Source organism: Neophocaena asiaeorientalis, unplaced genomic scaffold, assembly GCF_003031525.2.
Source record: "Neophocaena asiaeorientalis asiaeorientalis breed wild unplaced genomic scaffold, Neophocaena_asiaeorientalis_V1.1 scaffold504, whole genome shotgun sequence".
NCBI lineage: Eukaryota > Metazoa > Chordata > Mammalia > Artiodactyla > Phocoenidae > Neophocaena > Neophocaena asiaeorientalis.
This window is the reverse complement of record NW_020174438.1, coordinates 3679459-3751547: the sequence shown is the minus strand read 5'-3', so window position 1 is coordinate 3751547 and position 72089 is coordinate 3679459.

Genomic DNA, 72089 nt, shown 5'->3' with positions numbered 1-72089 from the left:
TGCCAGGACCAGAGCAATAGAGAACAGTGGGGATTGACCAGTAGGTAGCACTGGGTGGGCTTGGGGACTGGCACATGGACTGGCTGTGAGTCTGGCACCAGTGTGAGTAGTGGGTATTCTGATGTGCAAAGGCCAAGAGGTTTGCCATACTTGGACATATACAATAGATATCCATGCCAGGGGCCAGTTAGTGGGTGAGGTGAGGGTCACACCCAAGTGGTAGATAATGAGTGAGGTTGTGCGGACAGAGGGCCAGTGGTATTCTCAGCAAATACTCCGGTTGCATGAGGCTCCCAGGAAGAAGCAGGGCATCTGGTTGTAGAACAGAGCCCCTGGGGAGGGAGTGGCAAGAGAGAGGCAAGGGTCAGGGTCCCACCAAATGGGGTGGGCTTGAGGACAGTGTTCAAGTCCAGCATAGAAATCAAATGCTGGGCAGAGAAACTGGACTGGAGCCCAGATGTAAGGCCTGAGGTCACCCGTGGTGAGGAAGAGGGTCAGAAGCAAGAGCAAGTTATGCTCAGTGTGCACCTGATCTCAAGGCCCGCTGTCGGTGAGGCTGAGGTCATGAATGTCTTCCTGACCCGGTCAGCTTGGCTGCAGAACTGGGCTGGGCAGAATCTTCAGGGAGCGACCTCAGCATCTGGAGCTTTGAGGAGAGAGGAAGATCAGGGCTTCTGCTGTAGAAAGCAGTCCCTGCAGTGAATTCCCTGCAACACCAGTGGGCAAAGGAATTGTGTCAGCTATGCACACTCTCTCCTGCTCTCAGAGACCCACAGCATACATGAATGCATTTAAGGCCCTGAGAAGCCCCATGGGAAACTGGTAACTTTGCTTAATCCAGCATTCCCCAAATGATCAGAGCATAGGACCCTGTATCAACCCCAAGCCTGTTAACCTTCCTCGACACGAAGGTCAACAGAACCCTGTGGGAAATGCTGCTCCAGAAAATGGACATAGAGACCAACCAAACCCCTTGTACTTTGAGGTTTGTGTGCATGTGTGCGTGTATGCATACGTGCACACATGCACACCAGAGAGAGGGCAACGAATCTTCAAATGAACCACGGAAATTGTGCGTTAATACCACCACCTACTGCCTGAACTGGTCACTATAATGGGCTCTGACCCGAACACTGAGTCTTTGCTTTGGGTCCCTTCATTTCATTCCCAGGGAGGCTCTGGTTGGCTCACTTCCACAGAGGAAATTTGAAAAATTCAACAGGACAGATTTCACGTGACAATGCCACAACTCCTCCCATTTCATCCCAGTGTCAGGGCAGTTATATTTCAATTTGTTTTTTTCATGGTATTTATTACCAGCATGTGTTCTAGGATGTGTCAAAGGCAGCCTGGGAAGCACTCAGCTCGGCATGGTGACAGCCCCCATCTGTGTGCAGAGGGTGAGACGCGCCTGGGAGGGCTCTACTTGTTAGAACAAAACCCCGAAGTTGGTCTCTGCTCTCAAGGAAGGGTGTTTAAGTTGTGAGGGATACCTGAGCAACCAGAGGTGACCTGGCTTCCTTTGTTACCAAACCAAACTTGGGTCCACTCACCTGTGTGCAGTAAAGCAATCTACTGACCCTGGGTTGTGGTGAAGGCAAGTATAGTGTTTATTGCAAGGCATCCAACATAAGGCCAAGCAAGGAGAAAGGGCAGCTCATGCTCAAAAGACCCGAGCTCCCTGATGGCTTTCAGGGAAGGGTTTTTAAAGACAGTGTGAGGAAGTGGGTCTCGGGGTGTATAATCAGCTTGTGCTCAATTCTCTGATTGGTTGATGGTGAGGTAACAAGTTGATGTTTTGGGAATCTCAATCATCAACCTTTTGGTTCCAGCTGTCTGGGGTCAGTGTGTGAACTTCTTCCACTTGGTGGGGGTTTCAATAGCTGCAAAACAACTCAGGAATATGGCTCAAGATATTATCTATAGCCCTTGAAGAGGAACTAAAGGTCCTTGATTTTGTTGTATGGCTAAACTATTATTAGTTTGTCTTGCTTGACTGTTTACTTTGGTTCTGTGTTTTCTCACTTCTCTGATTAAATTTGCTCTTTGGAATTTGGGGAAGGACTAGGAGATAAAGTTTTTCTATAAGCAAGAGGCAGGGGACATGGGTGGGGGGTGGGTGGGGAAGGACATCTGTCCCTGGGAAGGCCCCACAGGGTCCTGCTCAGTTTCACCTTGAGCCTTACCTTCTTGGAGGAGGCAGCATTGCCTAGTGGCCTAGAGTCTGTGTGGGCTGGAGCTTGACTGCCTGGACTTGAATTTTGGTTCCATCACTAACCAGCTGTTTGACCTTAGTGAGTTATTTAACCACTCTCAGCTCTAGTTCTCTAATCTTAATAGCATCTACCTTGTGGGTTGTAGTGAAGATTAAATATATGTAAACCTCTTAAATCACAGAAAAGGGAATGATAAATTCTAGCTATTATCACAGTTATTGGGAGGGCTCCTTGCTCTAATTCTTACTAACACCTTCATTTTAGTTTTGGATTCAGAAGTGGGGTTAGGGGAAGCTTTTTCCCTTTTAATTCTTGGCTCAGAAGTAGATATAAACTCCGTTTTTGGTTTTAAAGAGTCTACTGAGGAAGGACAACAGGGAAATAAATGCTAAGACCACAAGCATCATCATCCCAATCCAAAGCACACAACACAACATTTATCCTCCTCCTTGGATTTAGAGTGAGGATTAAATCAGATAGTGTATGCACAGTACTTAGCACAGTGCATTTACATAGTAAATTTTCATTAAATTTGCTCTATTAATATGCTCCCAGTGCCACAGTGGTGTTTGAGTCAGGGGAGGAATTTGCAGGATATTCCATGTGTTTTCTAGTTTAATTCCCCTCTAATTAGGCATTTTGATGGAGGATCAGGGGCTCAGGTCAACATCCATCTGTGACTTTGATTTCACTGTTCCACCTTACCCCTGCTTCTTCTTCCTCCAATCAAAAATGCTCTTTGCATCCTTTCAACCTATATATAGTCTATGCATCCTTCACCATTCTCTGTGATGTTTTCCTGGGATCATCCCAGGTACTTCCAATAGCTCCGAAGAGCTAAGCCGTGCAGTCTCCACTATTGGCAGGATTGATGCCATACAGTCGCTGAAACAGTGGAGGGGTGTAGCTCATTACTATGGGCTAAATTGTGTCCTCCCCCAATTCATATGTCAAAACCTTAAAATCCCATGTTGATTGTATTGGAGATAGGTCCTTTAAGGAGGTAATTAAGGTTAAAGGAGGTCATAAAGGTGGAGCCCTGATCTAATTAGTGCCCTTATAAAAAAGATACCAGAGATCTCTCTCTCTCTATCATGTAAGGACACAGTGAAAAGGTAGCCATCTGCAAGCCAAGGGGAGAACTCTCACCAAAAACTGAACCTTGCCAGAACCTTGATCTTGGAGTTTGCATCCTGTGAAAATAAATTTCTGTTATTTAAGCAACCCAGTCTATAGCAATTGGGTATGGCAGCCCAAGCTGACGAATACCCTCATGTTCATTGCACAGGTCTAATACCCTGTGGTCTGCACTGGGGGAGTACACAAATAAGAAAGGCCTAGTCCCTGACTTCATATATCTTATTGCCTTTACTAAGAGGGGCAGATAGAGACAAACATATGACCAGAGGCTAAGAGACCCTGTGATAAAGGTTTTGGTAAAAGTAGTCACAGTGTGCCCTGGGGCATGGTGGTATATAATGTGATGGTTAGGATTTAGAGTCACATAGACCTTGGTTTGAAACGTGCATTTCCAATGTGACCTCAGTCAAGTTACTTATCCTTTCGGAACCTCAGTTTCCTCATTGTAAAATAAGGATATTAATAATAATAATAATAATTCAAACGGTTATTATGAGGAATAAATGAGGTTAAGCTGGCAAGGTACTTAGAATAGACACATGGAAAAGTACTCACAGTTAATTACAATATTATTGTTAATAACACATGGAAAGGGCGTCATATGGCTGGAAGGATGGTCAAAAATCTTCCAGAGGAGACAAAACTAGAGGTGAGTTTTATAGGATGAGTAGCAGTTAACCAGAAGAAGAAAGGTATGAAAGACATTTGAGGCAGAAGGAACAAAATTTGTAATTATTGGGGACAGGAAATTATGTGTTACATTTGAGGGATTTCCAATAGATCAGTACGACGTGATAAACTCTCAGTGAGTGCAGGGGCTGTGGTTGGAGGGCACAGGGAGTAGCAGGGGATGAGGAACAAGAAATGTAGTTAGGAGCTATGAAGGCAGAGTTTGAACTTTATTCTGAAGACTTTGGGGATCCATTGAAGAATGTTGAAGAGTAGGGCTTGGAGTCATCATCAGATTTACATTTTTGAAAGGCCCTCTGGCAATAATGTGGAAGATGGATCGATTGAGAAGGGGTTGATAGGAGACAGAGAGACTCATTATAGATACTTAATGATTAAAGGAGAAAAGACAAGGGTCTGAATTAAGATGATAGCAGTGGGGACAGAAGTTGACAGATCTAAGAGATTGGGAGACTAGATGGGGAGAAGGATGAGGAGGGGGCCATAGGTAAGGAGAGAGAGAAAGATAGATAAAATGGATAGAATTGACTCCTGAATTTCTGTCTTGGCTTCAGGATAGATGGTGGTCTCTTTCTCTGAGATTGGAATGGCTTCGAAGTGGAATGGGAGAGATGCATGTGGGACATGAGTTTTTGATGTCTGTGGGTCATCTGTATAGAGATGTCCTTCAGTAAGATCTGAATATAGAATTCTAAAGCTCTGCAGAGAGCTCTGGGCTGGAGACAGATTTGGGTTTATCTTCATACTGGCAGTTGAAACTGAGGTTTGAACAAGGTAACTTAGGAGAGAAATGTGTAAAACTGAAGGCTAAGGAAAGAATGTGGTGAACATAGATATTTCAGGGAAAGAGGAGAAATCAGAGCCAGTAAAATGATGATTGAGTGGTCAAAGGGTCAGGAGGAGGGAGTGGTGCCACTCAATCAAATTGGAAGAGAAAGCTTTAATAAGGAGGACATGGAAGCAATGCTAGTGTCACAGAGAGGCCAGATAAGGTAAGGCAAGGTGGATCTGATAGTCAGTCACTAGTGATCTCAGGGGAATTGTTTAAAGCTGAGGAGTGAATGGGAATTGAGAAAGCTTGACTGTTAAGTGAGGGCTAAAGAAAGGAGGTTACCTGAGGAAGGCTATGGACTATAAGTGGCCCCCCTTTCAAAGAAAGGAGAGACTTGAGCATATTTATAATCTGTGGGGAAGGAAGCAGTGGAGAGGAAAGGGTTGAAGTTATAGGAAATAGTGGTTGATGGCACCAAGCTCCTGAAGGGACCTTTTGTACCTGGGAAGGGTCTGCAGAGTGCAGGTTGAAAGTCTAGCTTTAGGAGGAGAGACACCTCTCTCACTGAGGAGGTAGGGGAAGGAGAAAGCGACCCATGCAGATAAAGTAAGTTTGAAGGTGACAAGATAGGGAGTTGTCTGGATAACTTGGATTTCTCTTTGGGATAAGAGGAGAGGTCACCTGCTGAGATGAGGAGCTTGAAAAGGGGATAACAGTTTGGAATAGTGACTGGAATGGGGGAGAAAGCTGCTAGGGACATATAGAACATCTCAGTAGCACAGAAGCCTTAGCATTTGTAATAGGATCTATATGGGACAGGAGAATTGAGCATCAGGAAGAGAGAACAATTAAAGTGGTGCTCATTGTGAAGAAAGAAAGGGAGCTACAAGGGGGCAGACAGATAGGGAGGTTGTAACATGGCCAATGGATTGGAGGTCTCCCATAGACATATGCTGGGAGTAAGAGAATCAGAGATTTGCATGTTGGACTTCAAAAATGGTCAGAGAGCAGGACAGGTTGGTAAGATTTCAGAGGTGGAAGAAAGGCAAGCTTCTAGATGTGTTAATAGATGTTTATGGTGGCTAAAGTAAATGAGCAGGAAGCTTTTGTATTAAAAAGGGCGAGGAAGGAGGACCTTCAAGATGCCAGAGAGTAAGACGTGGAGATCACCTTCCTCCCCACAAATACATAAAAAATACATCTACACGTGTAACAACTCCTACAGAACACCTACCAAATGCTGGCAGAAGACCTCACACTTCCCAAAAGCCGTGTGGCTGACAGGGTCTTGGTGCTCCAGCCTGGTGTCAGGCCTGAGCCTCTGAGGTGAGAGAGCCGAGTTCAGGACATTGGACCACCAAAGAACTGCCGGCCCTACGTGACATCAATCGGTGGCAGCTTTCCCAGAGATCTCCATCTCAACACTAACACCCAGCTTCACTCAATGACCAGCAAGCTACAGTGCTGCACACCCCATGCCAAACAACTAGCAAGACAGGAACACAACCCCACGCATTAGCAGAGAGGCTGCCAAAGATCATAATAAGTTCACAGACACCCCAAAACACACCATCGGATGCAGCCCTGCCAACCAGAAAGACAAGATCCAGCCTCATCCACCAGAGAACAGGCATCAGTCCCCTTTACCAGGAAACCTGCACAACCCACTGAAACAACCTTACCCACGGGGGGCAGACACCAAAAACAATGGGAACTACGAACCTGCAGCCTGCGAAAAGGAGACCCCAAACACAGTAAGTTAAGCAAAATGACAAGGCAGAGAAATACACAGCAGATGAAGGAGCAAGGTAAAAACCCACCAGGCCAAAAGAATGAAGAGGAAATAGTCAGTCTACCTGAAAAAGAATTCAGAGTACTGATGGTAAAGATTATCCAAAATCTTGGAAACAGAATGGAGAAAATACAAGAAATGTTTAACAAGAAACTAGAAGAACTAAAGAGCAAACAAACAGTGATAACACAATAAATTAAATTAAAAATTCTCTAAAAGGAATCAATAGCAGGATAGCTGAGACAGAAGAAAGGATAAGTGACCTGGAAGATAAAATAGTGGAAATAACTACCGCAGAGCAGAATAAAGAAAAAAGAATGAAAAGAATTAAGGACAGTCTCAGAGACCTCTGGGACAACATTAAATGCACCAACATTCGAATTATAGGGGTCCCAGAGGAAGAAGAGAAAAAAAAGGGACTGAGAAAATATTTGAAGAGATTATACTTGAAAACTTCCCTAGTATGGGAAAGGAAATAGTCAAGTCCAGGAAGTGCAGAGAGTCCCATACAGGATAAATCCAAGGAGAAACACGCCAAGACACATATTAGTCAAACTATCGAAAATTAAAAACAAAGAAAAAATATTAAAAGCAGCAAGGGAAAAACAACATATAACATACAAGGGAATCCCCATAAGGTTAACAGCTGATCTTTCAGCAGAAGCTCTGCAAGCCAGAAGAGAGTGGCAGGACATATTTAAAGTGATGAAAGGGAACAACCTAAAACCAAGGTTACTCTACCCAGCAAGGATCTCATTCAGATTCGACAGAGAAATTAAAACCTTTAAAGACAAGAAAAAGCTAAGAGAATTCAGCACCACCAAACCAGCTTTACAACAAATGCTAAAGGAAGTTCTCTAGGCAGGAAACACAGGAGAAGGAAAAGACCTACAATAACAAACCCAAAACAATTAAGAAAATGGTAATAGGAACATGCATATCAATACCTACCTTAAGTATAAGTGGATTAAGTGCTCCAACCAAAAGACATAGACTGGCTGAATGGATATGAAATAAGACCCGTATGTATCCTGTCTACAAGAGACCCACTTCAGTCCTAGGGACACATACAGACCAAAAGTGAGGGGGTGAAAAAAGATATTCCATGCAAATGGAAACCAAAAGAAAGCTAGAGTAGTAATTTTCATATCAGACAAAATAGACTTTAATATAAAGACTATTACAAGAGACAAAGAAGGACACTACATAATGATCAAGGGATCAATCCAAGAAGAAGATATAACAATTGTAAATCTTTATGCACCCAACATAAGAGCATCTCAATACATAAGGCAAATGCTAACAGCCATAAAAGGGGAAATCAACAGTAATACAACAATAGTAGGGGACTTTAACACCCCACTTTCACCATTAGACGCATCAAGTCAATAAGTGGTGCTGGGAAAACTGGACAGCTACATGTTAAAGAATGAAATTAAATCACTCCCTAACACCATACACAAAAAGAAACTCAAAATGGTTAAAGACCTAAATGTAAGGCCACACACTATAAAGCTCTTAGAGGAAAACAGGCAGAACACTCTATGACATGAATCACAGCAAGATCCGTTTTGACCTACCTCCTAGAGAAATGGAAATAAAAACAAAAATAAACAAATGGGACCTAATGAAACTTAAAAGATTTTGTACAGCAAAGGAAACCATAAGCAAGACAAAAAGACAACCCTCAGAGTGGGAGAAAATATTTGCAAATGAAGCAGTTGACAAAGGATTAATCTCCAAAATATATAAGCAGCTCATGCAGCTCAGTATCAAAGAAACAAACAACCCAATCCAAAAATGAGCAGAATACCTAAATAGACATTTCTCCAAAGAAGATATACAGATTGCCAACAAACACATGAAAGTATGCTCAACATCACTAATCATTAGAGAAATGCAAATCAAAACCACAGTTTTCACCTCACACTGGTCAGAATGGCCATCATCAAAAAATCTACAAACAATAAATGCTGGAGAGGGTGTGGAGAAAACGGAACCCACTTGCACTGTTGGTGGGAATGGAAATGGATACAGCCACTATGGAGAATAGTATGGAAGTTCCTTAAAAAACTAAAAATTGAACTACCATATGACCCAGCAATCCCCCTACTGGGCATATACCCCGAGAAAACCATAATTCAAAAAGAGTCATGCGGGGTTCCCTGGTGGCACAGTGGTTGAGAGTCCCCCTGCCGATGCAGGGGACACGGGTTCGTGCCCCGGTCTGGGAAGATCCCACATGCTGTGGAGCGGCTAGGCCTGTGAGCCATGGCCGCTGAGCCTGCGCGTCCAGAGCCTGTGCTCCGCAACGGGAGAGGCTGCAACAGTGAGAGGCCCACGTACTGAAAAAAGAAAAAAAAAAAAAAGTCATGTGCCACAATATTCATTGTAGCACTATTTACAATAGCCAGGACATGGAAGCAACCTAAGTGTCCATCAACAGATGAATGGATAAAGAAGATGTGGCATGTATATACAATGGAATACTACTCAGCCATAAAAAGAAACAGAATTGAGTTATTTGTAGTGAGGTGGATAGACCTAGAGGCTGTCATACAGAGTGAAGCAAGTCTGAAAGAGAAAAATACTGTATGCTAACACATATATATGGGATCTGAAAAAAAAAATGTTCTGAAGAACCTAGTGGCAGGACAGGAATAAAGACGCAGATGTAGAGGATGGACTTGAGGACGCGAGGAGGGGGAAGGGTAGGCTGGGACGAAGTGAGACAGTAACATTGACATATATATACTACCAAATGTAAAATAGATAGCTAGTAAGAAACAGCGGAGTAACATTGACATATATATACTACCAAATGTAAAATAGATAGCTAGTAAGAAACAGCGGCATAGCACAAGGAGACCAGCTCGGTGCTTTGTGACCACCTAGAGGGGTGGGATAGGGAGGGTGGGAGGGAGAAGTAAGAGGGAGGGGATATGGGGATGTATGTATACATATAGCCGATTCACTTTGTTATACAGCAGAAACTAACACAACAGTGTAAAGCAGTTATACTCCAATAAAGATGTTTAAAAAAATAAAAAATAAAAAGCGTGAGTGTCTTGGATGCATTTTCTACATCAGTGATTCTCAAATTATAATATGCATGTGGGTCACTAAAGGATTTTGTTAAAATACAGATTCTGATTCATGAAGTCTAGGGTGGGATTCTACCTTTCAGTAAGCATCTTCAGTGATGCTGGTTCTGGTGGTCCACAGACCACACTTTAAGATGCAAGATCTAAATGGACGTTGAAATGGTCCTGGATCAAGGTAGGCCCAGGGCTGGAGAGAAAGTCCATGCCTGCAGCCTCCATGATCAAGGGTGCTCGTGACTGCTGTCATGGAAGGGAGATGGAGTAGGACAGAGCATAAGTGTGAGGGGAGCCAGCTCTGCCTGGCATGTCCCACAGCAACCTCCCCACAATAAGAGAGAAGGCTGCTAATTGGTTAGGAACACTCGATAGTAATTAACTCAATAGAATCGGTCCCCTGAAGCCTTTTTTGCATAATTAATGAATGCTCAGCTATAAGCTGCTGAAAACACTGAAGCCAAAGTGTTGCAATTTTCCGATCAGCTAAGCAGAACACCACAATCAATACTGTTTGTGGACACAGAGCAAAGCTTAACTCTTGCTAATTACCAAGATTGGGTATAGAGCCCTTGGCTTTGCCATGTCCTAATTGGGGGAGGCAGGGCTGGACTGAGACACGTGGACACCCTAGGCAGGCTGAAAATTCGATGCCTCTCCAACAAAATATTCTTTAAATATTTGTTCAATATTTAATTAGAGAAGAAGCTGAGTGTAGCCTTGAGGAAGAGCAAAGCCGGAAAGTGCTGAGCCAGGTGCACTTTCTCCTCTGTTGTCTCAAGCAATTCAGCTCTGGCCCAAATTTTTTTTTTAACATACTTAGCAAAACAAGACCCTGAAGTTACAGGCCCACCCTCCTTAGAAAGCAGGTTTGCTACCACCTCTACGTATTACTGGAGATGCCCCTGGGAGGCCCTGCCTTCCATCCTAAGTTGCTCTCTGAAGGGCTTTTTCTAAGAGCTCTTTCAACAAATAGATTTTTTACATCTTGTTACACTTCTAGAGAATTTTAACCTCACTTTTTGAGTAACTCTATGGGTAACTGCTCAGATGCCAGCATCTTTGTCTCTGGGGGATGGTGCTGGGATAGGTCAGTCTCCTTAGCACTCAACCAGGGCTGCAGTTAGTGGGGAGAGCTGGTTCTTTGGTGCTTACTTAAGCCATTGGTTGGATGATTTGAAGAGAAGTCCTTGTTTCTTAGAAACGTAAATTCTGAGCCAAACTTTCTAGGTTCAAATTTCATTTCTGCTTTGTATGAATAGTTACCTGGCAATGGGTAGGGTACTTGACTTTTCTGAGCCTCCTGTCGCCCATCCATAAAATGGGGATAATAATAGTGGTCTCTTCTAATGTTCTTCTGAGAATAAGTGAGTTCCTAATGGGGAGCACTTCCAAAGTTCTTGACATGTAATAGCATTCAATAAATGTTAACTGTCATAATACTTATTATTCTATAGCTGTGTTAGTTTTCTACGCTGCCTAACAAATTATCACAAAATTAGTGACTTAACACACATTTTAACATTTAAAAATCAATTAATATACCATATCAACAGAATAAAGGACAAAGCCACATGATCAACTCAATAGATTCAGAAAAAGCATTTGATGAAATCCAACAATCCTTCATGATAACACACTCAACAAATTAGGAATAGAAAGGAAGTTCCTCGGAGTTGTCCTAATCTTGGAAAGAACCAAGATGGGAGAAAAGACCCACAAGTATGAAACCCACATACACAGAACATAGGCATCATTTTATTCATAAACCCAAGGAGACTGAGAATCATCTGAGCACAAATAATCAGTGGAGCACCTTTGATGTACAAAATGCTATGCTTGACACCTTTATTCAGACAATGTCATAATAGCAGTATCCACTATTAAAAATAATATTAAATTGAAAAAAAGAAAGGAACTTCCTCAACTTCATAAAGTGCAGCTATGAAACTCCACAGCTAACATCTTACTTAATGGTGAAACCCTGAATGCTTTCCCCTGTAAGATCAGAAATGAGACAAAGATCCCCATTAAGAACTTCTATTCAACATTGTACTGGAGTGTCTAGCCAGGGCAATTAGGTAAGAAAAAGAAGTAAAAGTCATTCAGATTGGAAAGGAAGAAGTAAGACTATATGTATTCACAGGTGACATGATCCTGTATATAGAAAATCCTAAGGGACCAACTAAAAGTGGTTAGAACTAATAAACAAGTTCAGCAAGATTTCAGGATACAAGATTAATAAAGAATAATCCATTGTATTTCTATACACTTACATTGATCAGTCCAAAAAAGGAAATTAAGAAAAATAATTCCAGTTACAATAACATAAAATAGTTTAGGAATAAATTTTTTTTAAAGTGAAAAATTGATACTGTGAAAACTACAAAACATTGTTAAAACTAAAGAAGATCCAAATAAATGGAAAGACATCCCATGTTTATGGATCAGAAAACTTAATATTGTTAAGATGGCAATCTTCCAAAACTGGTTTATAGATTCAACACAATCTTATAACCCCAGCTGTATTCCTTGAGGAAGCTGACAAGCTGATCCTAAAATCATCTGGAAATTCCAGGGGTCATGATAGGCAAAACAGTCTAGAAAAAGAACAAAGTTAGAGGACTCACACTTCTTGATTTCAAAATTTACCATAAAGCTACAGACAGTGTGGTATTGGGATAAGGATAAACATAGGGCTCAATGGAATAGAATCGAGAGTCCAGAAATAAACTCTGACATTTATGGTCAATAGATTTTTGACAAGGGTGCCAAAAATTGAGTGGGGGAAAGACTGGTCTTTTCATCAAATTGTGTGTGTGTGTTTGTATATGTTTTAAGCACTAGTAATATGTTTTTTGGAATTTCAACAGGGATGGGTACAAGTAGAAATATTAGGCATTCTGGTTTGTAATACTGGATTTTTAAGTCATTTACTGTACACCTGTCATGTGCCAGGCATTTTATTAGGTGCTGGTAGTACAAGGCTAGTTAAACAGATATAGTCCATTAACCCCCTCTGTGATCATAGATAAGCTGGACCTACTTTACTTAATACATTTGGTGGCTATGTTGTTTAATGCATATACATATAGAATTCTAATAGCTTCCTACAGGATAGACTCTTTTATTATTATGAAATCTCTGTTTATCTCTAGTAAATAGATATTTGATTTTTTTTGAACCAAGAGCTATTAAAAGTGTTTAATGAGATAGATATCCATCAGGAGTGGCAGAAATTGATGGCAGAAAACTGGTTTTTGAAATAAACAATCAAAATTCCTATGGAATGTGAGAAAAAAAAAAACAACCTGAGATCTAATTAGTAAGAGACGGAAGCCAATAAAATGACTAGTGGGGCTTTTTAGTTGATTTAAAGGCTTTTTGCAAAATACGATTTTTGTAATGCTTTTTGTCTTAATGTCTATTTAAGTATAGCTGTCCCAGTTTTCGATTAGTGTTTTCATGGTATATCTTCTTTCGTGCTTTTACTTTCATCCATTCTGTAATCTTATGTTTAGGGTGCCAACCAACACCCTCTGGGGTTTACCAGGATCCTTCCCTCTTTGGAAGAAAGTGTCAACCAAAAATAGATGAGGCCCCACAAGGTCTGAAGCTCAACTTTGAATCATCTAATATCTGATTGTAATTAAGGTGACCTTCCAAAAGCGGAAGTAAATTCTCTCTGGAGTGAAATACCAGAGCCACAAACGATTTCTACAATTTACTATACACATTGTGCAGCACGCAGTAATAAAACAGGCGTGCAAGAAGATAAGGTTTATGAAAAATACAAGAGAAAAAAACAGACAAAAAGACATATTCACTAAAGATCCTGTTGTTAGATTTATCCCACACAGATTTTAAAATAATTATATTAAAAATCTTAAAGAGTAAATGTCAAGATGGGAAAAAATTGGCAGAGGACTAGAAACTGTCAAAAAGAATTAAATGGAAATTGTGCAACTAAAAACTCCTTCCCTCTTTGAAGATCATGAACAATTTTTTGTCACTCCATCTTTATGGTTTCTGAAAACTTTGCTCAGTTTCTCAGCCTCTCAATCACTGCTTTTGCTTTTGGATTTGTCCTTTGCTTCTAGGGAAAGCCCAAATGCTAGGCTAAACTCTCTTGTTTCTCTACTTTATTGTTACCATGTCCTAAATTTTTTAAGTAATAGTTTCCTACCTGTTCAAACAGATTTTCGAGATATTTTGTTTTGATTGTGTAATTGTTTTTAGAGAAAGATGTGGGCCAAAACAACCTAGTCTGCCATTGCCAGAAGCAGAACCACCACACAGTTTTTCCAAGATTTTCATGTGGGCTTAATTGATTGTGCAAAGTTAGACCATAGTCCTGGAATTTTTTTTTTTTTTTTTTAATTTTTAACATCTTTATTGGGGTATAATTGCTTTACAATGGTGTGTTAGTTTCTGCTTTATAACAAAGTGAATCAGTTATACATATACCTATGTTCCCATATCTCTTCCCTCTTGCGTCTCCCTCCCTCCCACCCTCCCTATCCCACCCCTCCAGGTGGTCACAAAGCACCAAGCTTATCTCCCTGTGCTATGCAACTGCTTCCCACTAGCTATCTACCTTATGTTTGGTAGTAGTCCTGGAATTTAAAATGAGACTTTTCTGTTTCATACAGAAGAAAGGAGGGAAGTGCTTACCAACCAGAAGCTGAGTGAACACCACATCCCAATTCTTTAGCCCCTGAAATTCACAGGTTTTCTTTTACACCCAGGTATAATCTAAGATCACCTGTGAGAATTACCCTATGGTCAGCAAGGGAGGAGCTGGTGTTTTGATACTTAGATAGGGAAGATCTCATGATACTCAGGGGAAGTGCAGGGAACTTAGTGGTCCTACTCTTACCTTAGGGGATTTCAAAAAGTATTTGTAAGAGTTGCTGATAGCATGCATTTTAGAGATGTCTATTATTGTGCTGAGGGTTTAACTTTCTTTGAGTAACACTTTACATGTTAAGCATCTCTCTCTGTTATAAGGCACAGGGCTGCTTTCTTTATAATTTAGTACTGTTTCAGTTGAGGAAAGAGACTGGGATAAGAGTCTGCTTTCCAATATTTGACAGAAAGGAGGCACTTACCACTTTGCTCTGGTCGCCTTTCGAAAAGGACTGGAGAGCTTCGGAAAAGAACTGAATCTCATTTCTGGAAAGCTCCCCTATCCAAACAGTTGCTTTGGCTGAAATTTATGCTTTCCTTGGGGCCCTCTGATAATTCCCTAAATTGTGTGCTAATATGTGGAGAACTGCTAAAGTGGCTGTCACCTTGAGTGGCGTAATTATAGGTTGTGTACAACCCTTGATAAGAAAATGGAGAAGAAAAAGTCTTGGAGACTGAAAAAAACAATACACACCTGAAGATAATGAAGGTAGTAATGAATCCTGAAGGGCACAGAATTGTTTTGTTTTCCAGGGGTAAGAAAAAGTGAAATAGAGAGAAAAGTTCCATGTTGAACCCAGGGGCAATTTCTAGTCTTCTTTGTGCCCCTGATAGTTAGGAGAGTAATGGTTAGCATGAGAAGAGGCTGTATGGAAAAGTCTGGGCTTTGGAGGAGAAGGAGGAAGCTCAGACTCTGGCTCTACCACTTACTCAGTGCATGATCCGAGAATATTATTCACTTTTTTGAGCCTCATCTGTATGATGGCAATGATCACTCTAGCTTCACTGGGTTGGTGTGAGGATGAAATGTGGAAACCATTGTGAAAGTAGAATATTTAGCATGATCAGATAGAAAAAAGAAGAGCCAGGTGTGATTAGTTTAGTGTTGTGGCCATATAGGTAGGTTTTGGAGTCAAACAGGCCTGGGTTTGAATCCCACTTTTTATTTCCTCTACTGTTCAGATTAAAGGAAATGATGCATATAGAGTGCTTAGCATAGATTCTGCCATATGGCAAATGCTCAGTAAAGGTTATCTGCTATTATCATTATTGTTGTCTTTGTGATGATGATGATAATTATGACAATGTAGGGGAGCTGCTTATTTGTTTTTGCCCATTCTGAGATCAGGACATTGTTTGTTATAGTCAGATTAGATCTCCCAAGTCCAAACATATGTCTTTAACTGGATGTCATTTCGATGTAAGATCTAAAGAGATTAACAAAAAGAACTCTGGAGAATTTCTGAATTCATGCTCTAGAATGTATTCTACCTTGACCTCAGCATAAATATATGCAGACAATTATAAGTGACCTAGAAAGTGTTCTAATGAAAATATCTGCTGGTTCCTCAGAGGAGCTAATAGGCAGCCTTATTAGAGACACGAGGGGGGTATGTTTTTTCTGGACTGGTATGCATTCTTACTGGATTCTAAAGATTTTGTACATTTTAATGCTCTTTTCCTACAATATTTGAGTTGGAATCTTTCTTTCTCATACATCAGGAACCTTAAAAGTATAGTCAGCTTCTGATTATCTGGGGATGAACAGAATGGTTTGATGAGCAAGGTGTAGCAGGGGCCTGGTAGATGCTCATCTTCCCAGAAAGGCTGGGACAAGAGCTTGGCTTACCATTTACCCTCAGTGGCAGCTGAGGTCAAGGGATAACAGGGAAGCTGAGAAGGAGGAAATGCTCTAGTTTAAAGGAAGTTGTAGGCCTAGATGCAGCATTTGGTTAGCAATAGAGAAAACACTCAATTTCTTTTTTAATTAATTATTTTCTCCCACCTTCCTTGACATTATTTTGCCTTTCATTTTTCTAACTTCTTGATTTGAATGCTTAATCTGTTTGAGGCAGTGTGTGTAGATTGGAAATGAAAAAGATAAAAAGAAATGATTTTTCATCTGAATGATGTTTTGGCTGCATCCTATAGATTTTAGTATGTAATGTTTTCATTTTCATTATTTCCCAGGGATTTTTATATAGTAGTTAAGGTTTTTTTCAGCAGCAAATAACAGAAGACCCTGATTCAAATGCCTTGAGGAGTTATGATTTCCTATAACAAGGAGTTTGAAGCAGGAATATTTCAGGGTTCGTTTATTCAGAAGTTTAATGATACCTTCAAGGACCCATGTACATTCTTGACTGTTCTGTCCTGCCATCATCAGTATATAGGGCTTGTCTTTAGGCTAGTTTCTTTCATGGTGGTAAGATGCAGATTTTGGTATCACATGCCCATGAAAGTTTCCAGATGCAGAAAAAAGACTGTTTCTTTTTAGCAATGAAGTAAGACTTTCTCAGAAGTCACTCATCAGATTGTTCTTCAAAGTTCATTTGCTAGGATTATTTTATGTGTTCCTTCCTAAACTAATCACTGGCAGTGGGAGCGAGACCACTGATTTGATTTAAACCAATCAAGATTCACGTCCTGGAAATGCGACTGGAATCCACCTCACCTGAAACAGATGATGTCCTAGAAAAGAGGGGATATATGAATAAGCGCAGGTTAAAGTTCAAAATAAGGAGGGGAGGAAAATGATTACAGGAAATGCAACCAGCAGTAACTAGTACTTTCTGCAATTGTGTTTTTGATTTCTTCTTCCTCTTCTTCTCTCTTTTTTTTTTTTTGGCCATGTTGCGCAGCTTGCCGGATCTCAGTTCCCTGACCAGGGATTGAACCCAGGCCCCCGGCAGTGAAAGTGCCAAGTCCTAAACACTGGACTGCCAGGAAATTCCCTTGATTTCTTCTTAAACTTAGGAGTTGTTTAGGGTATTGGAGAAAGTTTTAAAATTTAAAAATGGTCAGAGATTTTGTTTTGTTTCTACTTTAATTTTGAATTATGGATAATAATATGGTTCAATGTTTTTACTTTTTGAAATTTTTGAGGGTTTTTTTTTTTTTGTCTAATATATAGAGAATTTTCGCATGTCACGGCCATGTGAGAATAAAGAGTAGTTTCTGTTCTTAAGCTGAAACTGTTAATCTGTATCTTAACCTTTTATTAACTTGATATTCTTCTAAACTTTCTAGTTTGAAATAATTTTAGATTTACAGAAAAGTTTGCAAATATAGTACAGGTAGTTTGCATGAACTCTTCACTTAGCTTTCCCTAATGTTAGTCAACATAACTGTCATACACTTGTAAAAGCTATGTAAAAGAAATTAACTTTAGTACAAATTTATTATTACCTAAACTACAGATTTTCTTCATATTTCACCAGTTTTCCCAATATTGTTTAACTTGAGCTTTAAAGACTAAGATGTGTTAAAATGTCCAGTTGGCCTCTTTCTCTTTGCATTTCCAGCAATTTTTGGCTTCATATATTTTAATTCTAAATAATTTACCACATATACCTTTAAGACAATTTTATGTTAATGTGGCTCTTACCCCTTATCATTTTAATGTGACCTTTTAAATCCCACGTAATGCTCTTTCTTTGAATTCAATATTTTCTGAGGGCAACAAACCCTGACTTCTTTTATTTTAAATTTGCCTAGTGTTCTTCCCTCCATTTGTTTACTTTCAGCTTTATGAGTAACTTTGTTTGAGTGTGTATCAGTTGGGGGTCCTGGTAGAAAACAGGTGCCATGCTCAAACTGGATAATTTGATGAGAATTTAACAAAGGAACCATTTGTAGAGGTGTGCACCTGTGGAGAAACCACTAGGAACAGTGCAGTACCCTTGTACTTAGCAATGGGGCACCATTATCACCCCTGTGTCAGTTATTAGAACCTGAAGAGAGGGCCTGTCTGATGGGAGCTGTGGCCTTTGGTGGCAGGAGGCAGCCAGCATAGTGACTCTGCATGAAGGAAGCAACGAAATAAGTGCCCAGACTTCACTCTCTTCCCTCCCTCAGGGCTCCTGTTGGTGCCTCCTATGACCAAACCTAGCTGGAAGCCAGAGGGCCAGTCATCGCAGTGATACATTGGTGTCGGTTGTTCTCTTGACTCACAAAGCAGTGGAGAATGGCAGAGAGTGGATCTGGAGAGCAAATTAAAGATGTCTGGTACAAGATGTGTTCTTTTATATGGAAGCTAGATTTAGATTATTTGACTCAGTCTGAGAATTCTTTTTATGTATTAGGTTAATGTCTTGCTTTAACACTTATTGTCTTATCAGATGTTTTTATTTTTTATGTCTGTCATCTATTTTCTGCTTTTTAAATTCTATCTTGCTATTTCTGAGTTTTCTATCATTTGCTATTATTATCTTTTTTATTTTCTGCTTTGCTAATTTGGAAGAAACAGAGCAGGTTTTCAGCTCTACTACTTAGTAAGTCTGGCTGTGTACTTAAAGAACACCGTTGAACATAATTTCAGCCTCAGATTCTCAATTTCATAGATAAAGCAATATCTACAGACACCCTCACCTACCATGAGAGCTGAGAAAATTAATGCATACTCTTTCCTCACATCTCCCCACTGCCAAGATTTTGTTGGTATAGTCTGTGAGTTTTGTTCTAATTTATAATACATATTTTTTCCTAATGTGGTTTTAATTACAAGAATTACAGTGCTCACTTTATGTTTTATAACTGTGATTGCATTAGTTACTGAGACTTAAAGTCTTATATGGATTCATTGCTCTGGAGAACTATGCTGATTTGGAGCCAGATTCCCCCGTGGTTGTTGCTTTTTGTTCACATATGTAGGTTCTGGAAACTAAAGTTTTGTAAATCTGCTCATATACTGTCCCCTTTTCCTGAATATGTTATTTTTTTATAAAAAATATTCAAATTCAAATCTTTAATTTATCTGATACTTATTTTTCTATATAATATTTTTCTATATGGTAATTTATTGGATAGTTATTTTCTATAAGGTATTTTCTTTATGGAGACCTGACTCTATTTTGACCCAATTGATAGGGACAGAGTAAAGGGACAAAGTAGGTAATTAAATAGTTAATCCCACTAAGGGATTGTAAGTAAAGAAAAAAGTATGGGAGACCCCTGTAAGTTAATGATCACTCAAGAAAGCAGGTTTGCTTAACTAACCTGCACACCACAACGAAGAGTAGCCCCTGCTCACTGCAACTAGAGAAAGCCCGTGTGCGGCAACAAAGACCCAATGCAGCCAAAAATAAAATTAATTAATTAAAAAAAAACCCCAAGCAAGCAGGCTTGCTTAGCAACAAAACCGTGCAACAGAAGCATAAGACATGCCCTCAAACAGTAAAACAATGGTGGAATGAGACCCACATCCTGCCCAGTGAGGTCAGTAAGTTAATGATTCCTACAACGTGCTCCTCTGTCCACACTAAAAACAAAAATATAAGAAAAAGGTGACATTATACTGACACCTGAGATGATTTTCCATTTTTAGTATACGTTACCACATTTTTGCTCATTTCCATTGTGCCACGACAGTCCCAGCTTGACCATGTAGGGACAAGAAAACTCCCCCGCCTGACATGGAGGAGGAGCTGATGATGGAAGCTTGACATCTACTCGAGAATGAGGAAGAAGGTGGTCATCTCCCCCTCCCCACTTTTCCTTTGATAATTAAACTGTAGCCCATTAAGTTCTCAGGGCACAGCACCCTCTTGCCCACCCACTTGTAAGCCTCACAAGTGTCCTATTCTAGTAAATCACTTCTTGTCTATCACTTTGGCTCTTGCTGAATTCTTTCTGCACTGAGACATAAGGAACTGGAGCTCCTCGGAGCCCCCTGAGACACCACCTAGCGGTTTCACAATGGTTAATGTTTTGGATCAAATAGTTTACTGAATAATCATGGTTTCCCCAGTCATCTGAGAAACTACCTCTACTGTGAACTAAATTCTCATAGATATTTGGATCTATCTTTGGCTTTCCATTCTGTTTCACTGATCTTACTGATTTTTGTCCTTGCTCTATCTCCCCATCCCCATCACCCCAAACCCATTCACTATATTTAGAGTGTGAAAACCTGAGCCAATAAGCACTCCTGAATTCAATTATATTTCCTTCATTTTTCCTGCCCCCTGTAAGCATGGTCTATGCTCTCCTTCCCTGTCTGGCCTCATCACTGCCCCTTCCTCACCTAATGAAGTGTCCTGCCATCCTCTCACCCAGTTTGTATTTCCAAGGGGACAGGGATGGCTTCCAGTATTTGAGAAGTCTGTTACCATCAGAGTCCTGAGAAGGAGTGGGTGAGCTTTGCAGGGTGCAGATTTTCAGCCATCTCCAGCCCACAGGCCTACTCGCTCTTTCCTCAGACCTTCAATATGGCTACTGGGAGACCCCACCCCCTTCAGGACTGTCTGAACTTCTCACCAGCAAGGTTCTTTGTCTAGTAACCACTTTGTAGGGCTCTGAGACTATGTTCTACTAAGCATCTAAACTATTTAAAATTTGGGAGTGCATCTGTCTTCCCCAATCTCGTGAATATATGGACAACCCTATAGCCCATAGTAATCAAATTGACAAATTAAAATAGGTAACCAACAAGGACCTACTGTATAGCACAGGGAACTCTGTTCAACATTATGTAACAATCTAAATGGGAAAAGAACTTGAAAAAGAATAGATACAGGTATAGGTACAACTGAATCACTTTGCTGTACACCTGAAATTAACATAACATTGTTAATCAACTATACTCCAATATAAAATAAAATTTTTTTTTAAATGCAAAAATAAATATACCATTCTTCACTAAGAGGAAGCCAAGTATCTTTGGAGAAATAGCTAATTCCAGGGCAGCACCAGGGAGGGTACAAGATAAACCTGGGACATCTTTTTGTGCCAGAAAATAAGAAAGTATTTTTTAAAAAAAGAATGAGAGCATGTCAAAAAAGATATAGAAACTACTTTAAAAGGGAGGGCATCCATGGTAGGACTATTTGAGCATCAAAACAAATTAGGACTTTAATGGATTATAACCCATATATTAAATAGGATTATAAGTTCATGTGATTGATAGATAGATAGATAGGTGAGAAGAGAGGGCTCAGTCAGCATGTTGCAGATATTTCTTACAATGGAACACTAGTAAATGCATGGGAGTTGTGGAGGTGGAAAATCACCATTTTATAACCATCACAGTAAAGATTGGATCAGACACAAATCATCCATGGGAAAAGGGAAAAGTTAGATGAGGAGCAGGATGTTTTTTGTTTTTTTTTTTTTGCGGTACGCGGGCCTCTCACTGCTGCGGCCTCTCCCGTTGCGCAGCACAGGCTCCGGACGCGCAGGCTCAGCGGCCATGGCTCACAGGTACAGCCGCTCCGCGGCATGTGGAATCTTCCCCCCGGACCGGGGCACGAACCCATGTCCCCTGCATTGGCAGGTGGACTCTCAACCACTGCGCCACCAGGGAAGCCCAAGCAGGATGTTTTGATGGTCTCAAATGTCCCCCCATAGATCTAGATAGAAAGTCTAGACTGGACGTTTTGAATTAAAAATTTCAGCATCTGAAATTTAGATCTCAATGCATCGATTTAACAGTAGATTAGACACAGCAAAAGCCAGGTCATTAAACAATATTCAAACCTTGGCACGGAGAAAAATATTAAAACACAGAAAGTTTAGAAGTAAAAGAGTGGAAAAGGATTTTTTTCTCTAAACACTAACAGCAACAACAACAAAAAACAAAACAGAACCAGAAAACCCCCAAATCCCACAAGTCCTTGCATAGCTATATTAATATTAGACAAAATAGACTTCAAGACACAAAGCTTTACTAAAGATGGAAATTTCAGAATGATAAAATATTTGATTCAACTTTAAGATACTACAATTTAAAATGTTAATTGCACTTAATAACATACTCATAAAATGTATAAAGATTGACAGAACTATGAAGAGAAATAGGCAAATCCACACTTGCCTTGGGAGATTTTAACACATTGATCTCAATATTTGGTAGGGGAAAAAAAAGGGTAAGGCTATGGATATTTGGATAGCATGATCAGCAAACAACCTCACAAACATTTAAAACTACTCCACCCAACAAATTAAGGCTACACATATTTCTTTTCAAGTATACATGGAACAGTTTATTATAATTGACCTTATGCTGGGTCATAAAACCAAGTCTCAACAAATTTCAAAGAATTGAGATCACACAGTATATGTTCTTTTTCTATAATACAATTAAACTTGAAATCAATACTGATATTGATTTAAAGGCATAATGATAAATTCTGCATATTGTTAGAAATTTAGAAATACATTTGAAAATAGCCCATGGATCAAAGAAGAAGTCACAAAGGACATTAGAAATTAGACATTAGAAATATTTTTGAACTAAATGATAATAAAAATATCAAAATTTTTGTATGTAGGTAGGTAAAGAAGAAAATATCTTTATACTATGATAGTACAAGGTACTGAATCAAGTATCTTTGTCAAGAAGTTAGAAAAAGAGAAACACATTAATAGCAAAGAAAGTCAAAGTAAATTAATGATAAATATAAACAGAAATTAATGAAACAAATGAAACAGTGAACAGGATCAACAAAACCCAAAGTTGGTCCTTTTGAAAAGACTAATGTTCTTGATATACCTCTATTGAGTATGTCAAGAGGAAAAGAGAGAAGGTACCTATCCAATGTTAGGGATGAAAAAGGCAGCACTGGGACTTCCCTGGTGGTGCAGTGGTTAGGAACCCCCCTGCCAATGCGGGGGGCACGGGTTCAAGCCCTGGTCTAGGAAGATCCAACATGCTGGGGAGCAACTAAGCCCGTGCGCCACAGCTACTGAGCCTGTGCTCTAGAACCCACGAGCCACAACTACTAAGCCCACGCACTGCAACTACTGAAGCCCACACGCCTAGAGCCTGTGCTCTGCAACAAGAGAAGCCACTGCAATGAGAAGTCCGTGCAACGCAACAGAGTGGCCCCTGCATACTGCAACTAGAGAAAGACCAGTGCGCAGCAACGAAGACCCAGCGCAGCCAAAAATAAATTTATTAAAAATAAATGAATAAATAAAAGAAAAAGGCAGCACTGCTAGAGATTCTGCTGATGCTAAAAATAATAAGATTATATTAATGGCGGATTATGAATAAGATAGCCTAGGCTTAGATAGGGTGGGCAATATTCTGATAAATGCAGCTTAGCAAAAGGAAGCTTTTCATAACTTTGGTGTAGGGAAAGATTTCTCAGACAGGATATTAAAAAAAGTGCTAACTATAAAGGAAAACATTACTGAGGTTAACTATGTTGAAATTAAGAACTTGTCTGTTCATCACATAACACTATTAAAGAGGTGAAAATTCAGCCAAGAAGGAGAGAAAATATTTGCTATACATATAATTGACAAAGAACTGATACTAGGTATGTCAAAAGAACTTCTACAAACCAATAAGGAAAAGAAAATTAGCAAAGTAGAAAAATAGGCAGAAGACTTGAATAGGCACTTCACAAATGAAGATACCAAATGACCAACAAACACAGAGACCCCATTGCTAACCAAGGAGTGTAAGTTAAAACCATGAGATACCCCTACACTCAACCATAATGGACACATTTTCAGAGTCTGGTAATACTAAAGACTGGAGTATATGTGGAACAATTTGACCTCTTAGGCTTCAAAATTGAACGTATACATACCATATGACACAAAAATTTCACTCTTAGATATATACCCAACAAAAGTTCGTGCACATGTGGACCAAGAGGTTTGTATAAGGATATTCATAGCTGCATTATTCACCGTGGTCCCCAAGAGGGAACAATCTAAATGTGCATGGATAGCAAAGTTAAATTATCTAGCGCTATATGCCAGTAACATTTGGTGGGAAAGCTTGACTCAAAGGAATAATTAACGTATGATTCCATTTATTTAAGTGCAAAAACCAGGCAAAACGCTAGTGTTTAGGGATGTATACTTAGGTAGTAAAACTGTAAAGTATGGAAGTGATTGTCATAAAAATCAAGGTAATGTTGCCCCTGTTGTGGTGAAAGCATGATGTTGCTTCTGTAGTGCTGATAATCATCTAAATCAGAGGTCAGCACCTTAGTCTGTTGCTTATTTTTGTAAATAAAGTTTTATTGGGACAAAGTCAGGCCCACTTGTGTGCTATTATCCATGGCTGCTTTCACAACACTATGACAGAGTTAAGTAGTTGCTAAAGGAACCGAATCATGTAAGTCAAGTATTTACTCTCTGGCTCTTAATAGAAAGTTTGCAGACCTCTGACCTAAATCTTCACCTGGAAATTATTTGATTTCACAGGTATTCTTTTGTGACAAATCACTGCCCTCTACATTTTTTCTTTTTCTTTGCTGTTCACTTTTGTTTTATACATTTTTCTGTATATATATATTACAATAAAATGATATTTAGACTCAACATTTAAGTTCAAGCAGAGACTACCAGAGAATCACTTTACATACAGTTTGTTCTTACATCTCAGCAAATTTCTACTTCATGGATTTTCAGGGGTGCTCAGAGAGATTAAGCTTTTTGCCATGATCTCATAGCTCAGGTAGGGAGATGGGATTTGTACCCATTCTCTCCCGCTGCAACGTCTGTGATGTTTCCATCATACCAAGGAAGTTTGTCTCGTGGTTATTGTTAGAAATGAAGCAAATAGGGAAAGAACGCAAAACGGCCTGATCATCAGCATTTTAAGGGCCCATAGCTAGCCTCTAAATTTAGCCAGGATGTTTTTCTCCAGAACACAAAAAAGAAGGCTTAACCAGACCATGTTTTTAGTCTCCTGAATAAATTGCTTCACCAAAAGACTTGCAGAGGAAGGGGAAGAAGATTGGAGCTCTGGAAACTTCTAGTTCTAGTAATTTACCTATGGTTACACAGGGGAAACCACCTTCAAACCCAAGTTTGACTCCAAAGCTTCTGGAGGCCGGCCAGTGATTGATGGCTTTAATCACCACCTCGCCTCTAAACCTTTCTGCGAGCCTTGAAACTGAAATGACAGGACTGGTCCAGCCACTCAGTCCCTGGGGGAGCTTTATACTCTGTTTTCTCTGCAACATATCCAGAGTGACAGATGAAACAAGCGCTTTTCCCCAGTAATAATTAAGGCAGAGATGACTTCTCAGGATCTGCTCTGCTTTAGCAAAACCTTTACTGCCTCTGCTCAACAGTTCACAGAGTGTCAATACTGGGGCAGATTAACCTGCCTATTATTACAATTGTTCACTCAAGTCTTTACACCAAGAGCTGTTACATGGAAATTAGTCCTCGGGGAATGCTAGTTACAGCTGCTGGCCAAGCACCCAGTGGACGTTCCTAAATTCATGTACATGTTTTCCCCAATGAAATCCTCAATAGATTTAGGTTACTCAATCCAGTTCTTTAATCTTTAAATGACCTTAAATTGTCCAGGTCATCCTAGTGACATTTCCTTTCCCATCATACTTGAGATTATTTATGTAATAGGCAGGGTTATGCCCAGCACTCTTGCTGGCCCTCAAAGTATCAGGGGCACTGTGGACTAATGTGCCTAATTTTGGCACCAGAGAGACTTGGGTTCACATCCCAGCTCTTCCTCTTGCTGGTCGTGGGGATGATGTTAGACAAATTATTTAACCTCTCAAAACTTGAGGTTCTTTACATATAAAACACACAGTTTATAAGATTGAATGAGAAAATAGATACAAAATATTGAACTTGGTATTAGGCCTGTAGGAAGTAATCATTATTATTTATTATTATTGTTAAATTATATGTTTTATTCTATTGTTTAACTCCCAGTTCCATTATTATTGTTGTTTAATGAAACTCTAATTGTATTTATAGACTGGACAGACTGGGATGGCCCAGGAGCAGTGGGGAGGGTATATGGAGCCCATTGGAAATGGATGGTGTCTGGGTGGTCTTAGCAGATGCTTGGGGACAAGAAATCTGCCCCCCTCACCAGCTCCCACCAGCCATCCACATTCCCTGGCCTGGGGTCTCTGCTGTTCGACCTTCTAGACCTCATGTAGTCCGATAGCCCAGGGCTGGGCATGGTCCTTGATTATTCATAAATCTCTGTCTGTAATATTGTGCTCTTCCTGGCACTGGCTTCATAGTAGCAGAATTTTTATAAACCTCTGTTTTTGTTTTTTTAATTAGAATATATTAATTTAATTAGGATATAGCAAGTCACCATTTCCTCACCACTCCAGTCCTTGCCTATTTCCGAAGTCACATTGTTTCCTTTCTCCTAGTGGCAAGGGTGGGCCTCTGCCCTGCTGTAGTTTTGCTATTTAACATTTTCAAGCCCACTTACAAATGAATCACCTATTGTAGACGTCCTAGGACGGGCACCCCCGTTTTCTCACTTGATCCTCAGAACATGCTTGTGAGGTTTGTTGGGAGCTAGTGTCACGTCCACTTTACTGGTGAGGGAACAGGAACTCATAGACCCAGGTATATCTGGGATGAGATGCCAGATCTCCTGGGTCTGTGCCAGTACACCAAGCTTCTCTAAAGATGATCATTGTACCCTCCCTAGACTAGATGTAGCTGCAGAGGGATGTCGACTAATGGAAGCCAGTGCCATTTAAGACCTGTCTCTGGTCTGGGGCAGACCCCAGGTCCTATGTAAAAGGAGGGCCCAGATCACCCTTCCGCACTTGCAGACTTAGCTTTGTGAACCCGCGTGTCTCCAGTTGCTGCCTTCCTCTGTATTCTGACCTGCTGAGCATCAGCTCCCACCTGTCCTTCATTTCCTCCTCTGTCCAATCTCTCCCTTGGCTGCACCCATCAGCTCCTTCTAGTTTCCAACCTCTGGCTTCTTTTCCTGGCCACTGACACCCATGATACTGTTTAATGTGGCCCCAGCCACCTCCACACCTTTGTGCTGCCCTCTCCAGCAGCCTTCCTCTTATATTCGCCTCCTGGATTCTGATGCCAGCTTAGGGATCCCCCGCTGGCCCCTAATGCTCAGTAATATTATCCCAGGGCTCATTATGCTCTACACCTTGTCTACCCGGTGCCATTCAGGTCTCATCTGCAGAACTCTAAAACATCCAGGTACCTGGGCAGAATTTCTAGAAGGAAGATAATGTCCCACACTGTTGGGTTAATGCCTAGTCATTCTCTGCCCCTGGCATAGGCTGTCCCTAGTCTGGCAAGAGTCCAGAGTTTCAGCAGCCAGGACCACATTTATAAGTCCTCCTAAGCCAGCCCTATTCCTGCTACCTCTCGCCCTTATCCACTCAAAGTCCTTCCCCCAGCTTCAGTATCTCAGCCTGTTTGCTTCAGGCCTGTCCCTAGTTTTGGATCCTAATTTATCTGCATCTCTGGACTCCATTCCACCATTTCAGTTACTGCCTTACAGCAGGTCTGTTTTCTCTTTATTTTATTTTTTAAATTTATTCATTTATTTATTTATTTTTGGCTGCATTGGGTCTTCATTGCTGTGCATGGGCTTTCTCTGGTTGCAGCAAGCGGGGGCTACTCTTTGTTGCGGTGCGCAGGCTTCTCATTGCGAGTGCAGTGGCTTCTCTTGTTGCGGAGCACAGGCTATAGGCGCGTGGGCTTCAGTAGTTGTGGCATGCGGGCTCAGTAATTGTGGCACATGGGCTTAGTTGCTCTGCGGCAAGTGGGATCTTCGCGGACCAGGGCTCAAACCCGTGTTCCCTGCCTTGGCGGGCGGGTTCTTAACCTCTGTGCCACGAGGGAAGTCCCTGTTTTCTCTTTAGATGTGGCACTGTGGGATGAACTGGCTAATACAGGGGATGCTTAAGAGAATGGGTTTCAGTGCCTAACTTTAAAAAAAAAATCAATTTATGAATTTTAACAGTGGGCTTTAAAAAAAGTTTTACTTTTCACATTTTATTGTGGCAAAATATACATAATATAACAGGTACATTCTAACCATTTAAAAAATTTTATTTATTTATTTATTTTTGGCTGTGTTGGGTCTTTGTTGCTGCTCGCAGGCGTTTTTTAGTTGCGGCGAGCGGGGGCTACTCTTCGTTGTGGTGCACGGGCTTCTCACTGCGGTGGCTTCTCTTGTTGCAGAGCATGGGCTCTAGGTGCACGAGCTTCAGTAGCTTTGGCACGCAGGCTCAGTAGTTGTGGCGCATGGGCTTAGTTGCACCACGGCATGTGGGATCTTCCCAGACCAGGGCCTTGGGAGAAACACACTCCACAGACAGAGTGTGGGCCATCTCAGAAGGTGAGAGGCCTCAAAATACGGGATGGCTAGCTTTCATGGGCTGTGTAATTTCATAGGCTAATGAGCGGGAGGATTATTCCAAGTATTTTGGGGAAGGGGCGGGGATAGCCAGGAATTGGGCCATCACCTACTTTTTGGCCTTTCATGGTTAGCTCTGAACTGTTATGGCACTGGTGGGTGTGTCATTTAACATGCTAATGCATTACAATGAGCGTATAATGAAGCTCAATGTCTCCTGGAAGTTGAATCTTCCGCCATCTTGGACCTAGTTGGTTCTGACCAGTTTTTGTCATGTGCTATGGCCATGTCATTCTTTTAAAGGTTGTGCTCTGCCCCCTTCCCTCCTGTTTCACAATGATCACCATCATTTATCTCCAGAATAATGGAGATATTTTTCATCTTCCTAAACTGAAAGACAGTACCCATGAAACAATATCTCCCCATTCTGCCTTCCCTAGTCCCTGATGACCAACATTCTACTTTCTGTCTCTATGAAATTTAATATGAGGTACTCTAGGTACCTCATATAAATGGAATCAGACTGTATTTGTCCTTTTGTGACTGGCTAATTTCACTTAGCACAGTGTCTTCAAGGTTCATACATGTGTCAGAACAGAGCCCAACTATTAAGCTAGGTATTGTCGACTGAAAAATGTGCACAACCTAAAAGCTGAGAATTATGTTTTATTCAGTGGCCTTACAGAGGCCTGGGATACAGCATCTCAGACAGCTCTGAGCAACTGTCCCAAAGAGGTAAGGGAGGAGCCGGCATATATAGGAGTTTTTGTTGAAAAAAAAAACCCATGCAGTCGAATATCAAAATATTACTGCTAATCACACACACACACAGAACCCCAGACATCTCAAATTAATGAATTTAGTGCCTTTTATATACGGGAAGATGCAAGAGTCCGGGCTCATTGAAATTATTCCTTTGATGTACATCTTAACCATCTAGGGCCAGTATCCTGTTTTTCTCCATCCTGAATTCCCCTTAGGGTGTGCATCATAGGGAGTGGGGGACTTGGTGGCTACAGTGGCTGATGGCTTGATGTCAGGCAACATTCTTTGCTTACTGAAATGGCAGGCAACATTTTTTTTTTGTTCACAGTACCCTTGAGTAATTTCTGTAACTGCTTGAGTTTCCCATCTGTAAAATGGGAGTTGTGATGGTATCCACCTTATGAGAATTAGAGTGTGTAAAGGACTTAAACAGTAGCTGGCTCGTAGTGGGTGCTCAGTAAGTGTAGTTTACCATTATTATGTTCCTCTCTGATCTGGTTTCAAGGGTTCTTATTCACTATCTCCTGCCCTGCTCAGCATGTTGGTCTCCAGCCATCACACGTGGAGCACCTGGCACATGGTTGGCTCTCAATAAACATCTGTGGCACGAGCGTATGAATCAATCTTTTTCTCTTCCCAGTTGTGGCCCCAGAGGGTCAGATGAGGGACCAACTCTCTAAGATGTGACAGGGAGAAAAATAGGGCCCTCTTGAGGACCACGGTCACTTAAACTCCAACAGTTTTCAATATGGTACCTAAACCCCAGTGGGGATGAGTTAACAGTTTCCGGTCTGGATGAAAAGGGAAGCAATATTGTCCCCATTGTAGCGTCCATAGGCCCAGGAGATGGCTTAAGATCTCACTTTGCTGCTGGTTGGGAGTATACTTTGGTCTAGGAATTTCCTCTTGCCAAGCCTCAGTCTTCTCATCTGTCAGTGGGGACAACAATCCCTACTTTCCAGGGCTGCTGTGAGGAGTGTGTGAGATCATCACGAGAACACATTCTGTGTACTCTCCACTTCTGCACCCAGGGAGGTGCTAGGAGGGGAGAGCTTCCTCCTCTACCCTTCTTGAGTTCTTGTTGCTGGACTAATAATAACATTGACTCAAGGCAGATAAACAGGAGAAAAAGAAACACATTTTTAATTTGTTGCACTGAGGTCTCATAGAAATGGAACCCAAGAAGTGGTCAAAGCAGGCAGCTTTTATACTTTTTAGACAAAGAAGCAGTAAATTTGTGAGAAATTGACAGGACAAAGAAACTTAGATTTTGGGTGCTCAGTTAGTGAAGAATCTAAACAGAGTTTGGGCTTGGGGGAGTAAATTAAAGAAGGAGCAAGATTTGTATGTATAGGCTTCTCAGCCCAAATTCTCTATTTCTGTTGATAAGGGTGTCCTTCTAAGATGCAGGAAGTGCACCTTTCACATGAGAGATTCATTTCCTGCTTTCAGGGAGACAGAGGGGAGGGTCAGAGTGTCCCTTTGTATCAGCTGTTTCTTAATTAACTTTAATTCAAAATAATCAACATGCCATTGTGGCATATTTTGGGGTGGCCCCTATCCTGGGCCCCAACAGAGGCCACTCCTTCCTTGAGGACCCACCTTGCTCTGGAGGGTCTCAGCTGCCGGGGAGCACCACGTGATTTGCAGTTTGGATTCAATTTCTTCCTGACTCTTCTTTTTGTTACAAACATAACAAAAGTGAAAGAGACAGATGGTAAGACTTGATTCACTTTTACCAAATGTTTCTAATGTGTGAATGTAAAACTGAAAACTCAAGGAATAAGAGGCGGGTCGGCCTCTGGGAGAAAGCAGAGCCAGGCAGGGGAGGCCCAGGGCTTGGACAGTGTCCTCCAGAGGCCCCTCCGCCCCTGGCCACCTCGGGGACTCTGCGGTGGGAGAGGAGGTTCTGCCCAGGCATGGCAGCTTCCCAGGGCACGTGAGAAAGCAGAACACAGGTCATTTACTGGCTGACTGGGTCAGACCAAATGATGCCGCCTTTCCCAGAAGAGGGAGGGCAACATCCTCCACCCCATACAGGGGCCCTGCAGCGCCTGCGCTGAGCCGGGGTTTGTCTGGAACATTCGGTCGGGGGTTCTCAGCCTCAGCCCTATCAACATCCTGGGCTGGAGAATTCTTCCTTACGGTGGGGGGGCTGTCTTGTACCTTTTGGTAGGTTTCGCAGTATCCTTAGCCTCAACCCACTGGATGCCAGTAAGCCCTTCCCTCCCTCTCCAAATTGTGAAAACCCAAACTGTCTGCAGACAGTGCCAAATGTCCCCTGGCGGGGGAAATTTCCCCCTGCTGAGAACCACTGGGTTAGGCCCATCAGTTGGGTGGCCCAGGCTTGCCCTGCTCTCTGGTGGGCAAGTCTGAGCATCATAGGTGGGGTTATCCCACAATCCTGTGCTCTGCTCCTCTCTCCATCCTTCTCCACCTGAAGTGAGGGGCACCCCTGCCTTCCGGCTTCCACTTGGCTTTGGCTGATGGAGGAACGAGGGAGGAGGTGTGAGGAAGGCAGGAGCGTGAGGTCGGCGTTTCTATCCCTGCAGGGAGTGGGGGACTGGCTGCCTTCCTTGCACAAGGCCACAGCTTCCGTCAGGTGGCCCTCTCCAGGTTTGGTCACTGGTCTCCCTCAGCCCCACCAGCCCTGGGGTGACAGCAGCTCTGTCTCCCCTCACTGTGTCTCCCCCAGGGTGCTGCCTGCCTTGGCCAGTTCCCTACATTCTGTCTTCACCTTCTAAACTCCTCATGACCCAATGTGCCCTCTGTTTCCTGCTGAAACTTGACTGATCCAACACATCGTGTGACCTTTACAAAAGAGTTTCATGAATGAATATTTATTTTTTCTTAGTTCATTTGACCGTTCGTTGATTCAATGCATTGTTGTTTTTTACATCTGCCTCTTCTGGGCCAGGTGTGATGCCACGTGCTGGGGACACAAACATGTATCAGATGTGGTCCCTTCCCAAAGGGAGCTTATGTCTTACAGGGAATCAGAAGCGTGGGGGTTTATGGTGGGAGACAGGTGCCCAGGTGCTGGGAGAGAGGTGTGAAAAGCCTCGCCCCTCCCGTGGGAGGGCATATAGGGAGACTGTGGCCCAGGGGAGAAGATGCTGCATCTCCCTCAAAGATGTAGCATCATCAGGTGACTCTGCTCTGTGACGACGTCCCCAGATCACAGCAGTGTGTCCTCGGAAGGGGAACAGTCTGCAGGCCCTGGGGACTCTGTCCTGAAAGGAGCAAGCCTCCTTGCCCCAGGCCCCAGAGCACATTCACCATGAGACCCTCCACCCCTTGGCTGCCTGACGTCCCTGACGGATGCCGTGAAGAAAGAGAATGTTCCAGAGCAGAGAAGTCCTTCCCCGAAGCTGCTGCCAAACAGGCTCCTGTCCAAGGTGCCTCCCCACTGTCTGCCAGCCAGCTGTATTCCAAAGGTCACAGTTTCCTCCCAGTGGTTTTCTGCAGAGCTGAAGTCTCCTGGACCCGGAAATAAATTATTGATTGATTCTTAATATTCTCTGAAATCTCTCAAAATCTCTGGGTCTTACATAAATCAATGTGCCAGTTACAGGGACTTATTCAATAGTCTGCAAAGTATCCTGGTAATTACTTTTGGGTTCCCTCCACGGCAGAGGCTGGCTACCTCTCCATCATTTTTAAGGCCCTGGGTACAGTAACCTATCAGGGGACTCTCATTTCTTATTTTAATTACTGAGTCTCTTCAACATGGTGCCGGTACAGCAGAAGGAAGCCCACGTGTTGCAATGAATCTGTTGGGCAGACCTGGGTCAGGAACTCACAAAATCGGCCACCTCTGCTGCCTTGTCTGTCTCCCCAGCTCCATCCTCTGCCTGTTACTCCAGCGTCCTTAGCTTTCTGGCAATGACAGTTCAGAAATAATTTAATAGCACCCCAGTTCCCCAGATTAAGTAAAGAACTTGTTGGATGAGGGTAACGCTGTCTGAAATCTTCAAGCACCTCAGCACTTCTGATGCTGCCCAAGGCAGCTGCCTGGATTTCAGGAGCGGAAGAGGGCTGGGGAGGAGGAACAGGGAGACGGACCATATGCCTCACAGAACATGCTTGTTTCTTCTGCTGTAAGTAACAAAGTGACTTCAGCTCATTAGGGACTGATATGGCTCTCCAGGAAGGTGGTGTGCTTCTAACAAAGCTGGAGATGCTCCTTTATGCCAGGTCCCTCCCATCTGGCCCCAGCTACTTCAGAGCCTTGTCTTCTGTGCTGACATCCTCCCGTGCTAAGCTCCAGCCAAACGGATGCCCAGCCATCCCAGGAGCACTTTCTGCTCTTCTGCCATTTTTCACCTGTGGATACTCTTCTCTCTGTCTGGGGTGCTTTCCTCTTCTTTCCTCCACCTGACAAACACCTTGTCATCCCTCAGACCTAGTTCAGTGTGAACTCTTATGGTGCTTTCCTCTTCTTTCCTCCACCTGACAAACACCTGTCATCCCTCAGACCTAGTTCAGTGTGAACTCTTATGGTGCTTTCCTCTTCTTTCCTCCACCTGACAAACACCTTGTCATCCCTCAGACCTAGTTCAGTGTGAACTCTTATGGGAGGCTCTGTGCCCCACCATGCCCGGCATTTTCCGCTGTAACTGGGGATCCAGATGAGCCTCAAAGGTCTTTTCAGACATGCCTGCAGGCGTCTGGCTTCCCATCACCTTAGAACGAAGCTCTCATGGTGACCCATAAGGCCCTGGGTCATCTGCCTTCTGCTGCCTCTGAGCTCATGTCCTACAGTCTCCGCGGTTCCCCAGGCTCCAGGCACACTGGCCGTCTGACTGTTCTTCCAAACCCCGGGCACAGCCTCCTTAATTTGCAGTTCCCTCTGCCTGGGACACCTTCCCACCAACATGAGTGCCTCACCCCATTACTCCTCGCAGGTCTCTGCTCAAATGTCACCTGTCCCTAGAGTCCTTCCTTGACCACTGAGTTTAAAAGAGCACCTCTTTCATCTCAGTCTTCTTACTTTTTCTACACAGCCCTTAATAACACCTGATATTATATGCTTCTGTTTATTTATTATCTGTGTTTCAAACTAAATTGTAAGCTGTGTAAGGGCAAGGATATTAACCTGTTGTCTTTACTGTTATGGCCCTGGAATCTAAACAGTGCCTGACACACAGTAGGAACATCCATGCCTATGTTTATGGTATGAAATGGATAAACTAATGGTGAAGCTCTATTTGTGGGAGTTGATTCACTGTCTGGCCCATCCCCAAGCCATGGATGAGTGTCCCAGCCCCTTGGAGGGAGACATTGCAGGCAGAAGCTGCAGGAGCTGTTCTCACAGAGGACACGGAGGCCACACCATTAGATCTCCCGATGAGCATGTGGGATGGTGTCAGGGAGTGAGGCCTCATGTCTGGTGCCTAGCAGTGCTCTGGCCTGCGGGGAGATCCAGGGCTTCAGTGGGGTCACTCTGCGGAGAAGGGGCCACGAGTCCAGAGCCCATGAGACCTGATAGGACGTTAAGGATGGAGGAGGCCACCAGGAGTGCACGGGATTGGCTGCTGTGTCAGCACAGCCAGGACATCACTTGGGGCCCCCAGGGTTGCAGTCTCGCATGAGCAGAGGGAAATAATGAGATAGTGAAATTGGAGGTATTACTGCTACCTTATTAAGGTAGGGACTGTATTCCTACCCACAGGCCAGAAAAGGGGTTTATTGTTGTGTTGACGGGGTTGCCTTGGGTTACAAACTGAGATTCACACTGAGACGTGTACGTCCCTATTCAAAGTGGCTGTAGGTTTAGGTCATCATCATGGAAAATGCTCTCTAGCCAACTTCCTCAGGACTTTGGGGAATTGGGACTAATACGCAAGCTTATTTTCTTCTTACTGCTAAGCAAAGAGTAAGAGAACTCTCTGGTGTGCCTTTGCACAGGCCCAAGCAGTTTTGGTGACTGAACCTTTATCACAGGGTGGCCCCGGACTGTGTAATCCATGGAGGGGGCTGTAGGTGGTGAATAATCTATCCTCTGCTCCCCAGACAAATAGGCAAGGAAGATCCCATAGGGAACAGATTTTTGTTTGTTTGCCCAACATCCTTTCCTTTGGCGAACCACTCCTCCCTGACTCAATGGGGCTCAGTGAGGGCTGTAGTCACGGCATCTTGTCCATACCCTCCCCAACACCATGCTTTGAAGTAGCTCATCTCCCCGCTATGTGGTTAGCCCAGGGCTGGGCACACAGTCCTGGAGGGCCAACCAGTCTTCCCTGAGAGTCTGCTTTATTTTTTGGAGAGTCAGCTCTGAGGATAAAGACTGGAGTCTGCCAGCAGCCATTTCCCTGCCACCTGGAGAATGTCAGCTTGCAGAATAAAGTTGTTGCCTCCACAGAAGCCAGGCTGAAAGAAAGAGGGAGAGGCAGGCTGGTTGACTCCATTGGAGCCCTGGTTCTGGCCAAGCCTGAGTCCATTTCCCCCTGCATTTATTAGGTAGCATCCAATAAATCCCTCTTGCTGTGGCTGATTTGAGCTAGATTTCGGTCACTTCCAACCAAAATGTCCTGACAAACATAGGTCAGTTCCCTCTCCTCTGCAAACCGCAGGGCCCGAGAGCCCAGGCCAGGGAAAGCTGTAGGAGAAAACTGGGAGAATTAGTGGACTCCTCTCCCTGGTGCCCCTGTCTGCCTACCTCTTGCTGTCTGCCACATGCACCTGTGCACTGGCAGGAGGAGCAGGGCCATGAGGCTGGTGCTTTAGCCGAGAGCACCTTGCACACTTAGCACCAGCTGCCCTGCCTTTCTTCAGCTAGTGCTCTGGTTTTTCTTTTTTGTCTCACTGCTCCAAATTCCCAAGAGATGGGATATGGAAATTTGTCATAACCTCATCCCTCACCCCCAGGTGGAAACGCAGGGTTGAAGACAAAATGTTTCATTTGAGAGGCCTGGGAGCTAGTCCAGCATATGGACCTGCAGGGGCTGCAGCTAGAGCTGGGAGTTTCTCAGAAGGACAGTAGGAAATATTAAATAGGATGGAACTTAAAGCCACGCAGAAAACCGAGGTCCAAGAGAAGGGGTTAAGTGACTAATCTGAAAAGGCTGGAAGAAATGTCAGAACTGCGGAGCAGATGCAGAAATCTGGGAGCCAGAGACACAAGAGCAGGCACAATGGACACAGAGGAAGTAAAGCAGCTCTAGGACAGTCACCTGGAACAGGGACAGAGTTTGCTGCTGACTTTCATGGATCCTCAAAAGTGTGATCAATGGATGGGACAGACAGCCCACCTGGATGGTTGACTTCTATGGGAATCAACTGCTTCTTCTTTCCTACTCTTGCCTTTACATACTTGTGTTAGGATAATCTTTTTTTCTTCGTGCTTTCATTAAGCTGATGAGGGATAATAATTATTAGAATTGTTTTTCCTGAAGAGAAGTCAGATCTGAATTTATTTATGCATCTTGGTTCATTTCCCCCTTATTTTTTTCTATGGCAACCATATGCCTTTTACTCTATACTTCCTTCAAGGAGACACTTTCAAGGTCCTTCCTTTCACTCAACCCAGGGAATGCTGCAGCCCTGAACTGGGACTTAGGACTGTGGAGCTCTGGCCCCTCCCTATCACTTACCAGTTGTGTGACCTTAGTGTGTCACTTACCCTCTGTGGGCAGATTAAGTCATTTTTAAGGCCCTCCCAGCTCTGCTATTCTGGGATGCTGTAAATCTGTGTCCTTTACTGATCAATCCGTAAACCATAAGAACCTCATTCAGAAATGCCATCCCAAATTCTCACTGGTGAGCAGGTGTCTGCCCACAGACCCCACTCCCCAGATGCTACAGGCAATTTGGGAACTATATTTTTAAAATCACCACAGATGGGAAGACTAAGCTGAAATGAGACTTGTTTGAAAATGCTGCTTTTAGCATTTTAGCCCCACCTCTTCATCCCTCACTGCATTCAGCTTTTTGGATGGCTGCCCCAAATAGCCCATGATCTTGCTTGATTGCTTGACAAAGTCTCCCAGAGAGGAGCCTTGGATCACTGGCGGCTCCAGGGCCCCTCCTCCTTGCCATCCCCCAATTCTCATTCTAGTCCATTGCAGGGCTATTGAGACCCCATATGATCAATATTAGGGCCTCTTTAACAGCCTCTTTATCTGCATAAACATGGGCAGATTTGCTTTTTCATTGTGCCCTAGAGGTCTATAACAGCTTCTATTATCTTCCCTGCCGTAACTGTCTGTAACCTTAATCTAACTCTGTGAGTTCATTTGCGTATGTCATCTTTTTATCCACACAGTAATGCTCTTCCTGCCTCCATATTGCTATTTTCTTTTCCTGGAAACAATCTGTCTTCAGATAATATCCTCAGAATTGGGACCATTTTCAACCCCAACAGGCTTGCCCCCGGCTTGTTGAATGACATGCCTTCTGAGCTTGGGGCTTGTCCCAGGGGCTGGTCTTGTCCTTGGAGCAGCATGGCAGTGGGCAGAGCCTCCAGTTGGCAGGATGGTGAGTTGGGATCCGGGCCAAGAAGCAGGCATGGGCCTGGGTGCAGGTGTGGACCAGGGTGCAGGCAAGGGCAACTCAGGAGCCAGGGTGGATGGAGTCAAGGTGGGAGGGGCTTGCTGGGAACTAGGAGGCAGGAATTGAATGGGGAGAGTCAGAGGTGAGAGTCTTAGTAACTGGGTTGAATCCAAAAGCTGGGAACCTGGAACCCAGGCCAGCTAAGCCCAAAGCCACACTGGGGGCCCAGGCAATGTGACAGCCCAGGACACAGAGAGACTTCTGCTGGGGACCTTGCATAAAACTCTGGGGCCAGACTGTCTGGGTTTAAATTCTGGCTATCCTCTTACAGCTGAGTGACTTGGAACAACTTATTTAACTTCTCTGTGCCTCAGTTTCCCCATTTGTAAATTGAATGACTATAATAGTACCTTCCTCATAGGGTTGTTTAACTGAGTTAAAACATGTAAAGATCTTAGAAGTGGTACTTGGCTCATAGTGGCATTGAATTTAGCTATTGTCTTTACATTTAAAAAAAATTAAAGAAACAAGATCCCTTGCACATGGAGAATTCTGCGCCCCCCCCGCCAATTGTTACAGGCTGTGAGCAGCTTCTGATGCTGCTGTGTGGGCGTTTATCTCCCACCCAGGGAAGGTTTGTCCTTGGGGAGCACAGTGTTCCAGCCCCGGTTTTTACTGCCTCCATGTGTTTAGTGGTGGTATAATTGAACCGCTATCCACTTTTATTTCTAAATTCCACTGGGAACATGGAAAGTAAACACTGTATTTCCACACTAAGCAGTCGTTAGTCAGTCCTGGGTTCAAATCCCCATTCTTCTATTTACTTATTGCATGACATTTTGCAAGTTATAACCTTTTTCAGTCTTGGTTTTCTCATCTGCACCTTGGAGGTACCAACATTCTGTACCTCACAGAATGAATTCAGGTTTCAAAGTAAAGTGTGTAGAGCATATGACTCAACACTCTCTTCCTCTCAAAGAGCCCCCATGTTAGCCAGGGCTGCAGTCTCATCTGATGGCTCTACTGGAGGGGGATGCAGTTCCAAGCCCACTCCCATGGCTGCTGGCAGGATTCAGTTCCTACCGGGCTGGTGGAGTGAGGCTATCAGCAGGCTGTTGGCTGGAGGCCACCTCAGTTCCTTCCACATGAGTCTCTCCATAGGGCAGCTCATAACAGGGCAACTGGCTTCTTTCAGTGCAAGCAAATCAGAGGGTGAGCAAGATGGAAGCTTGAGTCTCTTGTAACCAGATATCGGAAGTGATATCCAACACTATTCATTACCAACCCACTCAAGACGGGGGGACTAACACAAGGGCATGAATACCAGGAGGTGGGGATCCCTGGGGCCCTCTCGGAGGCTGCCTACCACACTCTGAAACTGCCTCTCCCCACACACGTCCCCCCAAATACCCCCTCTCAAAAGGCACCATTGGTCACAACCGTTGAGTCATTTCTCACTTTATTCCCTCCCTACCCTCAACCAGAGCTAAACTCCCCATGCACTGAGGCTTTCAATCTTTGAGCAAGAGATTTACCTTAATAGAGGCTCTTAATATTATGATTCCTATTTTTCACTTGCAGATTTCTCTTTTTTTTTCTTTTTTTCCCTGTAGCCTTCTAAGGGGTCCATTTCTTTAAACAGAGAAGGGACAGCTTTTCCCTCCACTTTATCCCCAAGGAATTGTAGTAGCCAAATTCTGTCTTAAGCATGTGTTTTACTCTAGGATATTCAAACTCTTTCTTTATCTTGTATTCAGAAAACTTCTAACTCCATACTGTTTAAAAATTGCCTTTGGCATGTCTCAGACGGCAGGGTATGTTGCTTCTGCGGGGATGGATTAGCTCTGCCGTTCACTCCAAAGCTGAGACACATCTGCCTAGGGTTTGCTAATTTCTTCCAATAGGATTCACGTCAGTCTCAGTGGCAGTCAGGCTGAAAAGGAAAGAGTGAAGAAATGCTGAGATGGGAAAGCTGAGAGCAAAGTGAGACCAGCCCTGAGAGGAGGCAGAGAACCGTGGGATGGAGGCAGACGTGGGAAGCCTGTGAACAGCTAGCCTTGGGCTCAGCAAGCAATCTCAGAGCTAACTATCTGTGCTACAACCCTAAATCCTAGCCAGGGGTCAGAGTTCAAAAGAGATCAAAAGCAGCAGTAAAATCAGCAGCTGGAATAATCCTGGAGACTTCATAAAGCACTGAGAGGTAGGCATTAGTATTAATGGGAACTTGAGGCTCAGAGAGGTAGAGCAGTTTGCTCAAGGTCACACAGCCTTGAAGTGGCACCCTAGCCCCCAACCCCTTTTCCCCAGGTTGGATCAAGGGCCTTGGCCCTGGGAGGGGGAATCAGGCAGGTCCAACCCCTTCCTTGCACATGTGTGAAAACAGAGCCAGCAAGGAAAGGGACCTGCCCAAGGTCACAAAGCAGAGTTCTCCCCATTTGTATCCTGCACTCTTCCTACTTTGATGCCTGGCTTTTCACTTTAACGGACTGAATCCAATCCAACAACCTTTCTTAGCTCTTGCTCCCATCTCTGATGTTCTTTTTTTGGTGCTCCCAGCCTTTCCATCACCATGAATACTCTTTGTGTTGTTTTCCCCCTCAGACTCCATGCTTTGGGAAATCCTCTCTACCATGTACTCTCCCCTTACAGATAATAATAAATTTGTTTCCATGGTTTTATTCATCAAAAGCATATGTAGGGCTTCCCTGGTGGTGCAGTGGTTGAGAGTCCGCCTGCCGATGCAGGGGACGCGGGTTCGTGCCCTGGTCCGGGAGGATCCCACGTGCCGTGGAGCGGCTGGGCCGGTGAGCCATGGCCGCTGAGCCTGCGCGTCCGGAGTCTGTGCCCGGCAACGGGAGAGGCCACAGCAGTGAGGCCCTTGTACTGCAAAAAAAAAATAAAAGAAAAAAAGCATATGTAACTGCCAGTCAGAGCTTCTGATCCATAAGAGATCATTACAGTTGGAATAAATATTGAGTTGTATAAACAGAAGCTTGTAGTTCATTTAGTTTGGGCGGGGGGCAGTTACTGAGGAAAATGTGCAGTTTCCATGAGGAACTTTAAAAATTTGAAAAATGCACATAAATATCTATGACTGCTTCAACTGTGGAGGTGAAACAGGACCCTGAAGCCTCGACTCACAGTACAGAGCTCCCTGAGCCCCATGCTAGAACTGACCTAAGCAACAGTTCTTCCAGTCAGGCGCTGAACCCACCATCCCTGGGCTCCAGGTGCCCATGGGAGCCTTGGGGCAGGACCAGATGCCATCTCGTTTAAGGGGAAAGTGGGCAGGGCTCTCTGCCCAGTGGCCCCACTGCCACTGCTCACCTTTCTGCCATTAGTGCTACATTCTCCTGATTCTTGAAGCAGGTACACTTGGGGAGGCAGGAAAGTGGGCATGATTTAAACCGAGATCAGTAATTTACTCGGCGTTATCAGCCAAGCCCTTTGTAGAGTTTCCTGACAACTCCTTCAACCAGATGATTTGGGGTCTCAGCAAATCCTCTGGGAGGTGCTGAGGGTCTGAGGTGGGCTGGGAATGGTTCCCCGTTTTCCAGGCCATATCTGTGCACATGACGTATCCAGTCCTAACAAAGCTGCTGGCACCTCTGCTCAGCATCCCATCCCCAGCCCAGATGTGCCGTTGTCATGGAGCTACCTCAGCTGGAGGGTCAGGGCCCGGATGTGAGGTGGAGACACAGGGTTTTCCACACCACACCTGGTTATTCTCCATGTGCTGGCCACAGGGCACACAGCTTCCAGGTCTCATGGCAGCCTGAGTGTTTACCCAGCTTGCCTCCCAGATGCTGTTGGCAGGATTGTAGCCCTGGGACTGTACCTGAATAAGGGGCAGAAAAGTGACCTCCATAAAGATGAGGGAGACAGAGATGCCCAGAGAGCCCAGCTCTGTCTCTACCACGGTCTTGTGTGCTGAAGCCCTTTTCCTACCCAACCTTCTGTAGACTTTCCACTGCTCTCCCCAGAGCCACACACATGCTCTTGGGATTTTCACAGTGGACCGCTGGCATCGTGAGGAGGTCAGACCTTGCAGGAGGGGGGCCTTGGCACACGGAGCTGATCTCTCATTCTCTAGGAGATAATGAGATGAACTGGTCATTGTGACCCTGCCCCAAGGGACCCTCACTGGGGCTACACATGCCTTTGCTCGAAACCAGATTATCAATTCTGTTGTGTGACAAAAAAGGTAGGATATGGCAGATAAGTTTTGTCTTCTTGGGTAGATATATGCACTATATAAATGTATATTTTAAAAATACATATGCATTTTAATTATTCTTTATTAAAGGAATCATAAGAGATACATATGATCCTCTCAATAAAATTGACATTAAAACACTTTAAAGGTTTTAATTTGATAATAGGGACTGGGAAACCTAAATGAGGTTTCAAGCTAAGGAAGTTGATGGAATGGTTATGAGACAAGCCATTGAAAGTACACACAAAAAATCCTTGCCTTTTAACAAATGCCACAGAAAAGCACCAGTTTATTTCTGGATAGTCTGGTCTGGGATGCCCAATTGTTAAAAAAAAAAGGGTAGCATATTATAAGAGGAAAACATAAGTACTTAAAAAATAATAGTATTACAAAAATAATAGTAGTAAATAAAGCAAACCCTATAGGAAAAGACCAATCCAAACTGAATTGTCAAGGAACCTTCAGACTGAGCTTATTACATGCATTTTCCCAGCAATCTTAAAAGAGGTCAGGCCCCAGTGGGCCCGGAGACCTGGTTTTAGGGATATATCAACACCTATCAAGCTGTGAATCCCGTGCCTTTACACCTCTATTTGTTTGAGTTTCTTCCAGTCCCAAAGGCAGTAATTCAAATGTCTCTTTGACTTCTTAAGCCATCCTGATTTCTAGAAGCTCAAGCACTGCATCTCTTTTCAGGCTTAGAACTTCGAATTGGCTTTAACAGTTTCTTTTTTCTTTTCTTTAAACTCCTAAAAATACTGCTCCTGGGCAGGCAGTGAGCCTGTGCTCTCCTTCAAACCAAACTTCAAGGCTTCCCTGGTGGCTCAGTGGTTAAGAATCCGCCTGCCAATTCAGGGGACACAGGTTAGAGCTCTGGTCCGGGAAGATTCCACATTGCCATGGAGCAACTGGGCCTGTGCACCACAGCTGCTGAACCTGCACTCTAGAGTCCGCAAGCCACAACTACTGAGCCCACGTGCCACTCTACTGAAGCCTGCTCGCCTAGAGCCCTTGCTCCGCAACAAGAGAAGCCACTGCAGTGAGAAGCCTGCGCATCACAACGAAGAGTAGCCCCCGCTCGCCGCAACTAGAGAAAGCCCGCGTGTTGCAACGAATACCCAACGCAGCCAAAAATAAAAAAAATTAAAATAAATAAATGTATTAAAACAAACAAATGAAACCAAACCAAACTTCAGGGCCAAGGGCAAGGTAGGAGGCAGGAGGAATGGTCACCTTTGACCTGTGGAGGAGGGCTGCCTTCAGCACTGGCATTAGGAGACAGTGGGGCTGGGATCAAAAGACCCCAAAGAAAGAAACCCTGAGTCTCTACCTCTAAAGCTTCTAAAAATTCAAGCTGCAGCATTAAAATTGGTATAAAGAGGTCAGAAAGTGTCTTTCTTCTCTTCAGACCTCAAGACTGTTTCTTAAACTTCTCCAGGTTAAAACCCACCAGCTGCAGGACATGTCCTGAGATGACTCCCACAAATAGCCCAGATCTATCTTTCCTCCATAACTTTTCTTGTGAATGTGTGCTGTTTGACAGTGATCTTTCTGCCCTGGCTCCCGCTGATTAGACAAGACAGAAGCCACCCTCCACTAAGGGGTACTGGCGTGAAACCCCTCAGGGGGCTCCATTAGCATGGCCCTTTGTTCAATAGGAATACTGCATATTCGCTAGTGATGAACTAACTCATTCAAACCTTCTGTTTGGAAAGAGGAATGGCAAGCAATAGTTGCTTGAACTCAAGTTGCATCCTGAATGGTAATGAGCTGCAGTTCTGGTTTTTTAGAAAAGCCCTGGACCCCAGAGTGCGTGTCGAGTTAGGATAATGATGTCCCATGGTTCCCAACTGTATTAGTTTCTTATTGCTGCTGTAACAAATTAGCACAAATTTAGTGGCTCAAAAGAATACACATTTGTACTCTTACAGTTCTGGAGGTCAGAAGTTTAAAATCAGAATGTCGGTGGGGCTGAGTTCCTTCTGGAGGCTTCAGTAGCGACTCTGCTTCCCTGCCTCTTTTAGCTTCTAGAGGCTGCCTGCATTTCTTAACTTGCAACCTCTTCCTTGAATCACTCCAATCTCTGGTATCTGTTGTCACATCTCCTACTACTGTGTTTTCAACCATCCTGCCTCCCTCTTAAAGGACCCTTATGATTACATTGGGCCCACCTGGATAATCCAGTATAATCTGCCCATTGCAAGATCCTTAACTTAATCACATCTGCAAAGTCCCTTTTGCCATATAAGGTAGCATATTTATGGGTTCCAGGGATTAGGATGTGGACATCTTTGGGGGGCACTATTTGGGCTACCACACCTGCTTTGCTATATATTCTTTCAACAAGTCTGCACTTCTGGTAATTATACAATTCTATACTGTTTAGGTTTTGGTATCTGACCTGCCCACATCCCCTGGAAGGAATAGTGCAAGTATGATATGACTCCATCTTCCTTGGCAATAGTTGGTGAATAGCTGACCTATTTTCTGGTTAATGACCTATTGAGTAATGACCAATTGACTTGCCATTACCAGCCAAGGACTCATTGGCTTGCCAATGGTCAATCAGTTTCAAAGACTTTGGATGAATGGTGCAAGGACTGTGGGCAGTTGATGGTGGCTCTTTAGACTAAAAGTGATCTAGAATCAGGATTGATGGCTGCCACGGGGGGGGGGGCATGTATAGTATGTATAAGCAGAGGAAGCCAATTGATCAAGAGAAGAATCAAATGGAAACAGATTTAGAGAGACCATGTGGCCCTAGAGAGACAAGATATTCCCATGTCTAGGCCCCGCGGGGCCTGGCTGTGCTTCTTATCCTGAACTTTAGTGCAAGTTCTCTCTGTGTGCAATGAACCACATCTCTGCTCTGGAGCCAGTCAGAGTGCCACTTGATTCTCTGCAACAAGAACAGCTCCAAATAGAAGAGTCTTTTTTGCTTGACTTAAAAAGATGACTTACGCAACCCTTTAAACCAAAGGACCTGTGTTCAGGTGGGTCTTTGAAAATTCAAGAGGAGCAATGAGGAGGTAGGGTGTTGCCCCCGTGGCCTCCTTCTGTCCGTGGTGCTTATGCTCCTATATCCTGGTGGTCTTCCCATCCCACATCTAGGACTATGGAAGGGCAGGCCCGGGTTCTCCAACTCTGATCAGGATGAAGTGTTATGGGACAATTTTCTCAGGGTTGAGCTGCTGAGGAAAAAATCTACTCTCACATTCCTATCCTCACCACATTATCTCAGTCCGTAGGTCTGGACTTCTGTCTCAGTTTCCCTGTGCTGAACTCCGGTTCCTCACCCTCAACTCTCCCTGCCCATCCCTCTCCCAGGGTTGGCTGCCACTTGATTTACTCCTAGACATCGGTTGGGGCTGTGCTGTGACTGAGCCATAGTCCTGAGGTGCCTTCTGCTGCCTGGACTCCTGTTACCACAGCCCACACCCCAGGTACTGGCACCTGCTCCCGCCACGCCTGAGCTTGCCATGCCATCTGGGCATCACAACCTGCATCTTCCAGCCTTCCGACATGCCCCTGTTCTGCCAGATCAGGGTTTTCCTTTGATCCCCACAAATAAGTATGACTGAGAACCCTGCTGCTTCACTCTCCTTGCCGCTCCCTACCTGCCCAAGGTAGGACACTTCAGAAAGCACCTGGGAATCCCAGAGCTACGGACTAATGAGTAGATTTTTGTTCATCAGCATGCATTTTGTGCATCAAAGTATGAATGGGGTCTCTGCTGCCTCCAGTGCCTTCACTGTCAGGGAAAAATTGAAGAAGACCTGAAACGCCTGAGGAGCCGGCTGGTGATTTAATTTTCCCCTAATTTTTCTGCCTCTCAGGAAACTGACAAATTAATCGCAAGCCAGACTTCTCAACTCTGCTGCAACATAAGTGGTTGCCCCAGGAATGCAGGTCCATGGGCTCAGCTGGGAGGTTTCAGACACTGGGTCCTGTGGTACAAGGCCACCTGGGGGTCCTGGGACAGTCCTTCCTATCCCCCGCTGCTCAGCCGCAGGATCCTGGGCACATGCAGGGCAATCCTGCTTCCACATTCCTGCAGAGAGCACCCTGAGGCTGCTCTTCAGTGTCATGTATTTCCCTCCCCGGTGGCTTCTTCTGCTGTGGAATTGGTATTGTTTTTCCTTAATCCTCGGAGTGCCAGACTAGACCTGGGTATGTAGACAGGCCCCCAAGATGCAGTGCATTGGTTTCCTAAACCCTGAGCGTAGCGTTGAGAGCCCTACTGTTGGCGCTGCAGCCTGGGTGCAGTCTGCAGTGTTTCCCAAGTGTATTTGGTCTTGGAACACTATGGTTTTAGAGCACTGATTAACATCTCCCTCCAAGAGTGTTTAGTGGAACACATTTAGGAAAATGTTATTCTATTCTAAGATTTATCACACTGTATTACAGTGATTTATTTGCATGTCTGCCTTCCCCCCACCAGGCTGTAATTTCCTAAAGGGCAAGAAATGTATCTTATTTATCTTTTTATCTTCAGCACCTAGCACAGTGCTTCTTCATAGAGTTGGTCCCCTAAATAGCTCTTGCCAAGGTCACCAACTACCTCCATCTCTGTTCTCATCTTATTCAAATTCCCAGTAAAATTTTGCTCAGTTTGGCATTTCTTCCTTCTTCAAACACCTTTTTTTCTCTTGGCTCCTGGGACACCATACCCTCCTGGATTTCTTCCACAAGACCAGCGACTACTTTGCATCCCCCTACTGAACACTTCTCCCTTCCTGTTACCTAGACATTGAAGTACCCAGGGCTCCATCCTTGGACAGTTCCTCGGCACCAGCTACACTCTTTCCCCAGGTGACCTCAGGCAGATCCTGGGCGTAAATCACTTTCTATAAGCTGATGATTATCGTGCTCATATCGCTAAATGTGGCCTTTCTCTTGAGCCCTGGACATATATCTGGCTGCTTATTTAACATCTTCTCTTAGATGTCAATATTTAACAAGTCCAAAGCAAAACTCTTGATTTAGCCCAGCAAACCTGTTCATCTTCCAGTCTTTCTATATTATTGTAGTAAGTAGCATCGTCAGCTACCCAGCTGCTCGTATCCAAACTCTAAAACTCTTCACATTTAAAAAATTTTCCCTTTCAATCCATCAGGACATCCTACTAGTATCACCTCTGTGGTAGATTATTGGCAAATATTCATTCCTCTCTGTCTCTATAGAGTATGCTTCCCCTGCCTCACCCCCATGCCCCCAAATTGATATTGGATTTGGTCAAGTGACTTGCTTTGGCCATGGGATGTTAGCAAATGTGTCCAGAGCTGAGACCCTAACTATGTTAGAAAAGTGTGGTTTGGCGTTTACATCCCGTGTTGGTATCAGTGTATTTTCGGTCAGCTCCAAATTCATTGTTTGCTGCCTGAACTATGGAAATGGATCAAGGCCCTTTACATCCATTTCCTTTGCCAGGTGGCACAATGTTAATTTTGTCAGTAGAGGGCACTGGATGTGCCTGCCTACAAGCCTGTAATGCCTGCTTCCCAGAGGGTGTTCCTGCCTGCCTGATGACTGCAGAGCCCCTCCACCTTAGGGACCCAGTGAGCTTCTCCACCATCATATTCCTCTTTGACTCTTCCAGTAGCCTCTTAACTGGTTTCCTTTCTTCCATTCTTGTTACTCTGCCTGCAACATTTCTTGATCCCACCAGATTAATTATATGTAAAGTTTAAATATATGTCAGGTTCTGTTTCAGACTAATTTATCATGTTCCAGCATATTGACCCATCTATTTATTTGATTTGGGGCCCTTATCACAACATTTGAATTATTATATCTTTATAAGGTATCCTCATATCTGGTAGGGCAGGTCCTCCTCTTCAATGCATTTTTTCCAAGCTATTCTTTCCTGTTCACTCTTCCAGATGAATTTTAGAATCATTTTGTCATGTTCCAAAAAAACCCCAATATTAGAAATTGATTTGGAAAAATCAACATTTTTATATCATTGAGTTTTTTCTATCTAAGAGATTGACACATCTATATTTAGTTATCTTTTATATCCTCAAGAAAGCTTTCTGATTTTCATCATATAGGCTTTCTTTCTTTGTTAAGATTATATGCAGGTATTTATGTCTTTTGTTGCTATTCTGCACCAGATTCTTTATTTTTCTATTATATGCTTTAAATGATTACTGTTGTTAATATAGATAGGTTATTGATTTTTACATGTTTATTTTGTAATGAATCATTTTATTGAGTTCGTATCAATTCTATGTGTTTTCAGTGAATTCTCTTGAGTTTTGTGGGTATGAAATTCATGTTGACTGTAAATAATGATGGTTTTCTTCTCCTTTCCAATAATTTTACTTCTTATTTATGTTTTGTATCTCATTATGCCAACCAGAACTTCTAGAACAATGTTACATAATAATAGTAATAGGGTAAATTTTTACATTTATATGCAAAAAATGAACATTGATCCTTTTCTCACTCTATACATAAAAATCAACTCAAAATGAATCATACACTCAAATATAAGAGCTAAAGCTATAAAACTTTTAGAAGAAAGCATAGGAGAAAAAAATCTTTGGGTCCTTGGGTTAGGCAATGATTTCTTAGATAAGACACAAAAAGCATAAACCATAAAAGAAAAAACTGATAAATTGGACTTGATCAAAATAAAAACGTCTGCTTTTTGAAAGACACTCTTAAGAAAATTAAAAGACAAGCCCAGCTGGGAGAAAATATTCGCAAAACACAAATCTGACAAAAAACTTGTATTCAGACTATATAAAGAACCCTCACAGCTCAATAGTAAGTTGATAAACAGCAGACATTTCATCAGAAAAGATATATTGGTGGCAAATAGACACATGGAAAGATGCTCAACATCATCAGTTATTAGAGAAAAAGAAATGAAAACCAAACCAAGATACTACTGTACATTTATTAGCTAAAATCAAAGGACTGATAATACCAAGTGCTGGCAAAGAGGCAGAGCGACATAGTGTTGGTGGAAATGCAAAATGGTATAGCACTTTGGAAAACAGTTTGGCAGTTTCTTATAAAGTTAAATATTTACTTAAATTTCTACTTTTAGATATTTACCCAGTAAAAGTAAACATGTATGTTTATCCGAAACCCTTGACACAGATGTTTATAGAAGCTTTATTCATAATAGTCTGAAACTTAAACCAATGTCCATCAATCACAGAATGGAAAAACATATTTGGTACATTTATACAATAGAGTATACTCAGGCAGCAACTTGGACGAATCTCAAAAGCAGTATTCTAGGTGAAAGAAGCAGAAAACCATAGGCTACTGTATGATTTCATTATCTGACATTCTGGAGGAGGCCAAAGTATAGGGACAGAAATCAGACCAATGGTTGGCAGGGCTGGGGTAGAGGAGGGAGTTGACTGTAAGGGAACTTAAGGGAACTTTTTGGGGTGATGGAACTAGTTTATATATTGGGTGCTGTGGTGCTTAAATGATGGTATATATTGTCTAGAACCTATCAAATTGTACACTTTAAAGGGGTAAATTTTAGTGTATGCAAATTGTACCTGAATAAACCTTTTTTAAAAAGACAAGGATAGGGCTTCCCTGGTGGTGCAGTGGTTGAGAGTCCGCTTGCCGATGCAGGGGACACGGGTTCGTGCCCCGGTCCGGGAGGATCCCACATGCCGCGGAGCGGCTGGGCCCGTGTGCCACAGCGGTGGGAGGCCCGCGTACCGAAAAAAAAAAAAAAAAAAAAAAGACAAGGATACACAGGCCAAAAAAGAATACTGGTATTAGCTGTAATCCTTGTTTTGCTTTAATAGGAATGCCATTATCTATGTATTATTTTGGCCACAGCTTTGGGGAGAAAAAAGACATATTCTTTATTATGTTAAGGAAATAGCCTTCAGTATCGTTAAGATGTCTTAGCTGCCAGTAACAGAAACTGCTTCTGGATGATTTAAGCAGAAAAGGAATTTACTGACTGGATCCTGGATAGTTCAGAGAATCACTGGAATGTCAGGAACAAAGGGAGCCTGGGCAGCTTGCACTGCAGCCCAGATCATGACACAGAACAGAGAGGGACGTGCTGCCATCTTGGAATACGCGATCCACAGCTTGAAATGCCAGCCCTCCTGGCCCTGGGGCCTGGATGCAGCTACTTATGCTTCTCTTGCGGCTGTCCCTGCAAACTGATGTTGCTGCTATTAATGGAACCATCATGAAAAAATTTCTGCACTCAATAAAGCTGAAATTTAAAAAACATTCTCTTCTGCTTGTCATCTTTCCTCTGCCACTTGAGTTTAGGCCAAGTGCCTCACTGTTGCTGCAAGGGTGGGGCTGGTACACAGAGCAGTGGGCAGCTGTTTTCTCCATTTCTATACGGGGAGGAGGAGCTCTGCCTCCCACCAAAATTCAGAAAGTGGGTAATTTCTCAAACATAGGGAGGAGGATCAGATGTGAAGTGCTCTTCCACTAAAAAAACCCCCATCATTGTCCACTGGTACCATGCATTCCTAGTATTTCAGAGAATGTCCCCTTTAGGAATCCATGTTGAATCTTCATACGTGATTTTCCTGATCCTACTGAGAATAATCATACAGTTTCTCTTGTTTGACCCATTGATGTGTTCTCTAAACAGATTTGCTCATAGTAAAACAGCTTTGCATTGCATTCTTTGGGTAAACCCTGCTTGGTTATGGTAAATTATTCTTTTAATAGACTGTTGAATTCAACTTGCCGGCATTTTGTCTAGAATTTCCACATCTGTATTCATGAGGGAGCTTGGTCTCGTTTCCTTTTATTTTATGCTATCTCTTTGTCAGTTTCAATGACATTCTGGACTCTTCCTCTCAGGGGTTTTCTGCCTCCCGCTTGGGATCTGAGCTCTGAAATCTTTTTCATAAACCACAGGCTTTACTACAGCCCTCATGGCTCATCAAGCGATAGGAAATTACGGGGATGGACACAGATATGATGAGAAAGTCCAGATGCCTCCGGCACCCCTTAAATTACTCTGGGACAATCACTGAGGGCTGACGATGTGCCAGCCGCTCAGTTATTTAACCTGAAGCTTAAATAAGCTTCTCCTCTGTGCGTAGAATTCAGATGACCCGTGAGAATCATCTGGAATGTGAGAATGTGAGAGGGGACCAGAGGCCATCTCATCTACCTGTGTTTTATGGTCAGAAAATGACAGAAGGGAAGAGACCAGCCCCAGGTGCATACCCAGCTTTCCCTGACTTTCTGAACCTTGCTCTTTAAAAGACTCCACTTTATAGACAGGGCAGCCAACATACAGATTCAGACCCTGCTGAAAGTATTTTTTAGGCCCCTCAGCAAGGGTGGACAAGCTGAAACTCTTAACACAGCTGGTATTGATGCCCTACATAGTTAGGCCCCAGGCCCCCCTCTAGACCTCTGGGCCCCTGCCAGCCTGTCCACCCCTCACAAGTACTGTCCAAAGAGAATTCTGAGGAGCATCAAATATAGCCCAGAGGCTAAGCCAAGGGTTTGGAGCCGAGTGTCTTGGATTCAAACCCCGAGCCTAACACATAGTAGCTGTGAGGCCTGGGATTCGGAAGCCTTAGTTTCTCATCTGTAAAAAGGGATGCTGGGAGAGCCTAAAGTTAAGCCAGCCCTGGGCTCAGAGCCAGCACTCAGTTATTTTTCTAAAGAGCCTGCTCTGTGCCACACCTGTGACTGACAGCCGGGCTACAGAGAGAACTAAGACTCAAAATGGTGTAGTGCAAATGTCTGCTCAAAATGCACTTTTTGCTCATTGGAACGGCATCTTTCAAAACCTCATCTTTCAGTTTTCTCTGGAAGCGGTGTTTAACAGAACAAAAAGACCTTTGAAGAATTAGCAGGACATTTCCTCGCCATCCTCTGCAGCTGTTTGATCTTTATGGAGATGCTTTGGTGATCTCTCACCTGTGCTCACCTCTTCTGTGCTGCTCACAGCCCAGGGATTCTCTAGCAGCTGTGTCCAGGACCAGACTGTGTTCCAGGCCAACGCCCTACAAATGTCTCCCAGCCACTCCAGTCTCCATTCCTCGCCTCTAGTGTTCACCCAATTCTGCACACTCTCACCACACGTGGGAGCTTGGCTGTGCCCTCTGGGCCTGTGGCCATTGTCTTGTTTCACAGCAGAGGTGTCTGCAAAGCTTTCCCTTGAGTGCTGTGCCCGGCAACCATATCCCCAGGTCTAGCATCCCCAAAGTCTATCCCTTGTTACTTTCTAGAATACCTAACAGACCAGGGCAAAGACTGTTCCAAAGCAGAGTTCTGCAGACAGTCTGACTCTGTCACAGCCTTGGTCTGGAGAGGTGAGGTGCCGTGGGAAGGAGAGAGCCCCTGATGGCACTTCTGGAGATCTTCCATGGTACAAACAGACACAGCTTTGTTTCCACCTTCATTTCACTAACTCACCGAGTGACCTCGGGTGTGTCTCTTTCCCTCTCTGGGTCTCCATTTCCTCCTTTGTGCAATGGCAACCCTTCCTATAACACTGATCTCCCTGGTCTAGTGGACTTTTCAAACGGGTAAGTGAAGTCAGAGGTCTTTGAAAAATATAAAGTTGCAAGGTACTCTTATTGGTTGAGGTTTTATTTAGTTGGCAGCCAATATGAGAAGACATCTTCATCAGCAATTGTTTGGTTACCAGGATACAGGGGAATTTCCAGGCACCCCACTGGAGGAATTATAACTGGGCTTCACAGGGACTGGAAGTCATCAGGCTACTCTTCTATCTGTCTCTGTCTGGGGCCACGTGCCTCTCTCTGCTCCATTCTCCTCTCTGTAGAACCAGTTTCTTTTCCAAGGCTTGCAGTGATACTCCCCAGATTCAGCTGCTCTGTCACTCTACCTGGCATATGGCACCCAACACCATATAGCTAACTCTGTCCTTGTGGCGTAAGACTCAACCTGGGTGGGGTGTCCACCCTTTGTCCCATCAGGTGCGTGTGCTGAGTAGGACCCCATGTTACCCAGAACTGACTTCCGTACGGTGGCAGGTTCTCTGAGAGGAAGAGAGCCTAGAGCACGCTTGCTGGAGCTAAGTCACCCATCTTAGTGCTTCGTTTTACAGTCGAGTAGAACAAATCAGGAAATTGAAGTGACAGGTGCAAGGTCACATGGAGAAGTAATAGCAGTGCCTGGCACTTGAATGCAGACTTTCCAACCCAAGATACAGGATGTTTTTTACATCCCTCCCATCCTTCTCTGGTTCAGATGCAGAGAACTATTTGTGCTGGGTGGATGTGCTCTGTAATGGAGAAATGGAAATCAACACGCCTGTGCGGCTGCGCTGGACCCACTGGGTGTGTCTCACTGAGGCTGGGGAGTTGATGTGGGTGGGAAGGGCTGCCTCACGGGGTGGAGCCTCAGAAGCAAGGCTGTGGCTACACTCCCCCACCCTGGCGGGGCTGGGGGAGGCACAATGTGGAGCTATGGGAGTTCCGGGGACCCTGGGACTGCTTTAGTGCCTCTCCTCAGGGCTCGCTAGGCCTGGGCAGACTGTTCATTCAATGTTAGGCACAAAAGGCCTCGCCAGGACACGTATCTTGCCTCCCAACTCTCTGACTCCATATATGGTGATAGAAAGCCGGTACTTCATCCCATATCCACACCCTCCCGACAGCTCCAGAAAAGGGGGCGTTGATCTTGAGAAACTTTGCTAGGCTCCGGGGATATAATGGTGAGTAAACAGAAGTGTTTCTGCCCTGAGGGGGCCTATGGCCTAGAGCAGAAGGCAGACCAATCCACTCTGTGCTGTGGAAGGAAGGAAGGGAGCAGGAGGGCGCAGCACAGCCCCTGACCTGGTGGGGCGGAGGAGGGCCCACCAGAGACGATTGGTCTCCCTGAGGAAGGTGCTGGGGCTGAGGCCTGAAGGATGGATTATGATGATAACTCACATTTCTGAGCGCTCACGGTGTGCCTGGCACCGTGAGCTGTACACGCGTGTCTCCTTTACTCCTGCAGTTACAGGTACTATTATTGCTTCCATTATTACAGATGAGGACATTGGGGTTTGAAGAGCTTTTGGAAATGGCCCAAAGCCAGGCAGTTGTGTTTGTTTGTTTGTTTGTTTGTTTTCTAAGTGCTAGAGCTAGGTATTTGAAGCCTGACCATCTGACTGCAGGTCTTGCACATGTAACCACTAACCACAGCAGATGTTAAGTAAGCAAAGGTAGGGAGATAAGAGCGGGGAGGCCCGGGAGAGGCTCTGAGCGAGGCCAGCCTGGTGGAGTGCAGCGAATGAGGATAACTAGGTGTCGGCAGAAGCCTGAGCCTGGCAGGCCCTTGCAGGGGCTTGCAGGACCGTGCAGGCCACACTAAGAATTTCATTCTTTATCTGGAGCACGATAGGTTAGAAGACACCAAAGGAATTTAAGGACAGGAAACACAGGATCAGAACTGTAATTCTTTTTTTTTTTTTTTGCTGTACGTGGGCCTCTCACCCAGCCGCTCCGCGGCATGTGGGATCTTCCCAGACCGGGGCACAAACCCGTGTCCTCTGCATCGGCAGGCAGACTCTCAACCACTGCGCCACCAGGGAAGCCCCAGAACTGTAATTCCTAAAGATCATTCTGTTTGCAGAATGGAGAACAGATTGGAAGGGGGCAAGAGTGGATATGAGAAGACAAATTTAGAGGCCACTGCAGGGCCCCAGCTTGAAGTAGTGGAGTGCAGACAGAGGGCAGTGGGAGGGACAAGTGGAGAGTTCTCTAAGAGGGAAAATTGACAGTGTTTGGCGATGGGGGGCAGCAGAAGTGGGAGGTCTTGAGGAGACGCCTCAGATTCTCGCTCGTGCAACTTGATGGAGATTGGGGTCGTTCACTGAGAGGGAAGACTCTGGAAGGAGGAACTTATCTTCTGCATTTGTCCACACTTTTATGTATGTGTGACTCTCCAATTCTAAGGACAATATTACTTTGCAAATGTTTAAGAGTAGCGGTATGTAAGGGGGTTGGTCTGGGAAATGACAGAATGGCAGGAGTGTCTTTTCTGCCAATTAGGGACCCTGCACTGTCACCAGGAAAGCGACTTAGAGGATGGCACCAGAGCCCACCACCAGCAGAGTGAAGGGAATGAGCTTCTTGGCAGCCTTTCTGGAGGCAAGATCTCAGCCCCTGCTTTCCAAGCTCACTCTGCAGGAAATTCATACCTCCTAGAGTTCCACATTCCCCCAAACCCAGGTTCTTCCAGGGAGGCCTGAATATGGGGTGAGGGGGACATCCATGTAAGCACATGATGTGGTAGGTATGAAACAGTTCAACAAAAAAATCCCAGGGAAACTGTGCAGAGTTCCACCTCCAGCCCAGCCGCTGAAGTACAGACGAGGAAGCAGCCACTAAACAAATGACGATAAGTAATGGGGAGAATCAGCCAGCTCCTATCCGTGCACAAAGTTTTGTTTTTCCACCGAAAGAACCTTCCTCTGGCAGGTGTTTGTTAACACTCCTCATCGGCGAGGCATTTAGTAAAGCAGATTTACTGGACAGAGTGGTGCCCACCCAGATGCCCCCTCTGGGACCCAGACGCTCCATCCTCCAGCTGCCGGGAGTGGAAGCTGCTGACAGCTCACAGCCAAGTCCGCTGTGGAAACTGTCCTCCACCTCCTCGCTGCCATGCCCAAGGTCAGGTGCTCTTCCTGACGCAGCCTTGCCTGAATCGAGACAAGCCTGAAGGCCACCCCAGCTCCAGAGCTGCATGCGGAATGGGCTCCTGTTGTGACGGTCTCTCCGTTCAGCTTCTCTTTGGCCCCATCCTGCTTCGTTCACTCCAGAACATGCCTGATAAACCTCCTGCATGTCCACCTCCCTCTCAGGGTCTGTCTCCTGGGGAGTCTGACCTACCACATGGATGGCTTTGTAACATGGTACAATTCCTTGGCTTGTCGACATGCAATTCCTTTCCTCGTGTGTTTCTGGTTAGAGTGGGTCACAGGGGAGATTCTCCAGAGATTTTGGAGGTGAAGGAGAGGCAGCAGCCATCTTGTAGCATTCTTGCTAATGTGCTGACTCTGTTCCTTGCGTGAAGCAGCAGCTGGACCGGGTGTGTGGGTTTAGCTCAGTGACGAAGGGCCCTGCCTCTGCAGGATTTCTTCTCCACCAAGGTCAGAGGCAACAAGAATGGACACGGGTTCTAGACTGTCCTTGTGGGGTCCTAGATTGTGCCTGTGGGGTTCCAGACTCCTCGTGATCTTTGCTTCCTAAATGTTTGCCCTGTGGACTTCAAGCTCCAGTATCAGATACAGAGACAGCTGTACAGGGACCGTTTAATCAGCTCCCACAATGCACAGGTCAATTCCCTGTAATAAACCCCTTAATATGTATACATGTCTGTTTCTATCTATATCGATGTCTTTCCTACTGGTTCTGTTTCTCTGGTCCAACTCTGACTCACAGACACACATTCTAATTAGAGGAAAGCTGAAGCTGCTGCATAGACCAGTACAGTAGCAAATAGGGTCAGAATTAGCTAGAACAATAGAAGCACAGCTGACAAAATCTGCTCTTTGAAGAAAGAAATGTGAGCAGTTAGTGTGTCTCCCATGGTGCCAGGATGTGAGAGTCTGGGTTACCCCAGCCCAGAAAGGAATGTGAAGCAGAGGGGCAGACCTAGAGCAACAGCCTGGGACATTGTTAGTTAGAGGAGACTTGCCCCAGCTTCCTGATTTAAGGCTGCACCAGTGCCCCACTTAACTACCAGTGGCTGGTAGTTAAGTCCTTACCTCTCACCTGCATAGTCAGGTCGGCACCATTTCTGGATGTGTGCACACACATACGACAGCATATCATTTTACAGTTTTCCTTGATTCTTCCCAGCTCTTTCTTTTGTGGTTCATAAAAGGCCCTGTGTTTGAAAGCCTCTGCTGACAGGTGCGACTAATCAAGTAGTGAGTCCCATCCTGCACAGACTGGGTCTTAGCTGAGGCTTTTCCTGAGGGGTTTTGCCTTATCTGAAGGCATCTGTTTTCAAGCCATTCTCTTCCCCTCTTCTTTCAGGAAACAGTTATCTTACTCTCCTCCCTTGGAGTGGATGTTGCCCCTCAGGGTTTCCCAGGTTGGAAGCGATTTCCCCAACATGCAAGGAGGAACACGAATGTGGGCATAAGGAGGGGGAAACAGAAACAGTTTCCAGCTGAGAAATGAGACAGGATAAAAGAGTAATAGCAACAGAAGGGAATAAGAGGAAGGTTTATCAGCCAATGTTTGAAAACATGAGGGTCCCAGAGCAGAATTCTTAACAGATTCAATGGTTTTCACACATATTTTACCTGCAAAGCTGGAAAAAGCCTGTGGGAAGGGAATGCAGATGCTCTCCAGAGCACAGCTTAACTTTCAGTTCTGCTGTCCTTAGAAGACCCATCCTCAGGCTCTTTAGCCCTGGGGCCTTAACAGGGGTTCCTCCTTCTCCCCAAATCTTTCCTTCCTCTGAGTAGCAGCCTAAGTACAGAAGTGAAGCCTCTTGGGGATAGAGTAGGAAGACTTTCTTTTTCCAGCTGACTCCTTCAACTATTAGTATACCTGCAGACATTGGTAAACTGAAAAATGACCTCCCCAAAGATATTCACATCCTAATCCCTGGAGCATGTGAATGTTATCTTATACGGCAAAAAAGGGACTTTGCAGATGTGATTAAGTTAAGGATCTTGATATGGGGAGATGATCCTGGATTATCCAGGTGGGCACTAAGTGCAATCACACGTATCCTCATAAGAGGGAAGCAGAGAGAGACTTGACACACAGAGGAGAAAGCAATGTGAAGACGGAGCAGACAGAAACTCGAAGATGTTGGTCTTGAAGATTGAAGTAATGTGGCCACAAGCCAAGGAACGTTGGCTGTCGCCAGAAACTGGAAGAGGCACAGAACAGATTTTCCTCTAGAGCCTCTGAGAGTGAATATGGCCTTGCTGATGACTCAGTTCCAGTGCCATGATATTGATTTTGGACTTGTGAACTCCAAAACTGTGAGAGAATACATTTCTCTTGTTTTAAGACACCAAGTTTGTGGCTAGTTTGTTACAGCAGCTGCAAGAGACTAATACACAGACCCTTTATGTGTTTGTGGTGAAATGTTTTCTTCGTTAACCCTGGGAGAAAGGGGCTGCTGCAGAAATGGTGGGAAGGATGGCCAAGGTTGGGGTGCACAGTGTACAGGGATCTCAGCCCCTGGGCAGGTGGGCTGGTGGGAGGGAACTGAGTTCAGACATAGAGGAGGAGCACTGGGTACAGTGGGGCAGTGTAGTCCAGGGGCTGTGAATTCAGGCAAACTAATGTTTCTACATCATGGTTTTACTTCTGACCTGTTTTTTTTTTTTTGATGCATTAATGTTTTTGAGTTTCCTTCTGTATTAAACAGGGGAAATAATACATACTTCATGGGCTATTGGAAAAATTTAATGAGATGAGTCACTCTATAAAAATAGTACACAGCAGCGGGCTTCCCTTGTGGCACAGTGGTTGAGAGTCTGCCTGCCGATGCAGGGTACACGGGTTCGTGCCCCGGTCCGGGAGGATCCCACATGCCGCGGAGCGGCTGGGCCCGTGAGCCATGGCCGCTGAGCCTGCGCATCCGGAGCCTGTGCTCCACAACGGGAGAGGCCACAACAGCGAGAGGCCCACGTACCGCAAAAAAAAAAAAAATAGTACAGAGCATTGAGCACATTTAAGTGCTGAAGAAGTGATAACTCTAAGCAACAACTAAAGTGGGATGATTCAGGTATGGTTCTAGCAATCCATGCTTTCAGGAGGACAAATTTCTCAGGTCAGGCAGGATGGCAAGTACTGCTAAATTGCATCTTAATTCTCCTCTTAGCCAGGGCTACAGCCAGGGTCAGGAATCGTCTGTGTGTGGCAGAAGTGGTTCTCCGGGCATGGGGCACAGGAAGTGGGGTCTGGCGTGGGGAAGGAAGGTGGCAAAGGCCCGGCAGACTCTAGGCTCCAGTCCGAAAGGGTCCCAGGGTACCAGGCATCACGGCTACCTGATTTGTGGGATTCAGTGCAAGATGAAAATGTGGAGCCCCTTGTTCAAATTATTAAGAATTTCAAGACCACATGGCAGAGCATTAAACCGAGCACAGGGCCTGTCTGAGCGCAGGCACCTGGTGACTGTAATCTGAGCATACCCACAAAATCAGCTCTGCCAGCTTTGGGGCGGTGGGATAAAGCCCAGACCTATAATCTGGACCAGGCCAGGCTGAAAAGGGCAGAGCCCTGCTGGGTCCTAGGGCCGTGCTGCTCACTCCACTGTGACCGGGAATCACCCAGGAGCTTATGAGCGTGCAGATTCCAACTCAGAAGTTCGGGTGTGGGACCTGCATTTCTCACTAGCTCCCTAGGGACACCTGAGGCCGACTGTCCTCAGGTCACACTTTGAGTAGCAAGGTCCCAAGAGACACTTTAAGTTAATGATGTGGACCTGGGCCTTGATGTTTCTTTTCACTCGGTTTCTCAGACTACAAATCTTATCTTTAGGGGCCTGGCACTTCTGTTCTGAACTATGGGAAGACACCTGAGTGTTATATTCACCTGTTATGTCATGGGTCAGGCTGGGTTTAGTCAAAGATAGGAAGTTTGGATCTGCTAAATGTGGGCAGTCTGTATCAATCTGGTTACTGATAACCGTAGCAGTAACAGCACAACAAAGATCCCTTAGCAGGTTGTATTTATTGAGCACAAACCATGTGCTAGAAACAGAACTAATCAACTTCACAGGCATTCTTTTTTCCATGGTGTGTAACTGTATTTAGTTGAAAAGTATTAATAACAATAGCTAACATACATGTGCCAGGCCCTGTAATCGGTGATTATATTGTATATTAATTCATTTAAAGACACACAGATTTTTACTATTAATTTTCATGCATAATCTTGCATATGCCTTCTAACATCCCTGGAGTAGGTACTACCATGATGTCCATTTTACAGATGTGGAAACCGAAACAAGAACTGTACAGTAACCTGCCCTTATCTCTGGCTCCCAAGTCTGGCTCTTAAACACTCTCAAGTAGTTGGTCCTAGTTGTGAATAAATGGGGACAGGTTGAGTGTTGGCTGACACTAAATAGTTTACAGCGTGATCTCACAGGGGATCATTCATTTGCTCTTTACAGCCACCCTGAGAAGCAGTGCTGGGATCCAGTTTATGGATAGAAATTGAAGCCTGGTGCTTGTCAGTGACTTGCCAAGTTCATAGCCAGTAAGTGGGAGATGTGAAGCCCAGGGAACTCCAGCTCTGTGGGCACCCCATGCTGTCACTTCTCCATGGGAGGGATGATGGGATGGGGAGTGTTTGAGGAGGTGGGGATCCAGCTCCAAGTCTGACGAGTTCAGGCAGTGGCTCCAGGGAAAGCACGAGTCCAGGGACAGTGCTGGGGTGACATGTGCTCCCAGGAGGGGCCTTCCCAGTGGCTGGTGCTGGGCTTCTGCTACCATGGGAGAGGGTCAGAACTTACCCCTTCCTAAGGACTTTCCCTGTTCTTGGAGCAAAGAATGCTGAGAGGGAAGCCTCACACTCTTGGGTTGGAAGCCTCACCTCTTGCTGGCAAATCATCGTCAGTGTCTGTGCAATGGAATTAAGAATAGTGCCCCCTCCCCCAAAGTGGCTTGTTAGGAGGATTAAATGAATTCATCCATGGAGAGCTCTGAGAAGAGTGCCTGGCTCTTCCTCCTATCGGTAAGTGTAGTGTTCCTGCAAAACCCTCCGATGTTGGGTGCGACCAAGAACAGGTCCCCCTGAGCTGAGGGCCTGGGGCTTCCTTGTCTGAGGAATTGCCAGCCTTCACTGTGTGGGCGGGGCCTAGCCCCCGAATTTCCATCTGTCTCGAGACCTCACTTCTGCTGACATACTGGGAAGCAGATCATTGTTGAGATTCTCCCCATCCATATGGAGCATATATAACCTTCAGAGAAAATGACACCAATTTTCTCTCCAAGTGTGATGAAATAGAAACAGCTCACATTGGGGTCAGAAGGACTTGGTTCTTGTTGCAGCTTTGCCATTAGGTAGCTGTGTGACTTGGGGAATACCACCCAAACTCTTTGGACCATTGTTTCCCCCACCTAAACTATGGAGGAGTTGGATTGAATTTAAGAAAATTTAAGAAAAAAGTGCCTTGAGGCCCCACTTCAAGCTGAACAATGCATGGGGCACTAGGGATGTAAAACCAAAGAAAGGAAGACCCCTCCCCTCAAGGAGCTCCATCCTGGGGCAGAGGACTACCACAGTGGAGGAACACATCATCTAATAGCTATGTTTGGCTCTGACATTCTAGAATTATGCCCATTCTCACCCTTGACTCCTACCAACAATATTGCCCTTATGGTGGACAAATAAATGTGTCTGTTGCTTGTCTTTGTTCTTTCACCAGGTACCAATTCTGGCTAAAGAAAAATTCCATTAGACAGCAATCTAAGTTCTGAATCACTGGCTTAGTGTGGTATCTGCCCCAACAAGGTCCTCTTACTGGGCAAAGTCCAGTGGCTTCCAAAGTTCAAATCCAGTGATATTAGACGTGACCTTGAGTTCCTCTGGGTTGGTGGAGACAGAGCCAGCCCAAGGTCACCTCTGACATTCTCCCAGTTTCCTGTACCCTTTTCCAAGAAGCCTCTGGCTCGTACTTCACATCAACAGGCCTGGAGGCTTATGTCTCAGTAATTCAACAACCACGGCAGCTGGTTCTTTTCCCTTAAGATTTAATACTTGTCATTTATCTGTGTCAAAACTGCAAAGGAGCAAGTTTCCAAAGACAGATTTATTATGCGTGCTGAGTGTCTCAGGTGCAGCAGTGCATAGAGATGGGTTGAATTCCATATTGGTTCTATAAAAATAGCCACTTTGCATTCAGACAAGTGAGAAACATACAGTCTTGTGCTGTGAGTCACCATGGGGCATCCACAGAAAGTCACATCATTGTGAGGCTGTGTTCTAGTCACTCATGTGGGGCTGTGTTCTAGCCATTGGTTTCAGGGTCAGCTGCCAGCCTTACACAAGTATTGGCTTATGCAAGGAGCAAGTTGTAACCAGAGCCGAACTGGTTACAGCTACATAATTTGTGAGGCTCAGTGCAAAATGAAAATGGCGCCTAAAGTTTAAAAAGCAGGAAAAAGTGCTGTTATAGATAAAGCTTTTCCCTTTCTTCTGCGGTCTTTCTCTCACTTGTCATGGTATTTTTCATTTGCTATTTAATGTTATTCTAAGAAAACTTAAAGTTTTCCGTTATTAGCATGCATTTTACTGTTTACCTATTTATTGTGCAATGCGAATTTAAATGCAAATATAAGAGCATATAACTCCTAGGTGGAATCACTGAAACTATGCCGTCATATTTCACAGCTTGTCCCCAGTGGGTGCCTTGAGTGCTCCAGAAAAGACAAACCCAAGCCAGGCTTGGGAAGATAGATGGAAGAGAGGATCCTCCAGGCATGGAGTGTGGATCCTCACTGGTGTCCTGGGCTCCATGATGCAAGGCACATGCATGCTCTTTCTGGCCTAGAGCTTCCAGCTTTGCCCTCCTACCCACCCCCAACCCCGCCATCCTCAGTACTGAGATCTTGTGCAGCTGCTGGGGACGAGGGCTGGAGACATCAAGCGAGGCATCTCCTCTTCCCATGAGCTCACCACCCCAAAGCACAGCAGATGGGTTCCCCCACAGATTTTTAAACATCTATTCTGGGACGGACATTAGCTTCTAATCCATGGAACCTGTAAATGTTACCTTTTTTGGAAAAAGGGTTTTTGCAGATATGATTAGTTGAGGATCTTGCAATGGACAGATTATCCTGAATTGTCTGGATGGGCCCTAAATGCCACCATAAGTGTCCTTATAAGAAGGAGGCAGAGGGAGATCCAACACATGCAGACAGAAAAGGAGAAGTCAGTGTAAAGATGGAGGCAGAGATGGGAGTGATGGGCACAAGCAATGTGGAGCTACCAGAAGTTAGAAGAGGCCAGGAGCAGATTGTCCCCTAGAGCTTCTGGAGGGAACATAGCCCTGCTGACATCTTGATTTTAGCCAATGAAATTGATTTTGGACTTCTGGCCTCCAGAACTATGATAGAATACATTTCTGCTGTTTCAAGCCACCAAGTTTGTGGCAATCTGTTACAGCAGCCTTAGAAAACGAATACAAAAACTACTAGAATTAATAATAATCAGCAAAGTTGAAGGATCCAAGGTCAATACACAAAAAGCAACTGTATTTCTATCAGCAACTAATAAGTTAAAAATTAGAATAAAATATTCCACTTATAACAATATCAGTAAACATCAAATTCCTATTGTTAAATCTAACGAAAGAAGTAGAGCCCTGAAATATTATTGAGATAAATTAAAGAAGACTTAAATAAATGAAGGGATATACCATGGTCATGGATTGGAAAACTCAATACTGCTAGATGTCAGTTATCCCCAAATTAATCTACAGATTGTGTAATGCCCATAAAATTCTGGAAGTTTATTTTTTCTTTTTGTAAAAACTGATAATCTGATTCAAAAATTAATATGGAAATGCAAAGGGCAAAGTATAGCCTAGGCAATCTTGAAAATGAAGAATAACTTTGGACGGCTTACGTTACTAGATAAGATCCATTATTAATTTATTGTAAGTTAGTATGAAACTGTCACAAGGATAGAAACACTTAACAATGGTACAAAATAAAGCTCAGAAACAGGCTGACATTTATAATTAACTGATTTATTATTAAGGCAGAACATGGGAAAAGAAGGATAGTTTGTTTAGTAAGTATTTCTCAATTGATTTCATGGAAAAGATTGTATTTTTACTCCCCCTACTTCATACCAAGCACATAATCAAATACATATGGATAGCAGCTCTAAATGTGAAAGGTAAAAACAATAAAGTTGTAGAAGAAAGCATAGAATAATGTATTTATGACCCTTGAATAAGCAAAGTCTTTTGAAAAAGGACACAAATCTGCTAATCAAAAAAAGAAAAATATATTGATAAATTAGACTTAAGAACTTTGGTTTTCCAAAAGACATCATTAAGAGAGTAAACAGGTAATGCACAGAGAAGAAAAGATATTTGCAATGCATATATCTAGCTAAGGACTTGTATCCAGAAAGTATAAAGAACTCCTACAAATCAATTAGAAAAAAACAACTCAACAGAAAAATTGGCAAAAGGCTTTATTAGACACTTCACCAAGAGAACATCTGAATGGCAGTAAACAAACAAACAGAAGAACAAAAAACAACCCTAAACCAACCATATGAAAAGGTACTAAACTTAATCAATCATCAAGGAAAGGTAAATTAAAGCCACAATGTACCACCGCACACCCACCAAAATGACTAAAAGAAGATGGAAAGTTCCAAATCAAGGCTGGTGAGACTATGGAGCAAAGTGAATTCTCCTACACTGCTGGTAGGCGTATAAATCAGTACAATTATTTTGGTAAACTATTTGTCAGTGTCTAATAAAGCTGAACATATGCATACGTTATGACCCAGTTATATACCAAATAGAAATGCATTCATGCATTCACGAAACAGTAGGTACTACAATGATCGTAGCAGCACTATGGATATTACCCAAAGGTCCATCAAAATAAATAAATTGAGACATTCATATAATGCAGTACTACACAGAAGTGAGAATACATGGTCTATTTCAATGCAACAATATGTATGAAACTCAGAAAACATAATATTGAGTGAAAAAAGCCAGACCTAAATGAGTGTCTGCTTATTACAGTATTCCATTTGTATAGAGTATAGAAGCAGACAAAAATCTATACCGTTAGACACTGGAACAATCGTTGCCCTTAGGTAGGTGCAATAATTGGAAGGGACCACAAAGAGAGACTTTGGGGTACTGGTCATGTTCTGTTTCTTGATCTCGGTGCTGATTACATGTATATGTTTAGTTTGTGAAAATTCATTGAGCTCAACATTTATACTACGTGTACTAGAAAAGTATATTATGCTTCAATATAAAGTTCATAAAATCTCACCTTATACTTTATAGCATTATGACTGGGATTAAGGAAAGTAATTTAGCACAGGTCCGGGCACATAGTAACTGTTTTAAAAAGACAGCTATTTTTATTATTGCTACATAATAGAAATGATTTCCTGACAGACATCTGCTACAGCTGATACTACCAGTTTCATTTTGCCTTGCTTGACATTAGCCTGACAAATGAGGCCCCGACCAGTCCTGACTCGGCTGCAGTGACTTTGAAATTTGTCAAAATTTGTGTAGCAATGCTGAGCATCGTCAGATGTGTGAACAGAAAGCCAGTGAACAGTAACGTCTGTTAACACGGAATTATTGCTCTCCACTTTCAACATTTTTCTAAAGCAGTTCCAGCAAGTGAGGCCAAAAGCCATGAAAGGGCAGTGACTAAGGTTTTCCAGAATCGTGTGTGACGTGGATTTCGCATACAGGTGCATCACCTAGGCGCGATTTAGAAATGGCTGCACTCGGGACTTTTGCAGAGGCCAGTGTATTTGAGGAGACGCGGAAATGTGCATTGTTTCCTGCATCCTCAGCACATGTTGGTCCCGTTTGCCTTCTGTATGGAGTTTTTATTGTCACCCTTCGTTATAAGGATCCTAAAGATGTGATTCATGTTGAGCATCCCATCCATTTGTTTGTTTACACCCTTCCTTTTTCAAGAAAGGCTCAAAGTGGCTTACACGAATATTGCTGTTGGAGTTATCTCTAGGGGAATCCACCTCACCGTGACCTCTCTCCTCTAAGCTGCCCCTTTCAGTTTTAAGCAGTGGGTCTGGAAGGCATGTTTGCACTTTATTATGGCCTCCCCCTTGGCCCTGAGCGAATAGATCAGGTAGAGGTGACTGACCCAAACTGGGCCAATTGCAGTCTTTCTCCTAAGATTTGAAATTGGTGCTTGGAGACAGCAGCCGCTGTCCACTGATTGGCTGAATGAGACCACATCAACTTACCCATTTTCACAAGAAAGGAGGTCTACAGAGGCAGACAGAAGGAAATTGATGCATAGAAGAAAATAGAAATGGGGCACTTGGAGAAGAGAAAAGAGAGAGACTGGAAGAGGGGATGCCTTGGTTTCTGATATTTCTCTCAGTCTCGGTTCTTGTCTCTCCTATGGCCCAACTGCACTTCCTCCCCTGTGTCCACAAGATGACCCTGTACTGTTACAATACTCCCCTCCTATTCTTTGTAGTTTAAGCTAGCTCAAGTAGATTATCTATAGTTTCCAACTAAAATAAGACATATTGCAACAAGATAAAGTCACATTTAAAATGTGTCCACAAATGGAAAATGTGTCACCATAATGAAGGCTAGTATGGTGTCAGGAGAGAGGAGGGGATACCAATGGCAGCCATGGGACCCTGTACACTTGCTGCTAGCAGCCACAAATGACAAGGAGGATGAAGCATCAAGATCAGGCGTTCTCAACCCTGACTGCATAAAAGGGACACAGGAGCTTCTGAAATATACTCCCAGGCCCTGCCCCAGAGACAATGATATAATTGCTCTGGGCTGGTATCTTGATGTTGGAAAAGCTCCCTTGTGATTCTAAGGTGTGGCCAGGGTCGAGAGCCACTGAGTTACATTATTCACAAGATGTAGAAATAAAAATAAGTCAGAAACCAAACAAAAACAATTCCATAAGCATAGGAATGGTACTGAGGCCCCAGAGAGAAATCCCTCCCATAGATCCTCATTTGCAGGGCATGTGTGCTCAACAATATCCTCATAGCAGATACAGAAGTATTACCAGGCCCGAGTCAGAAAGTGGCCTGGGATCTACAAGGCTTGAATAATTGAACTTGCTTTGTATAACTGTGGAAATTAAGCTTCCAGTCCCTCAATCACCAAACACATACCACCTGTAATTATTTTCTAGACTGTTCCCATTGCTGGTTGTCATGCCATAGATCAGTTACACCTGCAGGAGCTTAGCATAAGATCAGGAGTCACCAGTGAGTTTTCTCTTCCTTGGGGGTTATTGTTTAACCACAAACTAGGTGAGTAAGCACTTTATTTACTAGGATGCAACACGGACAGAAGTGTATTTAAGTAATCAGCATTCTACCTGGTAGGAAGCCGGAGAGAAAACATCTCACTTGAGGCAGTGGAAGCAAAGTTTAATAGCCCCCTGGGTAGAAACTGGTCCTAGCGGTATATTATTGACTTGGAGATGAAGGATTTAAAAGCTGGCGGTCTCTCCTACAGTTTTGAAGGGTATGGGATGGTAGGCAGCAACACAATTCCCTCAATCAAATGTGTCAGTTTATACAAAGAGAATTAGCATCCTGGGGAGAGCTAACTGGTGTCTTCTGGGTTTTCAGGGGATGGGGTGGAGTAGAGACCCTTGAATAGGAAGGGGTAGCCTCTGGGAGGAGCAAGGTGTAGCTTTTAGGACAAATGCAAGGTAGAAGGGCCCCAACCTCTTCTTATGGGTGAGCTTTTCTTTTACTACCACAGTTATAGCAATGAGTTCTGACTGGCCATTGTAAAAAGAAATGAAGCAATTATACTCCAATAAAGATGTCAAAAAAAAAAAAGAAATGAAGCTATGACATATATACAAGAAAAGGAAAAATGAATAAGATTATTTCAATCATGAGAGTATAGAAGGTTAGAAGGAGATTAAAACAACAATAAAAAAGCAATACACATTTTTTAAAGTATATATATATTTTAAAAATTTATTTGTCTTATTTATTTATTTTTTGCTGCATTGGATCTTCATTGTGGTGCACGGATTTCTCATTGCAGTGGCTTCTCTTGTTGCGGAGCACAGGCTCTAGGCACATGGGCTTCAGTAGTTGTGGCATGCAGGCTCTAGAGCGCAGGCTCAGTAGTTGTGGTGCACGGGCTTAGTTGCTCCGTGGCGTGGGGGATCTTCCCGTGCCAGGGATCGAACCCGTGTCCCCTGCATTGGCAGGCGGATTCTTAACCACTGTGCCACCAGGGAAGCCCAGAAAGCAATACACATTTTTAAAAGAATATAAATCACAATAAAGTCAAAAGGTTAGAAACTTAAAAATAACAATCAGTAAAGTGGATGAGATTTAAAAGAAAATGTAAAAAGCTATAAACGAACAAAATAAAAGGTTAAAAACAAAAAAGTAAATGAGATGAAAGATTAAGATAAAAGGGCAAAAACATTAGGTTAAAAAAAAGTACAAGTAGATGGGATTTAAGGATTAAGAGCTAAAATTAAAAATTAAAACAGTAAAGGTGAAAATATGTAAAATCATAAGAATATTAAAGAAATACCTTTAAATAAAAACAATTTTTAAATGTTTATAATGAGAGAGAGAGACGCTTAAAAAAAATAGTGGTGAGGCAGGAACGGCTAGAAAAAATAAGAAAATGTCTTAGGATGCTCCAGCTAGTGGATCAAACCGTCTTGAGTAGGGAACTAAAAGAGAAACGTGGTATCTTACATTCTCAGAATCACCTTCTACACAGAATCTAGCACCGTAGGAAACCAGCCGAGTCCTGGCTCTTGCCTGTAATGAGAGGAGGCATGAATCCTAAACGTAAACAGCTAGGGTGTCAGGGTTGTCCCGAATCTGCCTTTTGCAACTATCCAGCAAGAATAATTATTTCAGGTAGGTATCAACATCTCCATGGTCCAGATAAATATAATTGCTTAAAATCAGACAGCAGAGCTGAGAATAAAACTCAAGTCCTGTCTTTCATTCTATAGCTTTGTTCATCCTAAAGCTTCCAAAGTCTAATCCTCAATTGCCAAACTTGGAAACTGCCCCTTTCCGTTCATTCTGAATGGTAACTACTGACTTCTGGCTATTAGGAATGAAGTAATAAATTTACTTATTTTCCATTCTACCATATTCCACCTTTCTCCTCTCAGTTCTAAATTGTTGGAGTGTATACTATTTATGGTTTATTATGCCTCCTTTACTTCCACCCTTGTTTGTTTTGGGGTCTGCAGTTAAATATATTTAATGCTCACTGATATTCTTTTTGCCTGGTTTTCTCTAATCATCTCTTGTTTGACTGGAGTTCATTCTCTACTCTAGTAGTCAGGGCTCTCCAGAGAAACAGAACAAACAGGATGTATATATATACATGCAGAAAGAGATTTATTATAAGGAATTGGCTCACACAATTATGGTGTGAAAAATCCCTAGGTCTGCATCTGGCAAGCTGGAGACATAGGACAGCTGATGGTATAGTTCCAGTTCAAAAGGTAGCAGGCTTGAGACCCAAGAAGAGCTGATGTTTCAGTTCAAGTTCAAGTCCGAAGCAGGAGACCAATGTTCCAGCTCTGTAGTCAGGCAGGAGGGGTTCCCTCTTACTTGAGGAAAGGGCAGCCTTTTTGTTCTTTTCAAGCCTTCAACTGACTGGATGAGGCCCACCCATACTGGGGAGGACAAGCTGCTTTCGTCAGTCTACTGATTCAAACGTTAATCCCATCCAAAAACACCCTCACAGACGCACCTAGCATAATGTTTGACTACATATCTGGGCACCCTGTGGCCCAGTCAGGATGACACATAAAATTCAACATCACATCATACTATTTCCCTCAAGAAAGGCTCATGAGAACAATATTCCCAGAGTTCTTTCATGTTTAAACTTTTATCCTTTAGGCTTGAAAGTCTGTCTAGATATAAAATCTTTGCCTCTAATTTCTTTTCCTTGATTATCTTTTAAGAATTGTTTCACTATATTGGTGTTAAATGGTGCTGTGGGGAAGTTTCATGTCAGCCTGGTTTATTGCCTTTACAAGTGATTTGATCATTGTGCTTGGCTGCTGAAAGAATCCTTTATCTTTAAAATCTGATAATTGTATTAGGATATGTCTCAGTTACGAGTCACTTTTCCCTAGTCCATGATTTGTCCTTTCAATTTGTAAATTCAAGTCTTCTTTTACTTTAGGAAAATGTTCTTGAATTGTATTTTAATTATTTATTCTGTCTCATAGTTTTGGTTTTCTTGTTTAGAGACACCAAATATGCATATGTTGGATTTTTGGTCAATCTTCTTTGTCCTTTGCAGACATCTTCTGTGTTATCTGCAGTCTTTTCTTTCTTGTCCTCCTTCTAATTTCTTCTTTTCTGAAAAAATTCTTTTTTTGGGGGGGGGTTCTCCTATTTAATTCCTGAATTCTGCCAATTCTCAACTCACTTCTTCCCTGAATTCTAATATTTCTGATGTTTTTTATCTTTTTTTTTTTTTTAATCACTGCCTGCATCAAGTTTTAAAATTTTATGATGGAACATTTTGCTATAATATTTATGTAGTGAGTTTTCTTCATCTACAGGAAAGTTTTTCTAGTCTTTGGAAGTATATTATCTTTGTGAGTGGATGGATCCTGTGCCTATTCAATATTTGTTAGTCCATTGTATTAGATGAATTTCTGGACCAACTAGCTGCAGGCAGTTGCTTTGTGCATATGTTTGAGGGGGTTGTGAAATGCAACGAGAGAAGGTACGGAAAGTCTCCAGGCTTTGCAACTCAAGGGCTTCCTCTTCTGTTACTAAGGTGCTGGACCGTTTCCTTTAAATATGGCACCCCCGTGTAGCCATACCTGCTCTGCCCCTCTGCACCTAACCTGGCTCAGAAGAGCTTCTAGAGTCAACCTTGTTTTCTTTTGTTTCTTTAAGGCCCCTGCCATCAAAAGTACATTTTTTCATGCTTTCTGAGCTATGCCATTCCTGGGTCCTCTTGCGACGCATTCTCTCTGTTCCTTCTTAGCCCGGCGCGCAGAAGTCCCCCCTAAGGTAGTTATCCTCTCTTTCTGGGGATGCATTTTTTTTGTTGATGATCTGAGATCTGCTCACTAGGCCCTTGTTCTTCCTGTCTTCTCCCATCTCTGTCTCTTATGAGGATTCCCACAGGACTCAGCTGGTCACACCTGTTTTGGGGATTATTTAAATATAACTGGAGGTTTGCGGGTTTTCTCTGTTTTCTAGTTTCATTTAAAATAGTGCTTGTGTTTTTCTTTTCTCCACCTCCCCCGACCCCAATTCTCCTTGTCACTCTATATGGTTTCCAAAAGGAGACAGGAAAAATCCAAACCAGAATCAAACTACACAGTAGTTTTAAAAAATCTCCCCAGTAATTTTGATGTCCGGAGGGGGAATGATGGTTCTAAAGAAAAACAAGGGAAAGATAATCACAGAATTCAGTGTAATGATCATTCCTGGATACAGGAAGTGTGTAGGATGCAGGAAAATGCCACTGGGGAAAGGAAGCTTCAATGGTACAGGTAATATTTTATTTCTTAAATTGGGCACTAAGTTAAGGAATATTTACATTATTTGCTGTATATTATTATGTATGATGAAAATATTTCATAATAGAAATTTTAAAATCCTTTAAACACTCCAGGAGAAAATTATATTTTAGTGATTTCAAATATAATGTATATTAATTTGACTATTGCTGCTTATACTACCATAATAGATAATATTTAAGGACAACAAAAAAACAGCTCCATTCAGGGAGCCAAGGAGCCAATCTTATTACCTCCCTCATCCCCAGACAGACAAAAGGACCTTCAGAAAATCCACCAGGATACTGGTGTTCTTTGTTTTTCTTTTTTTTAATTGAGGTATAGTTGATTTACAATATTATATTAGTATTGAGTGTATAACATAATGATTCACAACTTTTAAAGGTTATACTCCATTTACTATTACTATAAAATATTGGCTATATTCCCTGTGCTGTACAATATATACTTGTAGCTTATTTTATACCTAATAGCTTGTACCTCTTAATCCCCTACCCCTATTGTGCCCCTCCCCCCTTTACTCTCCCTGCTGGTAACCACTAGTTTGGTCTCTATATCTGTTTCTTTTCTGTTATATTCATTAGTTTGTTTTACTGTTTAGATTCCATATCATACAGTATTTGTCTTTCTCTCTCTGACTTATTTCACTAAGAATAATACCCTTCAAGTCCATCCATATTGTTGTAAATGGCAAAATTTTTATTCTTTGTTAT